This window comes from Nomascus leucogenys, chromosome 12 (assembly GCF_006542625.1).
Source record: "Nomascus leucogenys isolate Asia chromosome 12, Asia_NLE_v1, whole genome shotgun sequence".
NCBI classification, from domain to species: Eukaryota; Metazoa; Chordata; class Mammalia; order Primates; family Hylobatidae; genus Nomascus; species Nomascus leucogenys.
In genome coordinates this window covers 71,461,352-71,533,440 of record NC_044392.1, presented here as the reverse complement: position 1 = coordinate 71,533,440, position 72,089 = coordinate 71,461,352, and the positions used below count along the sequence as shown (strand labels likewise).

The following is a 72,089-nucleotide window of genomic DNA, read 5'->3' as shown; positions in this document are numbered from 1 at the left end:
ACTTTTTGATGGGTTTTTTTTTTTCTTGTAAATTTAAGTTCCTTGTAGATTCTAGATATTAGACCTTTGTTAGGTGGATAGATAGCAAAATTTTGTTCCCATTCTGTAGGTTGTCTGTTCACTCTGATTATAGTTTCTTTTGTTGTGCAGAAGCTCTTTAGTGTAATTAGATCCTATTTGTCAATTTTAGCTTTTGTTGCCATTGCTTTTGGTGTTTTAGTTATGAAGTCTTTGCCCATGCCTATGTCCTGAATGGTATAGCCTAGTTTTTCCTCTAGGGCTTTTATGCTTTTAGGTTTTACCTTTCAGTCTTTAGTCCAACTTGAATTAATTTTTGTATAAGGTGTAAAGAAGGAGTCCAGTTTCTGTTTTCTGCATATGGATAGCCAGTTTTCCCAGCACCATTTATTAAACAGGGAATCCTTTCCCCATTGCTTGTTTTTGTCAGGTTTGTTGAAGATCAGATGGTTGTAGATGTGTGGTGTTATTTCTGAGGCCTCTGCTCCATTCCATTGGTGTATATATCTGTTTTGGTAACAGTATCATGCTGTTTTGGTTACTGTGGCCTTGTAACATAGTTTGAAGTCAGGTAGCGTGATGCCTACAGCTTTGTGGTACAGGGATCAATGCAATAAGAATAGCTAACTATCCTAAAAATATATGCACCCAATAAAAAAGTACTCAGATTCATAAAATAAGTTCTTAGAGACCTACAAAGAGACTTAGACTCCCGCACAATAATAGTGGGAGACTTTAACATTCCACTGTCAATATTAGACAGATCGAGACAGAAAATTAACAAGGATATTCAGGGCTGAACTCAGCTCTGGACCAATGGGCCTAATAGGCATCTACAGAGTTCTCCATCACAGATCAATAGAATATATGTTCTTCTTAGCACAACATAGCACTTATTCTAAAATTGACCTATAATTGGAAGTAAAACACTCCTCAGCAAATGCAAAATAATAGGAATCATAACAGTCTCTCAGATCACAGTGCAATCAAATTAGAACTCAGGATTAAGAAACTCACTCAAAATCGCACAACTACATGGAAAGTGAACAACCTGCTCCTGAATGACTACTGAGTAAATAACAAAATGAAGGCAAAAATAAAGAAGTTCTTTGAAACCAATGAGAACAAAGAGACAACATACCAGAATCTCTGGGACACATTCAAAGCAGTGTGTAGAGGGAAATTCATAGCACTAAATGCCCACATCAGAAAATGGGAAGGATCTAAAATCGATGCCCTAACATCACAATTAAAGGAACTAGAGAAGCAAAAGCAAACAAATTCAAAAGCTAGAAGAAAACAAGTAATAACTAAGATCAGAGCAGAACTGAAGGAGATAGAGACACAAAAACCCTTCAAAAAAAATCAGTGAATCCAGGAGTTGGTTTCTTGAAAAGATTAACAAAATAGACCACTAGCAAGACTAATAAAGAAGAAAAGACAGAAGAATCAAATAGACACAATAAAAAATGATAAAGGAGATATCACCACTGATCCCACAGAAATAAAAACTACAATCAGAGAATACTACAAACACCTCTATGCAAACAAAACTAGAAAATCTAGAAGAAATGGATATATTCCTGGACATATGCACCCTCCCAAGACTAAACCAGGAAGAAGTCAAATCCCACAATAGACCAATAACAGCTTCTGAAATTGATGCAGTAACCAATAGCCTACCAACCAAAAAATCCCAGGACCAGACAGATTCACAGCCAAATTCTACCAGAGGTACAAAGAAGAGCTGGTACCATTCCTTCTGAAACTATTCCAAACAATGGAAAAAGAGGGACTCCTCCCTAACTCATTTTATGAGGCCAGCATCATCCTGATATCAAAACCTGACAGAGACACAACAAAAAAAGAAAATTTCAGGACAATATTCATGATGAACATTGATGTGAAAATCCTCAATAAAATAGTGGCAGACCGAATCCAGCAGCACATCAAAAAGCTTATCCACCACGATCAAGTTGGCTTCATCCCTGGGTTTGAAGGCTGGTTCAACATATGCAAATCAATAAACGTAATCCATCACATAAACAGAACCAATGACAAAAAACACATGATTATCTCAATAGATGCAGAAAAGGCCTTTGATAAAAGTCAACACTGTATCATGCTAAAAACTCTCAATAAACCAGGTATTGATGGAACATATCTCAAAATAGTAAGAGCTATTTATGACAAACCCATAGCCAATATCATACTGAATGAACAAAAGCTGGAATCATTCCCTTTGAAAACCAGCACAAGACTAGGATGCCCTCTCTCACCACTCCTATTCAACATAGTATTGGAATTTCTGTCCAGGGCAATCAGGCAAGAGAAAGAAATAAAGCGTATTCAAATAGGAGGAGAGGAAGTCAAATTGTCTCTGTTTGCAGATGACAAAATTATATATTTAGAAAACCTCATCGTTGGCTGAGCGCTGTAGCTCACGCCTGTAATCCCAGCACTTTGGGAGGCTTAGGTAGGTGGATCACGAGGTCAGGAGATCGAGACCATCCTGGCTAATATGGTGAAACCCCATCTCTATTAAAAATACAAAAAATTAGCCAGGCATGGTGGCACGCTCCTGTAGTCCCAGCTACTCAGGAGACTGAGGCAAGAAAATCGCTTGAACCAGGGAGGCGGAGGTTGCAGTGAGCCGAGATCATGCCACTGCACTCCAGCCTGGGCAACAGAGCAAGATTCTGTCAAAAAAAAAAAAAAAAAAAAAACTCAGCCTAAAACCTCCTTAAGCTGATAAGCAACTTCAGCAAAGTCTCAGGATACAAAATTGATGTGAAAAAATCACAAGCATCCCTATACACCAATAATAAACAAGCAGAGAGCCAAATCATGAGTGAACTCCCATTCCTAATTACTACAAAGAGAATACAATACCTGGGAATACAACTTACAAGGGACATGAAGGACCTCTTCAAGGAGAAATACAAACCACTGCTCAAGGAAATAAGAGAGGACACAAACAAATGGAAAATAATTCCATGTTCCTGGATAGGAAGAGTCAATATAGTGAAAATGGCCATACTGCCCAAAGTAATTTATAGATTCAGTGCTATTCCCATCAAGCTACCATTGACTTTCTTCACAGAATTAGAAAAGAACTACTTTAAATTTCATATGGAACCAAAAAAAGGGCCCGCACAGCCAAGATAATCACTTTTCTTAATAAGAAGACGTACTAAAGTATGAATGTTTGTATCCTGCCCAAAATTCTTGTGTTGAAATCTTACCTCCCAAGGTGATAGATAATATTGGAAGATGTGGCCTTTGGGGTGCTAAGTCATGAGTGGATTAATGGTCTTATGAAAGCGGCCCTAGAGAGCTGCCTTGCCCCTTCTACCATGTGATGACATAGTGAGAAGGCATCATCTTTGAATCAGGAAATGGTAGAACTCAGCAGACACCGAGTCTGCTCGTGCCTCAATCTTGGACTTCTAAGGCTCCAGAACTGTGAGAAATAAATTTCTGTTGTTTATAAGCTACTAGTTCATGGTATCTTGTTATATCAGTCCAAATGGACTAAGACAAGAGGAAAAGAGGGAAAAAGTATTTTAGCAGTTGTAAGAAAAGTAACCACATTTCTTTTTTTTATCCTATAATATGACGCATCAAGGCACAGAAATAAAGGATATTAAAAAATAGTTAATTTTTAGGGCTATTTTATTCAGTAGCTAACTTTCAAAAAGAAAATAATGATTCTAAATATTGCTGTACTAAAAACAATCAGCACCATATTAAAGGTACTATTATTTATATTTGCTTACATGCCCAAAATTTTAATGTATTTTGGTAAATTTAACTTGCCAAAGCATATATATATATACATTTAACCAATTCTAAGAAATTTATATTTATAAAGATCATTGTAGTAATTCAATAAGATGATCGTTTACAGATTGATTATTTAATTTGTAGGTTCCTTAACACTCTTTTTTTGTTCCTTTATACCAGGAGCCTTTTGATAATTTTGCCAAACATAGGTGAAGTTGGACAGGTACAATAGCATTGAGCCTAACAGTTTCTTTTTCCAAGATGGTACATTGAGAGTTTAAAATAATCAAAAGGGACATATACTTCACATTGATATAGGGTGGATAGTAATCAGAAAAAAAGACAAAGTTCTTGCTCAAAAAGGGTAGCTTATGTCTTAGCCAAAATCAAAACATATTTTGGAACCAGCAGGTAAAAGATATGATTTTGAAAGACTTGGGAAACATCTGTTGATAAAGAATACGTTAAGAGACCTTTTTAAACATTGCTTCTTAAATAGAGACATGTGAATATACTAACAAAGGGTCAATGGCATGACAGTTATGCTAAAATGCATCACTATACAAAAGATGAGCTCCCCAGGAGGGTATGGTACCTAATGAAATTAAAAAAGAATAAATTACAGATAATTATTTATAAGTAAATGTTTATCATCCTACCAGTCTACAAAAACACATACATGACATTTTCCCCTATTTAGGGCTACTCTTCAGTTTCTGGTCTTAAAACATTTTGCCTTGGCTGGGACAAACTTGCCATCTAGTGACAATGACTGGTAACTACAGAATATGAAAACAGGCCCAGTGCACTCAAACATACATGCATGCATGATCTCAAAACTGAAATCAGCTTTTTATAAAAAAAGTTCAAAGAATATTTACAGAGTACATATTATGAACTGTGGCTTGAAGATAAAGTGATGGATAAAAATTAATATGGCTCCCAAAAGTCTAGTGAAGAAGATAGATATTATTCAAATACTCACCAATTAAATGTAAAAATAACAAATATAACAACTTCTATAGCACTCTGTGCCACATTAATTAATCTAATACTCATGAGCTTATGAGGTATACATATTATTATCTCTATTATATATTTGAACATTGAGGAAGACAGATTAAGTAACTTCTCCTAGGTCACATAACAGAGCAGGTAAATAAATCTCAGATATTTTGCCTCTCAAATCTATGATTTAGCCACTTCTAAATATAAAACTGAAAGTGTAATAGTGTGACAAACACAAGCAAGGTAAATATATGATTGGATAACTTTCATTTATTCATTTATTAATCTGTTTATTCACTCATTCAACAAGTAATTATTGCATATCTATAATGCGCCAGGTACTACTTTTGGCAGGTGAACAAAGTAGCAAACATGACAAAAATTCTTACCTCATAGAGCTTCTAACACACACATGCATGCACGCACACACACACACACACACATTAGTATATATTTCTAGGCTGTAACTTTACAAGAAATTAATACGGCAAGGTTAAGTTATTAGTGTTGGTTAGGTGAGGAGAAATGCTATCTCCAAAGATGGCATGAAAGTCCTCTCTGAGGAAAGCACATCTGAATAAAAACTGAATAAACAGGAGGGAGATGAGCATCTGGAAGAGGAATGTTAGAGAGATAAAAGACATTTGAAAAGATTCGGCTTTTTATTTTATACCCCCACTCCCACTGCTGCAAGAATGACTAATGGGGAGTGCTCACGAAGCAGAGAAGTAGGACGTTAAGACAATAGAAGTACCAAGAAGGGCTTTATATGACAAGAGAAAGACTGTAGGTCTTATTCTAACTGTCATGGGAAGCCAATTAAAGGTTGCAAACAGGAAAGTAATCTGATGTAATTTATGTTTTAAAAATCACATGAGTTAGTGTGAGGAAAATACACTGTAGAGTGCCTAGAATAGAAGCAAGGAAACTAATCAAGAGGCTATTGGAACATTCCAGGTAAGAGAAAATGATGAAGACATATGATGAAATCTAAAAGTCAACCAAATCACATTTTCCAATAATTATAATAAAAGGGAAATTATATGTGTCATAACAAGCCAAAGAGTTTACTGAAAATCAAATGAAAGGTCACATTTAGATGAGAATCAAGAAAATCATTAGGGGTGTGGCACATGCAGCATATTTGAGTATAGAAAGACAAAAATATGTGGGTGTCTTTAAGAAAGTATAGTTTAGCTTCCATGTAGCATAAGGTGAATGTAAGGGTGAAACATAAAGAGTCAACTAAATGGAGGTACTTAAAGGATTCTGGAGATAAAAATTAGGCTCTGCTTTATTTTATTTCTTTTCTCTACTTTCTTAAGCAGCTTTCAGCCCTATAACAACTCAGTCACATGCTAGTTTTCATCTACTGTGATATATGTCTTTTTAATACCTTTGAGAGTGTTGGGCACAGAAAATGTTATTCAGGCATGACTAATAAATCTGCTCAAAGACCATCAGACTATGACACATCTATGGTCTGACAAAGGTAAGTTTATCATTTTGCAGCAGTAAAAAAAGACTACACAATTGATGGGGCATTTTGCCAAAACAGATGAAGGAAGAGCCAGCATTCTGATTCATTTAAGAGTAGGGTGGGGTTTAAATAAAATTTAAATGAACAGTTCTTTGATAGGCTGAAAGAATAGCCTGGCTGTATTAGCATAAAGCCTGGACTAAGAAGTGGGTATAGGGTTCTGTTTCCTTGAAAACTACAAAGTTAAGATGACTGTTGAATCCTGTATCTGAAAAACATTATCTGAAGCTTTGCACCTGGGTGGAAAATTGAGGCTGCTTCTTTGTGTCAAAGTACCCACATAGCTTAGCTCTTCAGGCAATAGTGGGGCGTTCCTGTCTCACTAACATAATTTCAAAAAGCAAACTTTCTGACAGCTTGTAATTTTTACAGAACAAAGTTTTTCAATGCTGTCACTGGAGTTAATTGACAAAAGAAATCATTTTATACTTTTACACCACTATAGCTTTTAATATATTTTATTAAAGTTTAATTTTAATACCTTGGTTTTGATATGAGCCAGGAGCATGCCTCTCTTGCGACTGAATAAGGGGGAGATCAGAGGTACTTAGAGAGTTAAGTGAGGGAGAAATTGTCATTTGTTCAGGCCACTTGTAAGTTAGTCCTAAGAAGTTTGAGATTTCCTGGAAAATAATTGACATCTAGACCAGCAAATCACTGTAGGTGGTAGCTGGACTCTATGTGTATAGGGCCATACCCAAGAGGTTTATCTGTTGGGGTGAATGACTCAAAGGGGTTAGAGGCAGTAACTGAAGAAGAATCACAAGTGGTCAACCAGCAAGTATATTACTGGTATCATGAAATTATATGGCATAAATGCTGCAGGGCCCTCCAGAGGACTACTAAGATGACCCATATATTTGGTTGCCTGCCTTGATACGACATCAACAGCAAAGAGGGAAGTACTTTTCCCAGTGGATTCTAAAGCAGAAAGACAAAGAGATGAAGAAAATGAAAGAAAAGACTACGTCACCTTCCCCACCATAGGTTCCTTGAGCTTAGAGAAGGGTGTATATTTAGAAGTGAGATTATTATTAAAAACTGAACTGAAAGTGAATCTTAATTATAAATAATAGACTGTTTTTAAAATCAAAATAAATAGGAATGCTAAGGGTGATTGCAGAGAAGGGAGATACAATAAAGCATGTTGAAGTTGTAAAATAGTTTGTTTTGTTTTCTGATTTTCTTTTGGTAGCCCCATTAGGTCCAGCTAATTCAATCTTTCAGTATCTGTATATAGATGCTTTTATTTGTATAAGATAGATTTGAAAAGCAGAATTAGTGGATCAAAAAATGTGGTAACATTTATCCAAATAAATATGAAGATTTACTTTTCTAAATGCCTGTGACAAACATTTGCCCTCATGCACACACCAACATTAAATTTTATAGCTATGTATAATGTTTTCCAGTTTGAGAATTGAGAATTGATATATTCTTGTGGTGTCTAATTGGCATTCCCATTACCACTAGTAAGGTTAAACACCTTTCCATATGTTAATGGGCCATTCAGGTTTCCTTTTTGTAAAATCACCTGTTTATATTCTTTAAACACATTTTCTATTAATTTGTCTTTCTTTTTCCAATTTTTTGGTACCAGCTGCATTTTCTGACGTTTTTACGTAAGAGAAGATAATCTAGCATTGTCACGTTACAGAAAAACAACTACTTATGACAGTACCATTTATCAGGTGAAACATTTTCTCTAGGCATCTTCTGAAATGTTTAGTACATTTTAATTTTTTGATTGACTAATGTATTAGTCTGTTTTCATGCTGCTGATAAAGACATACCTGATACTGGGAAGAAAAAGAGGTTTAATGGACTTACAGTTCCACATAGCTAGGGAGGCCCCATAATCATAGTGGAAAGCAAGGAGCAAGTCACATTGTACATGAATGGCAGTAGCCAAAGCGAGAGTGCTAGTGCAGGGAAACTTTTTTTAAAACCATCAGATCTCATGAGACTTATTCACTATCACAAGAACAGCATGGGAAAGACTCGCCTCTATGATTCCTTTATCTCCCACCGGGTTCCTCTCACAAAATGTGGGAATTGTGGGAGTTACAATTCAAGATGAGATTTGGGTGGTACTTGTCCAGTACAAGTAGGGCGAAAAGAGAAAAGATTGAGCATGGGAAACTCCAGCCTTTGGAGGTCAAGGAGATGAAGAGCAATCAGCAAAAGAAACAAAGAGAGTGATCAGAATGACAGGAGAAAAACTTGGCAAGTGTGGTATTCAGCAAGCTAAATGAAGGGAGTTTGGTTTATTGTTTGTTTGTAGGGTGTTTTTTGTTTGACTGTTTTTAGAGCAGTGTAAACAACTGTGTTTGGTGAGCAATGCTTATAGATCAAGAAGGATAAGCTCTAAGAAATGACCACTGGATTTAGCAATATGTAGAGGTCACTGTTGACCTCGAGAAGGGCAATTTCAGAAAAAACAATTGGGATATAAATCTGATTGTAATATTCTAAACAGAATATGGGAGAAGAAAATTGGAGACAACAAATATAAACCACCATTTCCAAGAGTTTTGCTATTAACAGAAAGAAATGGAATGGTAGCCAAAGAGGAAAGTGGAAAGAAGAGAGTTTTTTAAAATTATTTTATTTGCTTTTGGCTTTTTTAAACAAAAGGGTAAATAATTGTATTTGTATATACTGATGAGAAAGGATCAGTAAAGTACATGAGAAGGCAGGAGATTTACTTCCCAAGAGAGAAGTTAGCTTAACCAAGACTCACAGATACAGTTAGGATTAATAGGTATGGGAATCCTCTATAACTTGGTTCATTTTTTTTTCCCCAAATGAGATAAGAAGCAAGGTCACCATCTAAGAATGAAAGTGGGAGGGATTCAAGGTGACAGGAAATAGGAGAAAGCATGGAGTCAAAGATTTACTAGAGTAAGGCAGGAGAGAAAGTGAGATCGAACAGTAGGAGAAGTGGTGTGTTTTGGAAACCAAGGGAAGATAGCATCTCAACGAAGAAGTGGTCAAGTATGCCAAGCATTGCTGACAAGCTAAAATGAGAATTGAAAAGGCCTATTAGATTTACTAACTAGGAGGTAACTAGTGACCCTAACAAGAACTACCTGGCAGACTGATGGGATAAGAAGTCAGGTAGGAGCACACTTTGGAGTGAATGGGAGGTGAAGAAATAAGAATAATTATGTCTCTCTTAGAAGCTTGGCTATGAAGGGTGAGGGGAATGCTTTTGGCTAGAAGCCAGGACAAATATTGGGATCAACCCTTCTCCCTATTGTAGTTCTCCAAAGCATGCCAGAGATAGGACCCGGCAGTTTTCCTGTCTTCATGTGGAAAAATGGGGAGTCTGGGGGTAAAAGGGAAGATGTAATAGGGAAGTACAAATAGCCATGTGGTCAAGTGAGGAAAACTAGGGACATAAACCAAAGGAAGCAAAAAAGGTAATTCTGTCTGAGAAGGTACTCAGTGACATGGAGGAACTGATGAAGATGAAAATGAACCCAAGAAAACCACCACATTAGCGGGGACCTCCATCAACACACAAAACCCCTGAGAATAAGAATGAGATAAAGAACCAACAATTGCTCAGTGAAGTCAGACACTTCCAAGCTCCACTACTTTTCCCACCTCCCATTCCCAAACACAGAAAATCAAGACCGAAAATGAGTTAAATTCACAGTTCTCAAACCATGCTAAGGTGCTCCAGGTACCCTTGCCACCTTATAGAGGTACTATAGGATATTTTAAATATTTGAGGGAAACATAGCAATACTCACTGTTTACCAGACACTACCTGAACTACCAGCTTGAGATGTTTCTCAATTTGAACATTAGATACTGCTTAATTCCTTTTAAGAATGTCTTATCTTTGAAAAGCTGGGTTTTTGGCTGTTGCTCTCATACAAAACAAGTGCTTCTTGGAAAACCAGAGTGGAATAGGAACGAAGGTGGCATCAAGAGGTGCTAGAAAAAACTGCTGGGACAATAAAGGTACCAATAACTGAGAAAGTGTGGGAACTTTTGGGCTAGACAAAGAGAGGGGAATGAGAAAGGTACTTCTCAGATATGACCACACATACCTACACTCAGACACAGAAAAGATTAAAGTGTATTACATATTCCTGCAATCCTTTAGGTCAAGCCTGATATGAGAGGAGTGTAAGAAGAGACACCTTAATGGAGTTTGAACTTGACATCTCAAACCAACTGTACTGATAGCAACTGAAAGTGACTAGAATATTATGACCTCTACCTGAGATATTGTCAAGGAAAGGATAAGGTAGATTTCACTGAGTACAACTAAAAGCAATTAAGTGGAGAGAAAATAAAATTCTGTCATGTAACTATTCCACTCAGTCATGATACCTGAATTACAGTAGATAATGACCATTAAACTCTGCCTGATAGCCCCTGTAGTAATTCCTAACCATAGGAGGCAGTGGTAAATATAAAAGTGAATTCCTTCATGCATTCATTCATTGAATAGGTATTTACAGAATGTGCACTATGTCTGGAACATTTTACTAAACATGAGTCACAGGGAGGATGTGAGGGTGATTTTGCATGATACCTGTCACCAATTGATCCCAATAGTTGATTTGGCTGATCTGGCTAACTAGCTGGGTTCCCCTTCCCTCCTAACTGCCCCATATATGTCTCTTCCAAAGCTGCACACTCGGCTGAGGGGGATGACTTACCCACATAGAGGAGGATGATTTTTCCGTAAGGGCATACGCGTAGCAGTGCTCCCTTGCTAGAAGCTCCAAACAAGTCCTCAAAATAAAAGCCAGTGAAGGACAGTGTTTAAAATAGTATGACCACTCCAATCGGTTTATAACACTACCCTATTTTTTCCAAAGCACTTATTCTCTGAAAAGAACTTTATTTACATGTTTATTCTGTCTTAATTTTAGAAAGTAAGCATTGAGAGGGCAGGAATTTATTGTCTTCTTCTTCCTTGCCTCAACTTCTCAACATCTGCATGTCCCATGACTCCATTCTGGGCACGATTCTATCTATACCCTTTGTCATTCTTCAGATATAAATACCATATAGTTTGATGCCATACCTAGTGGTGACCTTTCCCATGAATGCCAAACATACACATTCAACTTCCTACTTGAAACAGGGATACTGAATAGATACCTTAAACTTAATATATGCTCCTCTATTCCCAATGTCCCACTACAGTTTCTAACCTAGCTATACTTGGTCAATCTTCTCACATTCAGTAAATGGCATCATCATCTACAGATGGATAATATGGAGCTTAAGACAAAAATCCAGAATTCATCCTTGCTTACTATTCTTCATCTGCAAGTTCCTATCAACTCTACTTCTAAAACATATCTCAATTCCAGTTCCTTCTCTACATGTCCATTTTCACCAAACTATTATGGCAGTGTTTTTCTCCAGACTTCTACAGTAGTCCAATTGGTCTTTCTGCTTCTATTTTTCACGTTGCAGCCAGAGAAATTTTCATACCTAAACTCTGATTCTCTCCCCTCAACACACACCTACTTAAAGAATTTGTCAGTTTCCAAATGTTCTTCAAATAAAAAGGGCTCCTAACAAATCTACAGCATCTACATGGTCTGGCTCTACCTATCTGATATTTTGGTGGGTGTGTGGGGAAGGTTCTTCTCATGTTTGTCTTCTAGTTTTCATTAATATCTGTCTCTCTCCTTTTCCCCAACCAATGCTGGACAGCAGATTGTTGGTATACTGCTTACTGCTGTATCTCTAACATTTATTTAAGTGGCAAAAAGAGCTGTAAGAGGAACTCTGGTTCTCCAGACTGTAGCAGCTACATCTAGCATAAAACCTCTCTTTAGAATCCTCAAAGTCCTCTCTGCATGGGGTGAGGGGTACATTCCTGACCTTCCGGGGATGATCCCTGCCTCACTCCATTCAGAATCTAGGCAGAACAGTGGATTAGAATGTAGACCCCAAGTCAGAACACCAAGGGTCAAAACTTAGTTCTTCTATTTTCTAGCTGTGTGATTTAACCTCTTTGTACATCAGTGTCCTCAGCTGTAAAAACGGGAGAAAAGTACCTACACCTACACACACACACACACACACACGCAATAATTTATTTACTAGGTTACCTCTTCCTAAAGGCTGCCATTTCTGTGAAATGAACCCTGGCAGGGGCCTATTCGTCTGCTAAATGCCTACTGATTCAAGAAAAAAGTCTCAACGTTTTGCCCCTTAAACTGAGTTCTCCTCCCTACATGGTGTCTAATGAGTTGACAGAAGAGCTGGCTAGCTTTATATTTTACCATCTAAACACTGTAAGAACATACCCGGTATTTCCACACCCAAGTTCTCCTCCTTGATATTCAGGCCAATTCACTTTCCAAAGGCCAGGGATTAAAAGCCCCGCGGGAAGCTCCAGATAGCGCTCGCTACAGCGCCCCGCCCCGCCCCCCCTTGCGCCCCGCCCCGCCCCCCTTGCGCCCCGCCCCGCCCCGCCTTGCGCCCCGCCTTGTGACGGTCCCAACCCGCACATGCGCAGTCGTAAGTCCTCGTGTCCTTGAGCGTGCAGCGTCCTTCCCTCAAGTGGCTGGAGTTCCTGTTTCCTTCTTTGATTGACAACTTGTGTTAACCCTTGCACATCTCTGGGCCAATTTTTGCTTGTAAGTCTTTCCGGAGCTACCTGGAATTTAAATCATTTTGCTTTACTGTCATTAGCACCGCGCCCTTCCCCGAAGAAAGAGTCTCCGAAGGGTTGCGGCTTTTCGTTGGCGCAGTTCTCGCGAGAAGGTGACTTTCTGTCTCGGTATTTCCTGGTTTCCAGAATCCTTAGCGCGAGGCGGAAAAAATATTTCTCTCAGCTTGTGTTGATGCCGCGATTTTGACTGAGACTTCTTCCCACGATTTCTGTTTTTGCTTCTCCAAGGAAAATGGCAGCTCCCGAGCAGCCGCTTGCGATATCAAGGGGATGCACGAGCTCATCTTCGCTTTCCCCGCCTCGGGGTGACCGAACCCTTCTGGTCAGGCACCTGCCGGCTGAGCTTACCGCTGAGGAGAAAGAGGACTTGCTGAAGTACTTCGGGGCTCAGTCTGTGCGAGTCCTGTCAGATAAGGGGCGACTGGTAAGGGCGCGCCCCTCCAGAGTCTCCGGGAAGGCATTTGGGAAGTGACCGGGGAGGGGGAGCGCTGACAAGAGTAAAATGGAAACGAGTGGGGAAGATGCACTTGTGTGATGGGAGCTCCCCCGTCCTACCTCTTTTGTATCAAAATATCCGCTCTGCGAAGTGGAGTTTTAATCGGCTCGAGTCTGGATTAGTCATAGCACTGCAGAAAAGGGCAAGTGAGAACGACAAAGCAGAAGAATGGAAATTAGCTTAGTTATATTGAGTTTTCGGATCCATCCTGAGAGCTTCACAACTTTTTTGAATTTGGGGTTGTTTCTCCTGGACTCAAGAGTATTCTTACAAATGTGCATCAAGGGATTTTTTAAAGTCCTAGTTCATTTATAAGCCAATGTTAAATCGTTCATTAAAATAGAGGAGAAGCTACATTGGTGACTTGAGTAAATTAAATGCAGAATTTCAACTAGAAAAAGAGGTTTTTCATAAAAATTTCCCGATGGCATCTTATAGGGAACAATTTTTGGGGGCTGTTAAGAGTACCTGTGTAGGAATTTACACAATTACTTTGTTTTGCTTTATATCCAAAGATGTTTTAGATTTCTCTTCATTAAAATAGGAATAGCGATGGGGCAAGAAATCAGTGGTTTTAAAGATTACCTAGGTGATTTTAATGTTAATGTGCAGCCCAAGTTGAGAGTTACTGAATTAGAAGAAAGACCAATTTTGATTAGTTTAAGTGTCATTTATACCCGCAAATTAAAAAAAAAAAAATTCTATATGGCTCAATTTAAGTACATAGGTCATCGTGATCAGATTAGACAAAATTAGAATGTGCAATATAATTATTAAAGTAACTTTTAATAAGCATTGACCAGAGCTCTTCCTTAACATAGTGATTCTTTTACTGTTGATTTGTGTTTCTTTTCTGATGATTTTAAAAATCTGTATAATTTATGTTTAAAAATAGACTTCTCCCATTGAACATTATTACAAAGATAAAGCACGAAGGAAATATGCACCTTGAAGAACGATTTCTCTCTTGGTGAATGTTTTTAAACTGCGCATTGTTATGTATAGAGGAAAGTTTACAATCTTTAGATCTGTCATAAATGAAGGAAATAAATTTTTAGTAGGTTAAAAGTGACCCTCTGTGTAGAACAGGTCTTTAAACCTTTGGTCTTTTGAACTATTTGCATGTGTAAAATGTGTGTCTTTATATGATAGAGGTTGCATAGCTTTCATCTCAAGTCTGACTCAAAAAGTATTGAAAACCACTGGATTGAAATTAGTAATCAGTTAAATGGTCTTGAGTTTTCATCCTTTTCCATGATTTTATTAACTTGTCACATTACTCCACTGGTAAAATGTCAGATTTCTTTATGAGAAACTGAAATTATATTGGAAGTAATTTGTACCTTAACTCTGTTTCAGAAACATACAGCTTTTGCCACATTCCCTAATGAAAAAGCAGCTGTAAAGGTATGACTTTTTCTTGACGATTGAAGTTGTCAACAGTATCCTCTTATCCAATCTTGGTTCAGATAATGTTAAACTGTGGTTTTTAAGAAGCAAAAGCGTTTGTATTCCAACAGTTTCCCCAACAGACTACATTTGATTTGTCAGTTGGCAGATCTTGCCCAGTCCTTTAGTAGATTATCTATAAAGCAAAACTAACTGCATATATAATTAAAATAACAATTTCTAAATGATTTAGATTGATAAATATCTCTGTGACTGTTACCAGGTAAGATGTTTTGAGTGTTAAAAGGAAAATATACATTTCTTTATAATGCCAGGGAATCATTCACAGGAGGTGATCTTTTAGCTAGAAGTCTAATGATTAATTGGATTTTTTCAGAAGGAAAGAAGGGGAGATGGGCCTTCTGGGCTTGGGAAACACCAAATAAAGCTGTGAGACATTGGAAGTTTTAAGTGGAGCAGGAGCTAAGGGTTGAGATGGAAATGGGACTTGAAAAATAGATTTGAGTCTTGGAGAGGTGTTGAGTTTGGTTTAGTAGGTGGACACTTGATACTTTTGAGCTGGCTCATAATATGATCAGGCCTGTGAAAAATATCTGGTATAGTTCATATCATGGATTAGATGCACAGAATTATTAGAGGTAGGAGACCAAATGGAAGGCTGTTGTAATGGCCAAGGCAAGAATAACTATCTGAAGAAGACAGTAAGAAGACAAAGGGGGAAGTAGATATATACTCAATAGAGATTGAGTTTGTAGGTTTTATAATATAGGGGTTGAGAGAGAGAATAGTTCAGGATATTTAGATTGAGGATTGAGTTATTTGGGTAGTTATATTAGCTGACATGAGGATCCAGAGGATGTTTGCAAAGGCATATGATGAATTCACTTGTCATCTGTTAACTTGGAAGGGTCATTGGGCTACTTTTATGGAGATATTTAAAAATATTAGTGAGTGCTGAGGCAAGGTGAAGAATGGAAAGATTTTTCAACCATGTGAATAGATGTGATTGCCCAAAGGATAATAAGCTAGGAGAGAAGAATGGGAAGGAGCAGTTAAAGTAGGAGAACTAGAAAGGAAATTATCACTGATGCAAAGAGAAGTGTGTTTTAAGAAGATGAAATCCTGTGATGATGCAAAATGAGGAATGAACACATCTTTTAAAGTCTTTTTGCCATGAAACAATAGAAATGACCCAAATTCTCATCGGTAAAAGGAAGGGAAGCCATAAATCACATTATATCCGTATACTGGACTGCAACTGTCTGAGAATGATGTCAAATGGTATGTGTTAATAGGGAATGATAGCCCAGATAGAGTACATGAATAAAGTTGCAAAACATTATATATGATGTAACCTCAGATTTTTTGAAACTAATAGTATACATGTTAGCATATACACAGAAAAAAATATGGTAGAACTATACAGCAAAATGTTAAAAACATCTTTCTCTGAGAGTAGAATTACAGAGGGCTTTCATATTATATCAATATGTACTTTTATAATGATAGGTAATTTTTTTCAGAAAAAAAGTATTTTTAAAAATATATCATAATACAGTGTAAAGTATGGTAATGAAAAATGCATTGTTTTAGGGTCAAGAATAACTTGGAGGAGAGGACATGGAGCCAGTCATTGTCTTTGGAAATGTTTGTAGTGAAAGGAAGCAGTAAGAGGTTAATGGCAGTATTGATAGGGCTTTTAGGCTAGAGAACATTTGGCCTTATTGGAAAGTGATAGATTAAGAAAACAAAGGGAGAAATGTTCAAGAATGGAGTAAGTAGCCGAGTCAGGTAGGAGGAGTTAACATTGAAAATGAAAAGCCATAAATCTTTGAAAATAAGAACATACGTGATACCCATTTTGAGAAGAAGAAAGTTGGAGTAAGTCAGGTTAGATGACCTTCATTTCAGATAATCAAGGCTTCACTGATAATAAAGAGGTCTAAAGTTCATTTAGGGTCTTGAAAATTATTGAAACATTTTAAAATTAGCTTTGTATGATGATGTAAGGCAGGGATCCTCAAACCCCGGGACACGGACTGGTACCCAGCCACGGCCTGGCCTAGTACCTAGCCACCGCTTGTTAGAACCTAGTACCTAGAACCTGGGCCGCACAGCAGGAGGTGACTGGCAGGCCGAGGAAGCTTTATCTCTATTCAGGGCTACTCCCCCTGGCTGCCTGAGCTCCACCTCCAGTCAGATCAGCAGTGCCTTGGGCCCTGTTGTGAACTGCACATGCAAGGGATCTAGGTTGTGCTCTCAATGAGAATCTGACTAATGCCTTATGATCCAAGATGAATCAGTTTCATCTCGAAACCTTCTCCCCACCCCCCACCCCGGCCTGTGGAAAAATTGTCTTGCACAAAACTGGTCCCTGGTTAAGGCATGTAGTTTCATGTGTTCAAAAATATTAAGTACCTACTATGTACTAGATGCTGTTTTAGGTTTTGGGATTATATGTGAAGACAAAGATGATTATAGTTCATATTCTCAAAAGGGGAGACAGACAAATAATAAACTTTAATATTTTAGAAGATGATAAATGCTATGGAAAAAGGACAAGTAGAGCAATAAGATCAGGAGTGCTAAGTGGGGAGAGGTCAGGCTGTAGTTAGGGTTATATTTGAACAACAATTTGAAGGATGCAAGGGAGTTAGCTAATGAAATTTCTGGGAGAAGTACGTTTGAATTAGAGGAACAGCTGGAACAGGGGCTCTAGGATGTGACCATGCCTGTCATGTTGCTCAAGGAAGCCACTGTGACTGGAGCAGACATAGTGGGAGTGATCTGTGGGAGCAGGAATGGGAGTGATCATTGGATTTGAAGTCAGAGAAGTCATAGAATCTGTATTATGTAGATTATAGTAAGGAACTTAGATTACTGTCAGTAAAATAGGGAGCCGTTGGAGCAAGGGGGTGACCTTGATATTTCAAAGAATTGCTTTTGCTGTTGCGACTAGACTAAAGGGAGAGAAAGGTAGAAACAGGGAAATCCGTTAAAATACTGTGGTAATTCAGTCCAGAATTGATGGTTGCCTTGACCACAGTGGTGGTGGTTAGCGGTGATTAGATTCTTTATATATTTTGAAGGTAGAAGCAAGGATTTCTTATTATATTTATTCCAATAGGTTTTGGGGGAACAGGTGGTGTTTAGTTACATGAATAAGTTCTTTAGTCGTGATTTCTGAGATTTTGATGTACCTGTCACCCAAGCAATATACACTGTGCCCATTGTGAAGTCTTTTATCCCTAACCCCCACCCCCAACACTTTCTCCTGAGTCCTCAAAGTCCATTTTATCATTCTTATGCCTTTGGGTCCTCATAGCTTAGCTCCTACTTAGGAGTGAGAACATATGATGTTTGGTTTTCCATTCCTGAGTTACTTCACTTAGAATAGTAGTCTCCCATTCCATCTAGGTTGCTGCAAATGCCATTATTTTGTTCCTTTTTATGGCTGAGTAGTATTCTATGTTATATATATACCATAATTTCTTTATCTGCTCATTAATTGATGTGCATTTGGGCTGATTCCGTATTTTTGCAGTTGCAAATTGTGCTACTATAAACATGCATGTGCAACTATCTTTTTTGTATAATGACTTACTGTCCTCTGGGTAGATACTCAGTAGTGGGATTGCTGGATGAAATGGTAGGTCTACTTTTAGTTCTTTAAGGAATCTCCACACTATTTTTCATACTTACTGTACTAGTTTACATTCCCACCAGCAGTGTGAAAGTCCCTTTCACCACATTTCTGCCAACATCTATTATGTTTTGATTTTTCCATTATGACCATTATTGCAGGAGTAAGGAGGTATTGCCTCATGATTTTGATTTGCATTTCCCTGATCATTAGTGATGTTGAGCAGTTTTTCATGTTTGTTGGCCATTTGTGTATCTTATTTTGAGAATTGTCTATTCATGTCCTTAGCCCATGGGATTGTTTTTTTCTTGCTGATTTGTTTGGATTCCTTGTAGATTGTGGATATTAGTCTTTTTTTTGGATGTATAGATTGCAAATATTTTCTCCCACTATGGGTTGTCTATTTGTTGTTTGTTTCTTTTGCTGTGCAGAAGCTTTTTAGTTTAATTAAGTCCCATCTATTTATCTTTGTTTTTGTTGCATTTGCTTTTGGGTTCTTGGTCATGACATCTTTGCCTAATGTCTAGAAGGGTTTTTCTGATGTTATCTTCTAGAATTTTTATGGTTTCAGGTCTTAGATTTAAGTCCTTGATCCATCTTGAGTTGATTTTTGTATAAGGTGAGAGATGAGGATCCAGTTTCATTCTTCTACACGCGGCTTGCCAATTATCCCAGCACCATTTGTTGAATAAGGTGTCTTTTCCCCACTTTATGTTTTTGTTTGCTTTCTGGAAGATCAGTTTCCTGTAAGCATTTGGGTTTATTTCTGTGTTCTCTATTCTATTCCATTGGTCTATGTGCCTATTTCTATACCAGTACCGTGCTGTTTTGATGACTATGACCTTATGGTATAGGCAAACAGGATTTCTTAATGGCTTGGATATGGAATGTGGGAAAGAAGCATTAAGGATGATTACAAGATTTTTGACCTGAATAACTGGAAGAATGGAGTTGCTATCAACTGAAATAGAGATGGCTCCTGGTGGAGCACATTTGGGGCTGGGGGAGAGATTAGGTGGTTTAGCTTCTGAAATGTTGAATTTGAAATGTTTGTTAGATACCTGTGGGGCGCTATCCATTATTTGAATATGTGTTCCTTGACTTCAGGACAGAAGTCTGTGCTGAAATTGTAAATTAGTGAATCATTAGCATACAGATTTAAAGTTCGCATTCTGGATTAAATCACCAAGACAATATGTTGAGAGAGAAAGGAAGAGCAGGACGACAGCTCTGGAGCATTCTAACATTAAGAACTTGAGAGAAGGCACAAATCAAAGAGATGGAGGAGTACAAACCAGCGAGCTAGGAAGAAAACTAAGAACTTAGGAAGTCTTGAAGCCAAGTGAATGACATGTATCAAGGAAGGAGTGATTAACTATGTTAAATGCAACCAAGTGAAGAGTAGGAGTTTATCATTAGCCCAACAATACAAAATTTGTTGTCTATGATAAGCAGTCTCAGTAAACTTATTAAAGCATTAACCTGATTGAAGTAGGTTTGAAACTGAATAGGCAGAGAGGAGTTGTAGATAGAGGGTTTAGATAACTTGTACAGAGTTTTACTACAAAACTAATAATACAAATTTAGGATGGGAGAAATAGGAGCATGTTTTCATACTGATATGGATAATCCAATAGACGACAGTAAATTAACAGTATAGGATCACCCTCCACACCCCTCACCACACACATTTCCAGAGCATAGCTAAGTAAAGACCCCTGAGTAGATGAGAGGATGGAATTTAGTATATAAGTTAAGCAGCTGGATTTAGATAGGCATGTGGATAGTTAATAGATGATAACAGACAGCATGCATATGCTGGTAGATGGGGAGTTACAGTGGGAGTCTGATATTCTCATGTCATCACTTCAGTTGTCTCAAAGTAGAAAACAAGGTGCTAAGCTAACGGAATACAAGAAAAATATTGTGAGGTTAAGGAATATGGAGAAAGTACAAAATACTCTCTTAGATATAGGTGGAAAAAATAGACTAAGATTGTAATAAGTAATTTTGTGGCATAATTAAAGATCACCCTGAGATTTGTGGTAGTTTTTATAAATTGAAAGTGAGGCCAGGGAAATTTGTTAATTTGTTTTCTAGCCATTTTCAGCTGCCTGGGTATAAGCAGAGCTGGCATAAAGTGGGATTTAGCCAGATTTTTATTTTCCTAAGTTATAGGAAGTAGTCCTTTAATAAGTAATAAAGGCTTAATAACCTGAGATTAAAAATAAATTAGGAAATAGTCAAGGAACTGTTTACAGCATTAGCAAAAAAAAAAAAAAAGTATAAAAATTGGTCTCTAACAAATCATTTTTGGTACAATTGTGAAATGTTTACTCTTGTTCTTTTAACTGAAGGCATTGACAAGACTCCATCAACTGAAACTTTTAGGTCATACTTTAGTCGTTGAATTTGCAAAAGAGCAAGATCGAGTTCACTCCCCATGTCCCACTTCAGGCTCTGAAAAAAAAAAAAGGTATGTAGATAATACATTTTTGTAACATTTTTAAAGTGTGTGTGTGTTTTTTTTTAAATCAGTTATACAGTTATTATATTGTTTTCAGACTAGCAAGTAAGTAATTGGAAGAGTAATGACAGATTTTTCCATTAAACCTAGTACAGTAAAACAGTATCTTTTTTTCTGCTGCTAATTGTGCATTAGGAACCAGATTTAATATTACGGGCTAATCATTGTGAAGTGGGAAGGGAGTGGGCTGAAATGAATTCATCTTCAACTTTCAATGGAGGGAAAATAACTAGTATGAAGTCTTTGTATCAGAGATATCACAGTGTCATGAAATCAAAACTGGCATTGTGTTTCCAGCTGTGACTCTTTTTAGTACACCTTCACAAATTTGCTTTACACTAGTGGTTCTCAAAGTGTGGTCCCTAGATCAGCTGTATCATCTGTAAACTTGATCAAAATACAGAACCTTGAGCTTTAACCCAGTCTTACTGAATCAGAAACTTAATTGAGGGATGGAAGGGATGGGAAAATGTTCTAGAAGTCTATGAGTTTTAATAAACTCTCCAAGTGATTATGATACACATTAAAGACATTTGATTACCACTGTTTTATACCATGTAAACTTTAGTTTTATTTTTGTTCAGTGACAATTATGCCATCTTCATAGTCTTGCTGTGCAGAGTATATGAAAATGTGTAGTGCTCAATGTAATAATAATACAGAAAGGATTCAGTGAAGGTTAATTTTAGTTAATTTTAGTTTCCTTCCCATTTATTGGGGTTTGCTTGAGAAATACTTGAAAGTTTTTTTTTTTTTTTATAACTGTTTTTATAATGACATGTTTGAAAAGGTAATTTATCTTTTCTGTGTGCAGTTTTTCACTCTTTGGAAAGATTAGATTAACTTTGATTCTGTATGTCCCAGGTCTGATGACCCCGTCGAAGATGATAAAGAAAAGAAAGAACTTGGTTACTTAACAGTAGAAAATGGTATTGCACCAAACCATGGGTTAGCATTTTTGTTTGCTTTTCTTTTGCTTTTGTTCTGTGTTATATACAGATATACAGATATCTTACTGCTTTTTGCTTATTGTATATTGTGTTATACAGATATCTTATTATATATTGTGATATACAGATATCTTATTGCTTATTGTATATTGTGTTATATACAGATATCTTATTGCAAATAAGATAATTAATTAAAAACAAAGATATTTAATGTCATGTATATTTTTAATATGTTGAATAAACATTTTGAGTTATGAGTTTGTCACTGAATTCAGTGCAGAGAAAGCATCTATTAAAATGTTCAAAGCTACAAGATAAACCTCTGCCAAGAAATGCAGTAGCTTATTTTTCTTTTTAAATGTACTTTGGATCTTTTAGGAACAACGTAAATCTAATAGTACTGTATCATTTGAGCAGTGTGTTTGTTATCAGGTTACCTAAAATGAGTTACTGATATGAAATTATTAAAACATAAGCATCTTAAATGTTTTCTATTTTATAGGCTGACTTTTCCTTTGAATTCATGCCTCAAGTATATGTACCCACCACCTTCCAGCACAATCCTAGCAAACATCGTAAATGCCTTGGCAAGTGTGCCTAAGTTCTATGTACAGGTAAGTAGAATAAAACTTTTCCTAAAAGGACTTGTTTGTATAGCTTGATACTTTATTTTTCATGCTGATTCTCATAAAAGTAATCAGACTAATTCTAGACAGCCAGTGATACAGTATTTTAAATGTAATTAAATATTTACTACTTTCAAGTAGAGACTTTTATAAGGTATAATATAAGTGGATACTAATAAACAGAAACTAGTTTGGGAAATGTAATTTGTGATAATTCTCTATTACTTTAGAATACATCATTAACATAAAGATTCTTAAAAGAAAAGTTATAGTAGACCACTGAGCAAATGCTTAAAAATATTGGCAGTAATAACATATTTTTTGGAAGTACAAAGTGTAGGTGATGTTTATTTTTTAATGTGTTTCTCTGTTTTATAATTTTACAATAATTGGGTTAAAGATATAAAATCATTTCAGTAGTTTTTATATTGCAAGAACATTACATTCTTAGTGATGGGACTAATTGAACATGTAGAATTGACATTTTAGGAAGGTTAATCTGAGATATACTAATGCCTTGTTTTACCTTATGCAGAGATTATAAAGGCAAGAGATGGGCAGGTCTTCCTTTACACTCAATTAATACATAGTGTTATAGCAAAATTTCTTAGTACATAAAATACAAGATGTGAGTTGAATCATTTTATATGTGAATTTAAATGTCTTACCGCTTTAAGGTCCTTCATCTTATGAATAAAATGAATTTGCCCACACCTTTTGGACCAATTACTGCGCGACCTCCCATGGTAAGAAAGCTCTTAGAATTTTCAAGTCAAAATTTCTCTTCCTGAATGGGATTATTGAGGCTGAATTATACAGGTGTTGTAGCAACCTCTGATGTACATTGAAAATAAGGAACGGATATAAAGTAATATGATGATAATAGTAGAACTGAGAACTGTAAGTGAGGAAAAGCCAGAATATGAAAGAAATGCTTTTGGCAATAAAGGCTATCATTTCATCCAGTGTGGTTAAGTTTTTTGAGCCAAAACATTGTGCCATCCTATAAGGTAGTTACACTTAACTAAATTACCTAAAGATTTCATTGTTCTGGTTTTGTCACAAATAGAGCTTTGTTTGCAAAAGATGAAAAAGGGGGCTGATATTTTTATTAGACTTGACTATGCAAATCTGTCAATAATTTAGAAGTAGGCCATACCTGCTCTTGAATAATTTTAGTTATTATTTTGCTGTAGTACTCCTAATATATTTATAAATAATAGCAATGCAAAATTATTAATACTTTGAGTGTTCATATATGAATAGAAGAGAATGTGGTTTGGGATTTGTTGCTTTTCTAATGTATGTACTATTAACTTTAGGATTTGGTGTTTTTTTTTTGTAACCCCAACACCTACTCAATGCTTGATATATTACTGGAGAATTAATTAAGGTTGTACTAGCTGCTGTTAACAAATAAATTCTTAGTCATTTACTACAATAAAAGTTATTTTTGGTTATGTCAGATCCTTTCCAAAAGTAGAGCAGAGGGATATTTTGCTCTACTGAGCCATGAAAAACACCTGAATCATTTTGACCATGTGCCTTTCCAGGTTGATGAAGACATTGCTACACAGTCTGCAGATCAGGAAGGAAGAATTGTATGTGGGAGTTGTTAATGGTCTCATTTCATTGGCTATAACTCAGTTACAAGGGGAAATGTAACTGCAGAGAAGCTTTGAAAATTTAGTTCAGCTGAGGGTAAAGGAAGAAGAGACAAATTTTGTGATCAGCTAGTGATCTGCCATACAAGGTGTTCCCTCAATATGTGTAGAATGTGTTAAAAAAAAAAAAAAAAAAGACCATGTGATAGAAATGAGAATGAAGTATTCAAATGGAGTTTGTTCTATAAATATTTCAGACTGCCATAGTATTTTCGTTTTATTCTTTTAATTAGTATGAAGACTATATGCCATTGCATGCACCTCTTCCACCCACATCTCCTCAGCCACCTGAGGAACCTCCTTTGCCAGACGAGGATGAGGAATTATCTAGTGAAGAATCAGAATATGAAAGCACTGATGATGAGGACCGACAGAGGTTTGTAACATGAAATATTTGTTTAGTTTCCAAGAAACATAGAATGTAAGAAAGAGACTCTTGCTCTCCCTAGATTTTGTGTGTATAATTCTTAATAATTTGGGGTGATAAGAATTTGTCCTCAGCCCCCCAACACCTCAAGCATATATAGCAGCTATAAGTTAAGACCTGAGAATAGATAACAAGACCTAAGTGAAAATTTTTAGATGATGTGTAATTTTTTAGATTGATGATTATGGTATTATAAAGTACGTTTGAGCCTTGTTATTTGTGGATTCCATATTTGAGAATTTGCCTATGTGCTAAAATTTATTTGTGACTTCAAAATCAATAATCAATGTGCTTTTTATTATTATTATTATTATTATTATTTATTTATTTTTTTTTTTTTTTTGATACGGAGTTTCACTCTTACTGCCCAGGCTGGAGTGCAATGGCACGATCTCAGCTCACCACAACCTCCGCCTCCCAGGTTCAAGTGATTTTTCTGCCTCAGCCTCCCGAGTAGCTGGGATTACAGGCATGCGCCACCATGCCTAGATAAATTTTTGTATTTTTGGTAGAGACGGAGTTTCTCCATGTTGGTCAGGCTGGCCTCGAACTCCCAACCTCAGGTGATCCGCCTGCCTCAGCCTCCCAAAGTGTTAGGATTACAGGCATGAGCCACGCGCCCAGCCTCAATGTGCTTTTTAAAGTTTTTTTGTGGAAATGGACATTGTACCATGTGGTGAAAAATTTGAGTCAGCCAACACACACGTTCCCAGATGAAGTCAAATAAAGACACCCTCTGCCTTCTTGTTTCAGTTCTTATACTACAAACAAGTATCCTTTTCATGGTCTGTTCAGCACTACCTTTTTTCACATTTTTCAGTTTTTTTGTTGTGACTCTTGTGTTTAAAATGGCTCTTGAACATGGTGTTGAAGTGCTCTTTAGTGTTCCTGAGCTCAAGAAGGCTATGTCGAGCCTGATGAAGAAAATACATGGCTTTCCTTCAGGCCAGAGTTACGGTAGTATTGACTGTGAGTCAATGTTAATGAATCAACAGTGTATATTAAGTAAGGTGTTCTTAGACATAAACACATATCAAACAAGGTAATGTATCGATCAGATGACAAGATGTTGTAAACAAAGGCTTCCAGGAACCTAATGCTGAATTTTCCTAGGGACAGTGATTTAGTGTTTATGGTAACCTTAGAACATAACCACTGCAAATAATGAACATCGACCATGTTCATGTTTTGACAGATGCTTATTCTTCTGGACTCTACTTACCTCAGAATAATTTCTAGAGTAATTCTTTAGGATTTCATACAAAACTATTCATAGTAACTACTGCAGATGAATTATTCTTTTTATTGATAGTTCTTGACAATCTATGCATTTTATTTAAGGATTCTGACAAAGAATAGTACATTGTTAATAATGGTCATGTATATAATCCACAGCCTGGCTTAAAACAGAAATTGCCAAACTGTTTCTTTGTAGGTCCAAAGAGTAAATATTTTTGACTTTCAGAGTCATGTGGTCTCTGTTGTGGCTACTCAGCTCTACCCTTGTAGTAGGAAAGCATCCATAGATAGTATACCTAATGAGTTGGTGTCGCCTTATTCCAACTAGACTTTAATTACAAAAACAGGCAGCTAGCTAGATCTGGTCATTAAGCTGTAGTTTGTCAACCCCTATCTGCAGGACTCTAATGGGAAAATGATCGAAATCTTAGGTGACTGTGTATGGAAGAAGTGGTATATAGGAGGCATGAGTGGTTGGCATGAGGCAGAACCCAAGCAGACTCTGAGCAACATATACAAATAATTGCAATTTGACCGAGTCAGTGTCCACCCAAGTAGTGGTACAATGTGCAGTATATTCTCTTTCTAAGTGAAGAGTTAAAATCAAAGCATAGGTGGGGCTGAAACTATAAAATGGGAGTGAATACAGTATCTGTCTTAAACAGAGACATTTAGGGAAGCTGGCAGTTCCTGATAGATGGTTACTTTAACTTGTTGAGTGTTAACTGTGGGCTAATTACTTAACCTCTGTGAACTTCACTTTCTTTATAAAAATAATGATAGTAATTAGAAATGCTATAGTAACCTGGCCAAACCCTTTTTTGTTTGTTTACTTAGGTTTCCATTAAAGGATGTAGTGAGGAATTCTGCCAGTAATTCATCTTGAGTCCTGAGAGACAACATAGCCTTTGCATGTACCAAGCTCTAGTTTCATGTTTCTCTGTTATCTTCAGGAAATGTAACAAGACCTAAACAAAACAAAAATGGTACACGTTGAGTATCTCTAAACTAAATCTGAAATCCAAAATGCTTCAGACTCTGAAGTTTTTTGAGTACCAGTATGATACTACATATGGCTGGCTTAGTGACACCTTTGCTTGTTTTCTTTCTTTCTTTTTTCTTTTTAAGACAGGGTCTTACTCTTTTGCCCTAACTGGAGTACAGTGGTGCAATCATGGCTTACTGCCTGCTCAACCCCCCAGGCTCAAGCAATCTGCCCGCATCAGTCCCAGTAGCTGGGACTACAGGCATGTGCTAGCACACCTGGTTAATATTTTTCATATTTTTGTAGAGATAGGGTTTCACCATGTTGCACAGGCCGGTCTCAAAATCCTGGGCTCAAGTGACCTGCCCTCCTTGGCCTCCCAAAGTGCTGAGATTATAGGCGCGAGCCACCATGTCCAGCCAACACTTTTGCTTTCTGATGTTTCCATGTACACAAACTTTATTTCATGTACAAAATTATTAAGAATATTGTATAAAATTATCTTCAGTCTTTTGTGTATAAGTTGTATATATGAAACGTAAATGAATTTCGTGTTTAAATTTGTGTCTCATCCCCAAGAGATCTCAGGTATATGCAAATATTACAAAAGTGGTATACTTCTGGTTCCAGCCATTGTGGATAAGGGGTGCTCAACCTGTACTATTCATTTATTCAGCCAATGATTATTGATTACTGAATATATGCCTAGCAGTCTTGTAGAGGCTTGGTGTACTTCGGGTCAGCAATTTATAAATATAAACATATACTTTGAATAACTAAATTTTTTCATAAAGTTTTTGGTAAACCATGGTTTTTTGAAAGGGTTTAAATTACAGCATATGTTTTCATTTTTCCTCAGGGAAGAAAGGTTTAAAGCTTATTTGAACAATACCCTCCTTCCTCTCTTTTGTATTTTGTTGTGTGTGTATTTTACAAATACAACCCTCAGAAGTAGAGCTGGGACTAGCAGTTTCCAAGTTCCTGCTCTGTAGATGATACAGAAATGCCTAGACAAGATCTATCTTTAATATTAAATATTCATACTCTTAATAGAGAAAAGCTATGTACAAGGTGTTGTCACTTCCTGAAACTACTTCAGAGCATAGTACAGTATTTGAAAACTGTTCTCAATAATTTAAGTTACCTTATTTATAGAATGATTTGCAACAGTTATGCACAAAATGCTTTTAAATGACATGTTTCAGTCCAGGCTCTGTTTAATAATTAGAATATGAATAAAAATGATTTAAGAACATTAATATTACATATCTTGTTCAGCTGTTTGGCATGAAGTCCAGCCATTTTATTTGGGTAGCTGCTTATGATGAAACATACATTTTAAAAATTGATAACATGTAATTAAGTCTATTTTTAATTTTTTTTAAGTAAGATGAAAGCTAAGCAAGGCAATTTAGTATTTGAGCTTTTATCAGATTGATTATCTCTTGATGGTGTTCTATATATTTGATGTAAGTAAATCATTTTATAATTTAAATTATACACTAAAGTACAATTTAACTTTTAATAGAAACAGTGGTAAATAGCTATGCTTCTAGAAAGGAAATTTTGTGTATCATCCCTCTCCTCATTGTAGAATGAACAAATTAATGGAACTAGCAAATCTTCAGCCCAAAAGACCTAAAACAATAAAGCAGCGCCATGTGAGAAAAAAGAGAAAAATAAAGGATATGTTGAATACACCTTTGTGTCCTTCACACAGGTAATTTTATTTAAACTATGAAATGAGGGTTGTTTGTATGTGCTTTGTTTACTTGTTTAATTCACATCATTCTTCAATCTGGCATTTGTTTCCTGTCAGTGTTCTTGGTTTACATTGGCTTCCTAGTTGCCAAATTTACAGATATTCATAATTCTCTCACAGTTGACCACTACTCTCTTCTCTGTCGTAAGCCTTAATGTATTTGCTTCCAGCTTCCTGTCTGCAGACTCAGAATATCTTATAGGCACTTAAGATATTGTCCAAAACAAAATTTATTTACTTTCCTTTTATCATTTCTTTTCTCTTTCTCCTCGTGCATTTACAGTTTTGTTAGTGACATTACTGTCACTAGTGTAATATATTAGTGAATAATGTCACTAATATAAACACCAGTGTGTTTATATACAGTTATTTAGTTTTTCTTAACTCCATCACCTGATATCAAACATTTTCTACTTAAAAAGTACCCAGCAGATAAAAATTCACACATCTTTACTTGGCACACAGGACCCACCCGAGTGCCTTTAAGTATTTATTGAATGTATGGTAAGGTTTTCTGCTAAATACTGTGGGTAGTTTGAAGCATGCTTTTAAAGTTTAATGCTGTCTTTTCAAACAGTGAGTTAATAGTCTTAAGGATAATAAGCCAAATGCACAGATGATTATTGCATTAGCAATTATAATACATGACATAGGAAATATAAACCAAGAACTAAAAGGTTGTGAGAAAAGAGAAGTCACAGCCAGTTGAGAAATTTGAGAAGGTTATAAGAGAGAGGAGACATTTGAGCTGGCCCTTTAAGGAGGGGAGATAAAAATTAGGCCGGGAAACTGTATCCTATGTGAATGGAAGAATAAAAGGAAAGTTTCCAGAGGTAGGAAAATTTATTAAATAGGAATAGAAATGATGAAAGGGAAAGCTAGAAGGATGTGAAACCTCCCCTAAATGTTAGGCTATGGAGTTTGAATTTATTCAAGAAGCCATTGGAATACCATTGATATTTTTAAAAATTAAGAATTCCTTTTGCACTACTTTATCTTGTAATAAACTTCCTAAGGAATTTGCAGATTTGGGATAAGGGTCAGACCATAGTTATCAAAGAATGTTAGTAGATATACGTTACCTTTCCATTGTGTTTTGGACATTTTGTTATAATCCAGAAGTTGCCAGTAAAATGATACTTGTTTTATACATGTTTGATTTGGAGTATTTTACCTTTTTTTCTCTTTGAATCTCTAGTGACACTGAACAACAGAAATTAATGTGAGCCACATTAAAATTGTATGAAAACATAATGTAAAATATCTTGATAACTTTTTATATTGATTATATGCTGAAATAATATTTTGGATATAATAAGAAGTATTAATAAGTTTCATTATCAATATTTCATCTGTTTCTTTTCATGGTTTTAATGTGACTATTGACAATTTTAAGTCATCAAAGTCTAGTGTTATATAGATATGTTTAAAATATCAAACATAGAATGCACTGTTTTGCATATTGGTAAATATCCTGGGGTTTAGAATCAATAGTCATCAAATCCTTTCTCTGTCATTTACAGAATGACCTTATACAAATTATTGACATCACTGAACCTCAGTCTTTTTATGTGTAAACTAATAATTTAGTAGTACCTATATGAGAGCATTGAAGTTTATCAAACTGATAAGTGTAAGTCACTCACTTTTTTGAATATCAAAAGTGTAGTGAATCCTTTGTCGGTGTTAACTTTTAAAATTTAAAGTAAACTTGAAATAATATTTTACTCAGGATTTTATTTGCAATTACAAACTAATGCTATGATTGTTTTTAAATAGCAGTTTACATCCAGTGCTGTTACCTTCAGATGTATTTGACCAACCACAACCTGTAGGTAATAAAAGAATTGAATTCCATATATCTACCGACATGCCAGCTGCATTTAAGAAAGATTTAGAAAAGGAACAAAATTGTGAGGAAAAAAATCATGGTAAGGATATTCTAGTTATTTCACATGCTGAAATCAACTTTTTGTGTTAGAATTAAGTTTTACATATAATGTTGCATATTTTAGTATTTGTCAACTTTATTTAAAATATGCAGTTAGTGTTTCCTCAAAATCATGGAATAATATCTACTTTCAACTTTTTTATGTAACAGAAATTGATGGTAAACGGCGAGATTGTCACTGTTACCCTTTGCTAGTAATGACCTCTAGAATGAAATTTAGTGCTTTTTGCTGATGTTTACACTAAAAATGTAATGGAGTTTCTTTTATTGACTTTTTCATTGCTTGTTTCATGTCGTGGCCTATGGTTTTATTAGTGTAATTATATTAATATTGGTTAGAAAACAAGCAATGTGACTAGTTTGTGAGTTGTAGACTTAATGTAAATATATATATATATTTTTTTAATCCAAAAGACATGGAAGATTGTTTGCCAAGAATACTATTCTTAAGTTTAAAACAAATGTATTGAAATTACAGATTTTTTTTACTTGTTTTAACCCTGAATTTGATAATATAGTGGTGTTCTTTTGTTCTTTAAGTCTTTATTTTGAAATTTCTGAAATAATGCAAGTTGATAGAAATGTAACCAAAACAAAGTAAAATTGTTAAAAAGTTAACACCTCAAACCTCACTCTCCTCTGTCCTGCTACCTAAAGGCAAATACTGTTAGCAATTTGGTATGTGTATATATGTACGTGTGTGTGTGTGTGTATGTGTGTGTGTGTATGTATGTATCCTTTCAGACCTTATCCTGTACATGTATGAACACATTTTTCTCTTATTTTTTAAATGAACATTATGTTTTGACAGTATTTATCATTCACTCAGTAATGACTTGTTGAAAGTTTGTTATCTAGCGGCCTCCATGGACAAGTTTGCCATGGTCTCTTTTTTGAAGTTTACAGTCTAGTTAGGGGTAGCTTACTATGTCAAAGCATAAACATATACTTTACATTTTTTGGCTGTATAATAGCCCATAATATAATTTTGTCAATATTTTATCATGCCTTTTTCATAGAAGTTGAGGTTGTTTCCCTTCTTTTACTATTACAGAAAATACTGGAATATGTCTTTGCACATATATCTTTGAGCACTTGTGTGAATATAGGATAGAATTCTAGTAAGTATTACAAACATAGTGAGTGAAAAACTGTGACTAGTTTTAATTCCTTTCTTGGATGGTGAGTGAGAATGTAGTGCCTTTTCAAGTAGCTCCTTTTTTGTGTGTTTATTTAACATTTTTCTTTTTATAAATTTTTCTTATCTCATGGCTAGTCACCCTTTAACACAATTTTTTTTTTACTATTTGGACCTTTATAAAAAATGTTTGTGTATGCCTCTTTTAGTATATTGAGAAACACCAAAGAATTTTAGTGCCAAAAGATATATTATTAAATATAAAATAGGAGGTGGGGACCCAAAAATTGTTTTTAAAGGAGAGATTCTTAATGGTTAATGTTAATATTGAACTCTTAGATTTACCTGCTACTGAAGTTGATGCATCCAATATAGGATTTGGAAAAATCTTCCCCAAACCTAATTTGGACATCACAGAGGAGATTAAAGAAGACTCTGATGAAATGCCATCAGAATGTATTTCTAGAAGGGAATTGGAAAAGGGCAGAATTTCTAGAGAAGGTAATGTCACGAAATAAACTAAGCACATATTCCATTTTACATATCTTTGACTCTATAGAAACAAAACAAATCTGTCATGCCATTTACCTTAATTTAAGGCACATACTTTAAAACATCTCTCCAATTAATGTTTGTAATCACTTCTTCTGTTTTTTTAAAATACTCATACTTTATAGTGGAGGGAATGTTCCTTTCCATACAGTGTTTCCAGTCTATATTTGGGAAAAAATTTTGTTTTCATTCCTAAAACTTTTATGTGGCATTTAAAATAAGTCGGTGTGTCCCACAAGTCTGGAGTTACATTTTCCAAATGCAGCTGATAGACTGTCACAAATACTGTCTGAGATACATACAAAGCGATTTAAAAAAAAATGGTGATTAGAAATATATGATTTTAGGATTTTATATCCTAACATGATAATTTTCTACTTCTCAAAGACTTTTACTGTTTTAGTACATTGTCAGAAAATATTTAGAGGCTTTAGATTGATGTGTAACACATAATTTTTCCTACAGTAATGGGAAATAGACTTCCAGCTAGGATTTTTACACAAAACATCTATCTGATTTTCTAGAACAGATTACTGACATTAAGTGAGAGGAGCTATACAAGGGTTCTTAGGCCATGGTTTGTCTGAGATGCCTGATACTGTGTTTACTTCATTCTTGCATTTAAATATGGAGGTGGCTGATGGTTTGGGAAATTCACTTTAAGCAAAATAATTACCCAAATCAGTTAACATATATACTTTGCTCTTTTTTATAACATGACTCATCTTAACGGACCTTTAATAGTAGATATTTTATTGGACAAATTTTAGTTACTCTAGAAGTCTGAAATTTTTAAAACAAAAGTTTTATATATATATATAAAGTTTTTTATATAATCAATTCAGATTTTCAGTGAGTATATTTAAACCCATTTGTAATATTGTTACTAATTTTATGTTACTAATTTTATGTAATATTGTTATTGATTAGTTCATATGAAAATGAACTAATTTTCATTTTATGGTAATGAAATGGTAAATTTTATGGTAAAATGAAAATTTTAACATTTTCATAAAGCTTTGTCTATTTAACAATTAGGTTTGAAAATTATAATTATCTTTAAAAACTTACTTAAAATATTTTAATTTTATATCTTTGTTTTTTTGTTTTTTAATAAGAAATGGAAACACTTTCAGTTTTCAGAAGTTATGAACCTGGTGAACCAAACTGTAGAATTTATGTAAAGAATTTAGCTAAACATGTTCAAGAAAAGGTAGGTATAAATTGATTTTTTTCATGTAAATGAAAATAATTTGAAGGTTTTATACTTGATGTGTTAAAGTCTGTGTGAAACTACCTTTAAGAATGTGGTTTTCTTACTGTGCTTCAGGGCGTGACAAATTATTGTTTAGTATTTTCAGGTTAATTTTTTATTAAAATAATACTCTCATAGCTTGGCTTTTCTGGCAGTAAATACTGAGACAGAGTTTGGGGTGTGTATTAATTTCCTAGGGCTAAGTGGCTGAAACAACAGAGATGTGTTGTCTCATAGTTCTGGAGGCAAACTGAAGTCAAAAGTGTGGCAGGATTGGTTCATTCTAAGGGCTTTGAGTGAAGGATCTGTTCTGTGCCTCTCCCATAGCCGCTTCTGGTATGCAGAAGCTGGCGAACTTTCACCTTCCTTGGCTTGTGGCGGCATCACCACAATTTCTGCCTTTGTACATAGCATACTCCCTTTGTGAGTATCTGTGTCCAAATTTCCGCTTTTGAAAGGCCACCAGCCATATTAGATTAAAGCCTACCTTAGTCCAGTGTGACCTCTTCTATTGATGCATTGCTGTATTTATTTATTTATTTATTAACAGTTTTTTTCCCTGGCTTTGTTATTTGTCTTTTTCTTATTGAAATTCTAGGACCTTAAATATATTTTTGGAAGATATGTTGACTTTTCATCAGAAACACAGCGGATCATGTAAGTGACAGTAAAATATAATCTTAAATTATATTTTGTTTTTATCTATTACAAATTTACCACTTTTTTAATCCCATCATTTTCCTTTTAGAGATAAAAATTATATGCAAAAGTTGGTCTATTCTGTTGCACAATTAATCTTTTACATGTCTAGAATAGGAGATGGCAAACTTTTTCTGTAAATGGGCAGATAGTAAAAATTTAATATTTTGATTTTATTGCAGACCATAATGTGTCTGTTGGAACTACCCAGTTTTGTAGTTGTATTGTGAAGGCAGCCATGAAACCTGAATGAATATTCATGGCTGTGTTCTAATAAAACTTTTTACAGAAACAGGCCGGTGATAGATTCTGACCTTAATCTTCTCTCTACATGGTTCTCAGACTTTAACATTGCATAAGAATCACCTGGAAAGCCTAGCAAAACAGTTTTCTGGGCCCACCTGCAGAAAGTCTGATTTTCTAGGTTTCATGGGTGGGACTCATGAATTTGTGTTGCTAAAAAGCTCCTGGATGATGCTGAAGCTTCTGATCCAAAGACTATGCTTTGAAAACCATTCTTTCAATGAATCATCCAGGAATATGTAGCAATAAGTCAAAACTTTTTAGATTCTTACTCTGACAGTAGATTGCCATCTTTTAAAAGAACTGCATTGAGCAAGGCTTCCAGTTTTGTGAAAGCGAAAGAGAGGGTTGTGATTTATAAATGTTATAAAAGCTAATGTGTTAGTCTGTTTTCACACTGCTGATAAAGACATACCCGAGAATGGGCAATTTACAAAGGAAAGAGGTTAAATGGAAAACTCACAGTTCCACGTGGCCAGGGAAGCCTAGATCCAGGCATTTCCATATATCCTCTGAAATCCAGGTGGAGGCTTCCAAACCCCAATTCTTGACATCTGTGCACTGGCAGGCTCATCACCATGTGGGAGCTGCCACGGCTTAAAGTTTGCATCCTCTGAAGCCACCACCCAAGCTCTTTGTTGGCCCCTTCGAGCCACAGCTGCAGTGGCTGGGACACAGAGCACCAAGTCCCTAGGCTACACACAGCACAGGGACCCTGGGCCCGGCCCATAAAATCACTTTTTCTTCCTAGGCCTCAGGTGATGGGAGAGGCTGCCATGAGACCTCCAACGTGCCCTGGAGACATTTTCCTCATTTTCTTGGGGATTAACATTGGGCTCATCATTACTTACGCAGATTTCTACTGCTGGCTTGAATTTCTCTTCTCTTTCTTTTCTGTTGCATCGTCAGACTGCACATTTTCCGAACTTTTATGCTGTTTCCTTTTAAAATTGAACACCTTTAACAGCACCCAAGTCACCTCTTGAATGCTTTGCTGCTTAGAGATTTCTTCCAACAGATACCGTAAATCATCTCTCTCAAGTTTAAAATTCCATAAATCTCTAGGTCAGGGGCAAAATGCCACCAGTCTCTTTGCCAAAACAAAGAGTTTGCTAAAACATAACGAGAGTCACCTTTGCTCCAGTTCCCAACAAGTTCCACATCTCCATCTGAGACCACCTCAGCCTGTATTTCATTGCCCGTATCATTACCAGCATTTTGGTCAAAGCCGTTCAACAAGTCTCTAGCGAGTTCCAAACTTTCCCACATTTTCCTGTCTTCTTCTGAGCCCTCCAAACTGTTCCAACGTTTGCCTGTTACCCAGTTCCAAAGTTGCTTCCACATTTTTGGATATCTTTTCAGCAGTATCCCACTTTACTGGTACCAATTTACTGTATTAGTCTGTTTTCACTCTGCTGATAAATACATACCTGAGACTGGGTAGTTTACAAAGAAAAGAGGTTTAATGGAAAACTCACAGTTCCTCGAGGCCAGGGAAGCCTCACAATCATGGCAGAAGGCAAGGAGGAGGAAGTCACATTTTATATGGCTGGCAGCGGGCAAAAAGAGAGAGCTCGTGCAGGCAAACTCCTGTTATTTTAAAACCATCAAACCTTGTGAGACTCATGTACTATCACGAGAACATAGGAAAGACCTACCTCTATAATTCAATCACCTTGCACAGCGTTCCTCCCATGACACATGGGAATTGTAGGAGTTACAATTCAAATGAGATTTGGGGACACAGAGCCAAACCATATCAGCTAATGTTTGGAGTTAGAACTTCATTCTTTACAATACCATATTTGTTAATTCCAAAGTATGAAAGACTCCCTGTCGTATAAATTAGAAGTAAGAAGAAGTAGAAAAGATAAGGTAAGAGGCTTTTGAGTGCAGATAAAATAAAGAAGTGACTATAACTAAATTTTGTTTTAATCTTCAAGTGACACCAATACTTTAAAAATCTTATCTGGCCTATGTATTTTTTTAGATAGGTATACACAAATGGAACCATGTTTTACAATTCTCTGTTTATATCCATTAGGGGCAAATACCTCTTTTTATCAGGATGCCAAAATATTTTTTCTTCTGCTGGCCATGCAAAATGCTAGGTCTTTTTCTTTGTTGCCATCTTTGAGTCATGATTATAAGGAAAAAAAATACTCTTTTTTTTGATAGTTTTTTATGTTATATTATTTTGGTAGTCTCATAGACTAGATATTAGGTAATATTTCAGTTGCAAATTACAGTCTGATTTTTCTAAATAGCTTTTGACTGATTTTCTCTCAAAAATTTCAAAAAATGAATACACTATGGAATAGTAGACCACTATATTAAAAATTTGGTTTGTGTTTCTGACTTTAGATCTTAGCTATCTGCTTTGAAGAGTCACTCACTGTCTGTAAACATCACCTGTAAAATTATGGTTTTAATTAGATAATTATTGAGGTTCCTTTCTACTCTGAAGTTCTGTAATTGCTTATAATAATATAATGAACTCTAGGCCAGGTGTTGTGGCTCATGCCTGTAATCCTAGCACATTGGGAGGCTGAAGCGGGTGGGATCACTTGAGGTTAGGAGTTCAAGACCAGCCTGGCCTACATAGTGAAACCCCATCTCTACTAAAAATACAAAAATTAGCCAGGCATGGCAGTAGACGCCTGTAATCCCAGCTACCCGGGGGGCTGAGGCAGGAGAATCACTTAAACCAGGAGGTGGAGGTTGCATTGAGCCAAGATCACGCCACTGCACTCCAGCCTGGGCAACCAAGCAGGACTCTGTCTCAAAATAATAATAATAATAATAATAATAATAATAATAATAATATAATGAATTCTATAATTGCTTATAACTGGCTGTTAATCCTTTCTATTTTTCCATTCTTGGTTTTGTAGTAGTTGTTGTTTTTTTAATCACTTGAGCAGTGCGAGATTGTAAGGAACTTAAAAAATTGAGATAAATAGTAATTTAAGAAGTTTGCAGCCAGGTGCGGTGGTTCACGCCTGTAATCCCAGCACTTTGGGAGGCCGAGGTGGGCGGATCACAAGGTCACGAGGTCAGGAGATCGAGACCATCCTGACTAACACGGTGAAACCCCATCTCTACTAAAAATACAAAAAATTAGCCAGTCGTGGTGGCAGACACCTGTAGCCCAAGCTACTCGGGAAGCAGAGATAGGAGAACGGTGTGAACCCAGGAGGCGGAGCTTGCAGTGAGCTGAGATCATGCCACTGCACTCCAGCCTGGGTGACAGAGTGAGACTCTGTCTCAAAAAAAAAAAAAAAAAAAAAAGTTTGATTTTCTAGTTGCTAGTAGTATAATTTTTAAATCACATACTTTTATGATAGTTGAGAATAGTTAAAAATATATCTTAAACAAATACTACCTACTTGTAGAATCAATTTTAGTGCAGAACATGAAGTATATTTTTAGAAAACTGAATAATTGATGTACCTATCAAATGGTGTAGTCACTTTTATTTGAAATAGCAAAATTTTAGATTGTTCAACACATTTTCATTCACATCATTGAAACTGACATTCTTTGAATCAAAACTCTTCCTTCCTTCTAGGTTTGATATACGTTTGATGAAAGAAGGTCGTATGAAAGGACAAGCTTTCATTGGACTTCCTAATGAAAAAGCAGCAGCAAAAGCCTTAAAGGAAGCTAATGGATATGTGCTTTTTGGAAAACCCATGGTGGTTGTATCCTTTAAATCCATCTATTTCAAAATTATATAATTTTTAGAAGGATATAACTGAAATTAATTTTCATGTTACCCTTTAGAAATTTCCACAATTGGCATTCTAGCAGTAGATATTCATTTGTTACAATTAAACCCACCTGACTGAGTCAGATGACAGTGTTATTTAGATTTTTAGTAAAAAGAGCTTCAGCAGCATGAGGTTGTTCAATTTCAGCCAAGTTTAAATGTTTCACTTATGCAGCTCAAAAGTACATAGTCATGCTAAGAGACTAGAGTATCCAGAAGTACATTTGGAGTCATAAAAGAACTAATACATTTTATGATTTTATTGTAATTTATATTTCTACATGAGAATTTTAATAACTAGAGTATATCATTGATTAACCATCTTGCTTTTAGTTGTCAGTGCAGTTTGCAAACTAGAAATCAGCAAGATAGTTAAAGAAGCAAAGGCCCAGGTATAAAAAATAATGACTGTAAAGGAAAATTTAATTATTAATTTCTTCTCAAGTCATGGAGAGAGGCAGGAGGCACTCAAGGTAAATTAAAAAACCATATTCCCACCATACATTAGAAAGTTTTTGAGAACTATTTAGAAAAGATTACTTGCATATTCATGAAGGAAACCTTAATTTTAAATTATTAGCAGTTTGCTCGATCTGCTAGACCAAAACAAGATCCTAAGGAAGGAAAAAGAAAGTGTTAAAAATTAATAAAGGTAAGTGTGAATAAAACATAATAAAAAGACAAGACTAATTCTTGAGATAAAATTAAGAATAAAAATTTGACAAGGTAGTAATTCAGGTATCTCTTTTTTTTTTAAGGAAATATCTATCTGTGCAGTTAAGTCCCATTAAACGTCAAAACTATAACTACAGATTAAAACCCATTTATATGTAAAAACTAAGTTTGGAGAATGAATCTTATAAGGGGAGTGTGCCTGTTAGTCTTTTTTTTAACTTTTTCTGCCTGTAGTAAAGCAATGGTTCTTAAACCCTAATATGTATCATAATCACTTGGAGAGCCTAATAAAACACAGATTCGTAGACTCCTTCCTTCCCTGAAAGAGTTGATTTGGTAGGTCTGATGTGGGGACCTAGGGAAACTAGTTATACCAGTTTTCCTTTTAATGAGGGGATTTCCAGGATGCTGGACATTTAGTGCTGAATTGGGGAATGTGTCCGTCAAGCCAGGACAGGTTGGTCACCCTTGTTGGCACCTGAAAATTTGCAAGATTAATGAGTTTTCAGGTAATGATGAGGCATCTAATCCAGAGATCACAGCTTGAAAACTCTTGGGATAAACACAGATACATTTTCTAACTCTTAAAATTAACCTAAAGTAAATGTTAAAATAAAAGTTAAAAAAAAGAAAAAGATCAAACTGTCATTAAAAATAATTCTGGCTGAGCACGGTGGCTCACCCCTGTAATCTCAGCAATTTGGGAAGTGGAGGTGGGCAGATCACAAGGTCCAGAGATCAAGACCATCCTGGCCAACATGGTGAAACCGCGTCTCTACTAAAAATACAAACATTAGCTGGGTGTGGTGGCGCATACCTGTAGTCCCAGCTATGTGGGCGGCTGAGGCAGGAGAATCGCTTGAACCTGCAAGGCGGAGGTTGCAGTGAGCCGAGATCAAGATCACGCCACTGCACTCCACCCTGGCAACAGAGCAAGACTCTATCTCAAAAAAAAAAAAAAAAAAAAAAATTCTACAGTGCTGAGTATATAAAATTATTAACACACTTCACAACAATATATGTTTGTGGAGTTAAATATTTTTTGTCTTTAAAACAAGTAATTTTAGTGCATACTTAATTTGATGATTAAATATAGTAGAATTAAGCATTTTAAATGTTAATGTTTATTACATTGTTCAAGAAATAAGTAGAAATATATTCCTTTGTTTTTTATTTAAATTTTTGTTCCTCTGTAAGATAAAAGAATATGAAGTAATTGGTCACAATTACTGGTGTTTAACTGACAAATATGGGTAAATAAGGGAAAATTTTGTTTAATGTTTAGTCCCTCTGAGATGGCTTGAATATTTGAATTTTGTTGTATGTCTATACTGGGTAGTCACAAGTCTTAGAAACGCTTTAGAGGAAAGATGGATTTCAGTCTGTATTTTTAAAAATCATTTATTTGTAAATCTGGTGCTGAAAAATAAGAAAAAAATTAAACTGCATTCTGCTGTTCTTCTTTAGAAGCATTCCTGCGTAAATACTGCTGTAATACTGTCATGCAAAGTGTATCCTTTCTTGTCGTATCCTTTTTGGGGCAGTGTTTTTTTGTTTTTTTCCTAGAAATGTTTGTCCTTCCCCACCTGTTGATCCAGTTTAAGGAATACTTTTTTACACTTTATTCAAATGAAATATTTCTAAAATTATTTGTATAGACTGAACAAATCTTTTATGTGTTTTTAGATTTGTTGTTGAATTTTCTGTGCTGTCATTTATATAATTTTTTGAGGGAAAGTTAGTGAATCAGGTCATCTTACTTAGAGAATGTGTTCATTTACTTTAACCCAGAATACAGTCTTGTTTCTTCTATTTATATGTTTCCTAAACCTAATACAATAACATATGCTTTCTGTTGTGTAATATATCTGGTTTAGGTATTTATAATGTGTTTAAAATTTAATTGGGCGAAGGAAATGTTGTTCTTTTAAAAAGTACTTACATTGAAAATTAAGATGTCTGGATTACTATGTAAATTCTAAAGAGTAGCAGACCTCTCATCTGAAGTCTTAGTGAATCTCTTTTGACATAGATAGCAATAGAAGTATCTTTCTTCTTTCCCCTTTCTTTTTCTAAACAAGAGAAGAAAAGCGTAATAGAGGGGAGAACACATAATGCCAACTAAGGGTAGTGCATTAAGTGAAAAACAGTCTTGGCAGGTATATAGGAATAGTGGTTTCCAGACTGGTTGATGACCGTCATCACCAAGAACAGTGGTTCTCAGTCTTGGCTGCACATTACAGTGATCTGGAACTTAAATACTAATTTTAAAAGGGTGCAGTGGCTCATACCTGTAATCCCAGTACTTTGCAAGTCCGAGATGGGAGAATCACTTGAGCCCAGGAGTTTGAGACCAGCCTGGGGAATGTAGGGAGACCCTGTCCCTACAAAAAAAATACAAAAATTAGCCAAATGTGGTGGCTTGCACCTCTGGTCTCAGCTATTTGGGATGCTAAGGCAGGAGGATCACTTGAGCCCCAGAGGTTGAGGTTGCAGTGAACCATGATCACACCACTGCATTGTAGCCTGAGTGACAGAGTGAGACCCTCTCCCTCCTAAAAAAATCCTTGAGAAATATATTGATGCCTGGTTCCTTTGGTCAGAATTTTGATTTAAGGTGTTGGGGGTGTAGCACAGATGTTGGAATAAACCTCTCAAACTGATTTTAATATGCAACCAAGGTCGAGAACCACCGAGGAAGAATTTTTATGCATAAAGATTCCTATACTCTACCCTAGAACTAATACATCTGAATCTGTGGGAATGGAGTATAAGAATCATAATTGAAAAGGTTTCCTTAGTAATTCTAAGGATTGACCAGTTTGGACACTGCTTTGTTAGAGTAAAATGATTAGGTACCTACTATCAACCTAGCCATCCAACCTTATATTAATAACTAGGAAAATAAAGGCTTGGAGCCTCTGTGTTTCTTTGTTGAAACATCTGCTACTATTATTAGATCTATGAAAACAGTTCAAAATTCGGTTATTATCACCTTAAAAGTACAAAACCTATAGATATTGAAAATGTAATTATTTTTCTATAGGCATAGTTAAAATGATTTTGTAAATGTTATAAATCAGTTTCTTTATAAGCGGTTTATTTAGATAAATTTAGTTATACTGACATGATTCACTAATTTTCTAAAATATAAATGGTTCAGCTCTCAGTTATTTTTAAACTAATGACCTGTGTTATACTTATTATTTTTAATGGGCTTTTATGATGTTTTAGGTTTTTTTGAATCCCATGTCCTTCAAGTGCTTTCCAACTTTGAGAGGAAGAAATTGACCACCTGGACTATGGAACTGTGCGTAACAGCTTTGAAAGAGTATTTAAAATTAAATCTATATGCCTTTAAATCAGTGAATTGGAAACATATTACATGTATTTTAATGATTTTCCTCAAATATAATAAATTGTTTCCTTTCCAATAAAATAGTGTTTGTATTTTTTCTTTATCTGGTTTAACACATCTAGGAAAACATAATATTATAAAAATATATAAAATTTATAATATAATTTTTTTATGATTATAAATACTGCCTTTTAAAAATTCTTACCTAGATACCAAAGCACTTTCACATTTTTTTTTATTGTAATCTTGGTTTTTGTAATTATTTTATATTTGTCTGGCTTTGAGTTTTATTGGGCTTTTGGTTTTTTGGAAGTGGGGGATTTATCCCAATTTAGAAATTTGTATCCTTGCCGTAATACAGTCTTCCATTTTTGTTCCCCCAAATCTTTCATCTGTCAGAATATCACTCAAAGGTGAAAATATTTCCCACATAAAATTATTCTGTTCCTTTAATGAAATGAGTTTCAGCTGTATATACGTAGGAAAACTTTTTTTATTTGATTCATTCTTATAGATACTTTCTTGAGGTTGTGATTACACCTTTACCTTAGAGGCACTGCCCAAAAAGACTCAGGTCTTCTGTAAAAATACTGTTGTGGATCATAGCTTCTTACCTTTTACAGCATCGTGAGGTAGGAAGAGTAAGAACATTAGAGATAGGAATTAGAAGCATGGAGAAGTGAACCCTGGAGCATCCCAATGGTGAGATATCAAATAGTTCAAAAACTATTAAAGAAGACTAAGGAGGAATAGCTAAAGCTAAATGAAGAAAGTATATCAAATAGGAAGGAGTGATCAAATATATTAGCTCTGTTGATAAGTTATGAAAGATGAGTTCTTAGGATGAGGCATTGGGTAGAGCAACATTTGGGAACTTGACGTTGGCAAACTTGGTGGATGTCAGGAGTAAGGGTATTCAAGAGAATTTGAAGAAGAATTTAATATAGTGAGTATCGAAGGCAATTCTTAAAGAGTCTTGCTTTCAAGGGGTTGTGAGAAATGGGTTAATGGAGGGCAATGTAGTATCAAAAAGCTGTTTATTTTAAGATCGATGATATAGCAGGTTTGTATGCTAATCGGACTGATTCAGTAGAGAGAAAAAACATAATGCAGGAAACGGAGATTGCTGAAGCCATAGACTTGGTATACAAATAGAAGGGCTAGTTTTAAAGATAGGCACACAAACAGCTCATTAGTAACAGTACGATGAAGGGCAGATTATGGAGTTCTAGATGTTGGTAGTTCAGTAAATAGGAGCATGTCAAATTTTTGTTATATTTTCTCAGTGAAATAGGAAAGAAGGTCATAAAGAGGGAGGAAGTCATGAAGGATTAAGGAAGGAAAAGGAAATGTAAAATGAATAGCTAGGAATGTAGGAAAGTAAACATACTCTTAGGCAATCTGTGGTTTATTTAAATGGTATCAGTCAATGTGGTTTTGTGTTTTTCTCCAGTTGAGTTCAGCATAGGTGCTGTCACTGAGTAAGTACAGAATTCAGTTTAACTAAAGTTGAGATTTCCCTAGGTGAATAAGACAGTCAGTGATGAGATGTTACATTTAAGAGAATGATTATAAAAGAGTGATATGGAAAGTAATCTGGGTTAAGGAGTGAAGTGAGAAAATAAAGAAGGTTGAGACAGTGGAAAATGGTATGATCAATTGTAGATTGCAGTGTGGTTAAAGATGCATTGGAGTTCTTCAGGTACAAACTAGAAATTTGGGAGATTTAAATAAGAGTGGGGTGGCTGAAATTGAAATTAGAGTATAATAATATGTAATAGTACTAAGTATAGTATAATAGTATTAAGTATATAGTACTTAGTGATTATAAGTTTTAGGATGTGAAGATGGGAGTAGTATAGAGGCAAGATGATGGAAGGAGATGAATTCAAGAAATTGGGAACCTAGGAGATTGAAAGCATTATCTAAATGAATTTTGAAATCTCAACAAGAACTGTGGTGAGTGCTTTTAGTAATTATTTTATCTTTACTACCCTGTGAGAAGACAGCACTTCCTTTGGTGAGTAATGGAAAGCTCTTTAATGTGTCAACTGTAAGATACTTTATTACATTTAATTATCTTTAGTAATGCATGCTAAAAAATAATGACCTCAGTAGGATTATTCAGCAGATACGTGAGCTAGCCCCCTGTGTCAGACACCTAAGAGGTACAACTGATGATTTTCAAGAGGAATAGAGTTCTCATCCCAAGTACTTAAGCTGCAAAATATGCCACCCTATATTTTCTGAAAACTAACAGTGTATAGAGCGTCCATATAAAAGCTAATAGGAAATCTTAAAGCGCACACACACACACACACACACACACACAATATTGAATAAGCATCAGGAAAGATATACCCTGTACCCAACATGCACAAGGTCTAAGCGATGAAGAAAAAGCCAGGAAATCAAGTAAGACTGGAACATCTATGACTAATATATAAAGATTTGAGGTGGTTGTTATCTATTTAAAAAGTATCAATTAGAAATGAAGAAAGAGACCAGGCGCAGTGGCTCACGCCTGTAATCCCAGCACTTTGGGAGGCCAGCGCAGATGGATGAACGTGAGGTCAGGATTTTGAGACCAGCCTGGCCAACACGGTGAGACCTCGTCTCTACTAAAAATACAAAAAAAAAAAAAAAATGCTGGGCATGGTGGCTCATGCCCGTGGTCCCAGCTACTCGGGAGGCTGAGGCAGGAGAATCATTTGAACCCAGAGGGGGAGGTTGCAGTGAGCCGAGATTGCGCCACTGCACTCAAGCCTAGGTGATGGAGTAAGATTAAAAAAAAAAAAGTATTTTACGTAAGAAATTTTAATTTTTTGTAAATTATAAAATAGCACTTAATATGGTATTTATGTACCAGGATCTTTGAATATCCAAAATTTAAGAAGATGTGAGCAATTTTATGAAACTTTTCAAAGCTTAGAAAAAGGTAACTACATAAAATACCATTATATGTTATTTATGGGAACATTAGATGAAGTAAGTCCCAAAAACATGCATAGAAATGATCATACAAACTTGGAAGAAATTGAATGTCTTGCTATCGAAGGAAAGGATGGAGGTGTAAGAGATTGAGGTTGAATGTGAGAAGCTCTATATATTGTATTTTTCTTTAAAAATATATATTTAAACTCGCATTTCTTATTTTTCAAGTGTTCACTCCAATGAAAATTCTTTTATTTTTCCCCTTACAGTTTTTATTTCTGATCTCATGTATGCAGTATACTATTGTTCAGAAATATTAGTGATCCTCCCTGCAAATGAAATACTCCCATCCTGTTGAATTTGGGAATGTCCATGTGATTTGCTTTGGCTGTGAAATGTGAGCAGAAAGATTGTTTTACTTTGGGGACTTCCCGATTGCTAAAGCATGTGTCAAAATGAAGTTTTTGTGACATTACAAAGGGACTAATAAGAGTGCCTTCGTTGATCCTAGTTGAACATGAGAAACTTGGTTTTTGTAAGCCACTGAAAAATTTTAGTTTCTTTTATTACTGCAGAATAACCAGTTCTGTCCTGATTGATACAGCCACAACATTTCCTTAAGCTCTTTGATTTTCATATTTCCATTAGGATATAGGAAGTCAAGAGAAGAATAAATCATAGGATCAGAGAATATTAACAGTGAAAGAGACTATTGGGATAAATTTGTTCAATGGTCCAGACTTTGGATTCTAAGTAATCAGTAATATTTCAAAAAAAAAGTGTTAAAAGATATTTCAATATAAAAAATGATGACATTTAACTTTGTAAACAGCAACAACAAAACCTACCATTGCTGGGCATAATAGGTCATGCTTGTAATCCCAACAACTTGGGAGGCTGAGGAGGGAGGACCACTTAAGTTCAGGAGTTTGAGGCTGCAGTGAACCATGATTGCATCTCTTCACTCCAGCCTGAGTGACATAGGGAGACCCCAAATGAAAAAAAAAAAAAAAAAAAAACCTGTCATTAATACATTGCTCCTCTGTCTCTCTTCCCATCCTCTGTACCACTTAGTCTTAAATCTAATCTTATTAAACGAGATCTAAGGATAAGACAAGAAAAAGGATGGTTGCATCTATACTGAACATGTATTGAGTTTTTTTCTTGTCATTATTTTCTAAACAACATAGTATAACAAGTTTTGACATAGCATTAACGTTGCATTAGTTATAAGTAATCTGAGATGATGCAAAAGTTATATGCAAATACTACATTGTATATAAAATACTCGAGCAGTTGTTGCTTTAAGTATCCATGGTGGTTCCTGGAACCAATTCCTCATGGATATGGAGGGAGGAGGAACCACTGTAGTTAAACAAATAATCACTTTAAAACTTAAAACCTTTTGCATGGTGAATACAGTCATGTACCACATATATGATGGTGGTCCAGTTAAGTTTATTATGCCATGTTTTTATCAGAAGTTTCCTATGTTTAAATATATTTAGATACACAAGTACACTGTGTTACAGTTGCCTATAGTATTCAGTACAATAACATGCTTTACAGGTTTGTAGCCTAGGAGGAATAGGCTAAGCCATCTAGGTTAATGAAGTCCATTCTATGACATTTGCACAGTGGCTTGATTACCGAAGGGCTTTCTCTTCAGAACATACTCCTGTCATTAAGCAATGTATGACTATAGTTGGAGAAAAAATAATAATACAGGCATACCTTTGGCAGTGTCCTAATTCATACCAGCATTCATGATTACTTAAATTTGCACTGGAAAGACTTCAAAAAGCAGTGATATATTAGGGCAATATATTTGCAATACATGACAGGATAATAACATAAGAACTGGAAACATTCAATAAGAAAAATAATAAAGCAAAACTAGATGGGAAAAGGAAGAAGCAAATTTCAAGAGAAAACTCAAAAGGCCAAAAAATGTGAAATGATGTTCAGCCTTGCTAGTAACTGGGAAAAGCACAAATCATTTTTAATCTATTAGGCAAAAATTAGAGCTATGATAATATTAATTTTTGGTGGGAGTGTGACAAAAGGTACCATAATATACTGCTACTAGAGAGTAAAAACTGATAGGTTTGTAAGGGCAATTTTGCATAATATGAAAATATAAAAATGTGCTTCAAGTTTCACCTACGTTTAGCCTACAGAATTACCCATGTGTAAACATGTATACAGATGTTCATTATAACACGTCTTATAACAACAAAATATTTGGAAATAAATGTTCATATTAACAAGTGCATACTATATGGTCTTGGTCCAATTAGAATATTCTCTTTTATTTCAATCCTTTAAAAGACTCAACTTCTGACTGTATATAGACAATTAAAAAAAATGTGTTCTCCATATGTGCATTTGGTCAGGTTAATTAAAACCTGTTGAAATCTGCTTGCCCTTAATAAGGTTGTTATTTTCAAACTCTCTCATAATTGTGGATTTCCCTATCATTGTACTGTCAATTTTTTTGCTTTAGCAATTTTAAACATGTTATAAGGTGAGTAAACACATATATTTGTTGAATTTCTAGTCAAGAGAGTCAAACATTTTTAATTATAAATGTACAACCATTTTATTTTGGCATTAATTTTGCCTTAGATCTTTGTCCAATACTAATAAAGCCTCACTATCTTTCCTTTGGTTAGAATTTACATCGTTTATTTGGTTCTAGCTTTACCTTTACCTTTTTTCTATCTCTGTTTTTAAAAAATCTGTCTGAAAATGCATTTAGCAGAAACATTTAATCAATTTACATTGAATTTTTTTTACCCTATACCACAGGAATGAGGCACACTTTCTGTTTTGTTAATGATTAGCACTGATTATACCCATGCATATTCTCAAAGTCCAAAGTTAATGCCTATGTCCATTGCCAAAGACAATAATGTGACCTTAGAATACTTGAACACTGTTTTATTCCAGTTTGCCGTCGTTTTTATTTTTGAAATTACTCCTGTGTTTTTAATCCTCCAAGACATTATTTTTGAAGAATTTTTACTCCTGTTAATCTTTTAAAAATTAATCAGATTAAGCAGAACTCAGATTTTAAAATATTTTCACATAATATTTTATTTGATTTTTCTAACAATCCAATGAAAGGGAATATAAGACTGATTAGTAGGTAAGAGCTCACTGTGGAGTTAGGCTTCTTGGCTTTGAAATTCAGTCCCAACATGTACTACAATTTGACCATTAATAAATCCCATTATTTAATTTTTTAGTGTTTCTGTTTTCTCATTTTAAAAATGAGGATAATCATATTTCTATCATGTAGGGTATGCACGTGTGAGAAGTAAACGTGATAATGCATAGAAATGGCACATAGTAACTATATGTTGTTAGTGGTTATTTTATTTTTATATTTATCAACAATATCCTCATTTTCTAATTGAGGACCTAGTATGAAATCCATAGACTTTAATTTTTTTCTAAGGTTCATATAGAAAAAAATGTACGTGGTGAAGCATCTAGTAGATAGTGATGCATAGAGTTAAATTTTTTTGGTTTTTTGTTTGTTATGAGACGGAGTCTCGCTTTTGTTGCCCAGGTGGAGTGCAGTGGCGCAATCTCAGCTCACTGCAACCTCCACCTCCCGGGTTCAAGCAATTCTCCTGCCTCTGCCTCCTAAGTAGCTGGGATTACAGGTGCCAGATACCATGCCCAGCTAATTTTTGTACTTTTAATAAAGGCAGGGTTTTGCTATGTTGGCCAGGCTGGTCTCAAAGAGTTATATTTTTGATTTAGTGACTGCTTACATTCTAGTCTCATTTAACTAATTTAACCCAGCCCTATGCCATTCTGGTCTTTAAGGTTTTTTTTATTTTATATGGTTATTTTATTTTTAAGGTTATTTTATTCCCTATGTGTTTATTCTCTATATATTCCCTATGTATTGTTATAAATGGTTCAGGAAAAAAAAACATAGTAGAGATTGTGAGAGGATATTGTAGAAAAAGGAAGACAGAAAGCAGACGAGATATAGCGTAGTAAGAAGAGGTGGCAGGGCAGCAAATTGAGCAGAGGAGAGAAGACAGTGGTTTGCTTAGGAAATAGGAGTGTAGTGATCAACCTGTTATAATACTGGAGTTCAGAGAAGACTCCTTGTACAAATCTGATTTGGAGAATTGGAGTAGGACTGTAGGGCCACATATTGAAAGTAAGAGGTTATAGAAAATCTGTAAGATTCTAAATTCGGCAATTTTTTTTTCCAACTGAAGAAAAAGCAAAACCAGAACTGAGATTTTTATTTTATGATTGTAAAACACTGAACTGTGGGTTTGGGAGATTGCTGATGGAAAGAAGTTAATGTGGTAAGTTGTTTTAATGTTTTTTTGAGTATTATGTAAGTCCTCCTCCAACTTTTTGTCTTGAAATAAGTGGTTTCTGTCACATGATTTGATATAGAGTTTCACGATCTATTTTCAGTTTGTTGACAAATCATGTTTCAGTGCTGTGCAGTACAAAATGTACTATTTATATTGAAAATGTGTCGTAGCCTTGGCTCAAAAGGTTTCTCTGATTTCAGAGATCTGGTAGGCAAATTTGATTATCTGTACTTTCTTTTCTCTAACCTTTACATGCAACTTATCCTGAGTTCAGGTTTATTTTCTTTCTTATTATATTTTCAAAAGAAAAACAGAAAACTGTTGGGGGAAGGGCTGGTGGTTGAAGGTTTACTATTTTGAGAAAATTGTACCTAATTTATTGCAAAACTCAGAGAAATTAAGACTTTATTTTTTAGTAAGAGAAAAAACTAACTTGATCAAGTTCATAAATGTGACATTAAAGTATTTCAGTTGTAATTTTTAATCACACTTAAATTACTTCCAAAGATATTTATAAGGCATCTAGGCTAAGAACTATGAATGACATTAATAGATAATTTGTCTTTTTTTTTTTTTTTTGGTCAATGTTAATTCATTTGCATGTTAAAATACTATAGTATCTGGTACAAATGTGAGGCTACTTTGGATAGGGGGAAAGAACTTGTAAATAACTGATACTTATATAAGTAGAAAGGAAGCTCTAGAAAGACAAGTTATTTGGAAGTTGCTACTTTCTGCTTAACATTTTAATAGAGCTCTTTCATTTTATTTAAGTCAAGGCTTTGGTGTGATTTAAGTAGACTTTGAGCTAAATGATTAAATTTATGGTACTTGATGTGTCAAGAGGGATACTGAGTTTACACTAGAGCCGTTTCCCTATAATGCCATTTATATTATGGATGTCAAATAAAATAAATACCTCATATATGATATTGATTGAAAAAATACTTTTGAGACCCTCAGAAACTGGCTAATTTTGAGTTAATTATTGATACTGGATATATTTTATTTTTTATATGAGCCCAGATGAGAGGAGAGAATATGTTTTGACACTCCAAATATAAATCTTTAGTGACTATTGCTTTGTTGTCAGGATATTATCAAATGTCCTATTTCACATTCTTAGGGAATTCCCAAGATATGTCATTTGGCACATTATAGTAACCATTAGAGCTTTAGAGCAAAGGGAAGTTTTCTCTTTTTAGAGCATTCTAGGAAGTACAAAATATGGGCAATAATGCCATATATTACTAATAACTGAATAGCTTCTCTAAGGATGACTCTTTTAGAATAACTATTTCAGAAAGTAGACATAACAACTATTTTAAATCCTTATTTTTGTCTTGTTTTTAATGCCAAAGATGCCAAGAATTGTTTGTGCAGATTTTTATTTCAGAAGACATAAATATACTGTAATTGTTTTCATGCTTCTCCTATGGGGCATATAGCTCTTCAGATTGCTTGTTTGAGGTGAAAATTAAGATTAAATGAGAAAATATATGACAATGCCTGACTCTTAGTAGAAGCTTATTATATGTGTGTTTAACTCTACCTTTCATGTAGTGCTAAATTCCCTAAATTATGTCTGCAAATTATCCCTTATTTTACCAACATTCCAAATGCATTGTGAAAAATGCTGATTTGCTATTACAAGAACAGAGTTCATTCATCTGGCATTGTTGAAAAGTATATTTCAAAACTAACATGGATCTGCCAGAAATCCTAAGCCAATAAGCAAGAGGAATAGTGTGAGGGAAGGAAGGAAAAAATTGCAGGTAGAAAATATTGGTGATTCTTTTTCATCTCTGTCCATTCCTTTAGTGGAAATGAAAATACTTCTGAGAAGTAGAAAGTATTAGAAGTTAAGAAGGGTAGAATGGGAAGACAGAATGGCCAAGTGTTAGTAGAGTGAAGGCAGGAAGACAATATGAGTTGATAGTATTTTTAATAGGACCAGGTAAAAATACCAATACAAAAATAACATTATCAACCATATTGAGCTTTTACCATATCCATACACTGGGATAACAGCTTTATTTGCATTATTTGTTGAATCACAATAACTCTATGAGGTAAATATTACTTTTTCTAGTTAATAGATACATTTAGAGAGGTTATTTTCCAGCATCACACAGGTTATAAATGGAAAAGTCAGGATTTATAGTTTGTCTTAGCTCCTAATAATTACGTTTTCACATTTGGAACCTTGAGTCAAGCACAAAGTTCAAATGGTGCCCCTCTTCTCTGTCAACTCTTTACACCATCAGCCCTGTATCACTATCTAGTCAGTCTTCTATTTAGATTCTGATACTCACCCGTATCCAGTTAGTCTGTTGTACTCCCTGCAAATTTTCCTTCCCTATTTGTTTTTAAAAATCATCTCGGGTAATAAAACTCCCTTTGCTACTTTGAAGGCATCTCTTTATTCTCTCCTTCCTACTCCCTATACCCCATCATTTATAAAGATTGGTGGCTTCACCCAGTATCTTTTTTGGTATTTTGTCAGCCCTCAAGGGTACAACTCTCCAGGCCTGATAATTCGGCCGGTGTACACTGCCCTCTGTATAGTAGTTGCTTAGGGATAGCTTCTGTTCTGTTCAGTGTCTGTGTTAAATCAGTTAAGTATTTTGTGTTCCATTTCTTAGACTGTCATTGCTTTGTTGAAAACTCCCAATTCTCTGCTTCTTTCTTCATATCTTTTTTTATTGTTTTTATATACCCATTTGTTTTAAAAGTGGTACCTCTAACTCATATTAGTTCATCGGTTTCTCTAAACCAAATCTGCCTTTAGATTGCACTATCAGTCATAAAGACATTGCCATTCTAATATTCACCCAAACTTTAAATCACAGAGTCCCCATTTGACTCTTTATATTCTCTATTCTCTTATATCTGATTAACCACCATTTTCTGTACAGTCTCCACCAAGTCTGTTATATCTCCTCTCTCTGTTTTACGTAAACATTTCCCCTCTATTCCAGGGGTGTATGTTCAAAGACCCCCAGCAGGTGCCTGAAACCACAGATAGTACCAAGCCTTTTACAGTCATCTCTCCAGTATCTGTGGGGGATTGGTTCCAGGACATCCCATGGATACCAAAATCTACAGATGCTCAAGTGCCTTATATAAAATAGCATAGTATTTGCATATAACCAATGCACATCCTCCTGTATACTTTAAATCATCTCTATATTGCTAGAGATGTAATATATACTGTAATATAAATGCTGTGCAGATAATTACATTGTTTAGGGAATAATGACAGAAAAGTCTATATGTTCATTTCAGATCCAACTATCCTTCTTTAAAAATATGTTCTTCCACAGTTGGTTGAATCTGGTGATGTGGAACCCATGGATATGGAGGGCTGACTATATACACCATGTTTTTTCCTGGCACATCACTCAACTACTATTAGCTGGTGAGTCAACTCAGATTGCTGGAATGACTAGGGACAACTAGACTTCAAGTGATCTTTCATCCCAGTTAGGCTCACAACACAATGTATGTTCTCAGAGTTCCAAGAGATCAAACCCCCTTCTGCAAACCCCAATCAAACTTTGCTTGTGTCTTGTTTGCTGATATCCCATTGGATAAAACAAACATTAAGCTAATTCCATAGTCTTTGTAGAAAGAGACTCCATATAGGTATGGATACTGGGAAGTGTCATTCATTGGATGCCCTTTAATATAACAATGTATCATACTTCCCTAATTTTCATTCTTACTGCTATAATCTTAATTCAGATTTCTGTCACTGCTCTGCTTACTAATGTTCCTATCTCTTTGTTTTCTGGTCCATCTGATATAATTAAAAGTTTTTATTATTACTTTCCTGTTTAAAACAACCAAAAAACCTTCTGAGGAAAGTACTTTTTTCTTCTCCCTGATTTTGAGTGTCCCCAGTATACCTTTCCAAATTTAACTGTCATGTCTCCCTCACACTTGACTTAAGTTTCTAAAACACTGTATTGACTTCTTGCCATTTTCCTTGCTGTTCTACATGTTTTTCTTACTTAAAAGCAATTTTACCTATCTCTTTTCACTGATGTCAAGCCCATTCTTCAATTTTATCTCCCCCTTATTCCCATCTGTCAGAAATTTTCCTATCAATTAAATCCTGAAGCACTTTACTCGTAACCCTCTTAAAACTATGTTCATATCTTTCACTTTATTGTTTTTTTGTGTGTATGGACATATGCCTTCTCTAACTGAACATAACTTCTAGAACAGCTCTATCTAATACAAGTACAATGTAAATCATATATGTAATTTAACGTATTTTACTAACTGCATTAAAAGAAACAAAAAGACACTAGGGAAATTAATGGTAAATTCTGTTTAGCCTAATGTATCACAGTATGTTATTTCAACCTGTAAACATCATAAAAATATATTTTTTTACTTTTTATTTTCACACTATCCGAGTGTGTTTTACACTTATTACTCATCTCTGTTCAAACCACATACATTTCAACTGGTTAGTAGCCAGTTGTTTCTAGTGGCTACCATATTAGACATCACAACTCTAGAATTCTAGGAGAAACATTAGTGTAGTACAGAGAATGTTGACTTGCAATCAGGCTTATTATCAAATCCTGTCTTTGTCACTTACCATATGAGCCTGGACAATTTACTCAGTCTCTCTGGGCCTTAGTTCCAACATGTGTACAACACTTTTGCTAGGATTAGAGTCAAGTTTATTGCACAATTTCTAATATAGAGTTCATTGATTTTTAAAAAATCAGTGAGGACATAACCCATGTTATGCCAATGTTTTGCACAATACCTGGAACCTAGAGTTTTCATGTTATAGCCATTTATTGAGCACATAAGACAATGTCAATCATTTTACTAGGATTTGGAAATACTAGATATGAAGTCTACCTTCAAGAAGCTTGGTCCAGAATGACAAGTAAATTGTTAATTATAATACAGTTACAAAAGAAGTCAAATATAGCTTAATTTCATATAAATTAAAAAGCTTTCATACAGCAGAGGAGCTAACTGTGCTTGGGAATATGAGGGTAAGCTTCATAAAGTTGTGGTTTCAACTTAATGTGGAAGGAAAAGTAGTTGCTTCCACACTAAGTTAGATGTGGAAGGGGATGATATGGGAGAGAAAACCACTAGGAAAGTCATGAAGGTATGACATTTCATATAAAATATGAGGAACTTCTAGTTTTGCAATGAAGAGAATTCACAGGCTTGGCTGGGGGAAGGACCAAAGGGCAGCATCGGGATCGACAGTGGAATAGTTAAGATCCACAGCTCTCCTGATACCCTTCGTCAAAGCTGGTACTTCTCATTTTGTCTCATGTTAAAAAATGGCATCATCCCCAAATACCTATATCTTTAATATTTTTCCTCATCCTTCAGCTCTAATCTATTCATAAATCTACTGCCTGTTTACCTCTGAAATATACCTTGTGTATGCCCTAGTCCAAGCCACTCACCTCTTTCCTGGACCACTGTAAAAGTCTTCTAACATCTACCTCTTTCCACTCTTATCCTCCTATAATCTGGTTTCTTCCCAGAAGCAAGGGTGGTTTTCTTTTAAAGCTTATTAGTCTTTCAGTTCCCCATGTTACAGCCTTAACAGCTCTTTCTTCATGTTCTACAAGGTTCTACATGATCTGGCCTACCTCTCTGATCTCATCTCATTTTATCCCACCCTTTATCACATGTGCTGTAGCCACACTGATTTCTTTTTAATGTGTCTTATGTACTAGCTTTTTCCTTTCTTGGGACATTACTCTTGCTCTTTCCTCTATCTGTTGCTCTTTCTCTGATCTCTAAATGACTGGACACTTCTAATCCTTCAAATCACATCATAAAGTCACTCTTTTAAGGGATGTCTTCCCTTACCATCCAGTCTATAATACCCTGATGGAAAAGTCACTTTCTATTTTATGATTTTATACTAGTTCTTACTGCTATCTGAAATTATTTTTTATCATCACTGTTAGTACTGTTGCTATTACTGTTGTTTGCTAATATATTTTCTTTTCTTTCCACTAGAATGTAAGTTCTCTGAGAACTTACATTCTCTGAGAAACCTGTCTTTTTCATCATTGTCTCCTGAACATCACCTACAGTGCTTAGCAAGAAGCAGACACACACTTAACACTTGTTGAATGGATGGATGAAGTTTTTCCTACCTGTACTATTACTCCCTTTCATAGCATTTCACTTACATTACATTAAGAAGGAAAAAGTGTGCAAATTTATTTATTTAGCATTTTATCAGGTAAAAGAAATATTTGCCTACAGGGAGAAAACCACCACCACCACAAATCCTACTACTATATGCACTATATTAAGCACATGAGTTGATCGAGGGGAAAAAAGTTAGTTTCTCCAATTCATGGGCTTTGAGATTTTAAATGTTTTCTTAAATCATTAATGGAGAAATTTAAATAACCAAAAATTTGAATTAAGGATGGGAAACAGGGCTGATTTCAAAAATGGAAATATCACATAATATGTCTGTTTGAAATGGAAACATGACAAAAATTTGAAAATAGTTAAAGAAATTTTGAGAATTCAGTTGGCTTCAATTGTTATTTTCTATTAGTGACGGATATCACAAATAAAAGACAGTCCTTATTTATTTGTTATTTAGGATTTATATATATACACACATATACACACATATATAAAGACTACATAGACTGTATATATATATTACACACTGTGTTATATATATATGGAATATGTATCGTTTGTGTGTATATATATGTTTGTATGTATGTGTGTGTGTATATATATATATATGTTTGTTCTCATGCTGCTATAAAGAAGTGTCCAAGACTGAGTAATATATAAAGAAAAAGATTCAATCGACTCACAGTTCCACATGGCTGAGGAAGCCTCAGGAAATGTACAATCATGGTGGAAGGGGAAGCAAACCCATCCTTCTTCACTTGATGTTAGGAAGGAGAAATTCTGAGCAAAAGGGGGAAAAGCCCCTTATGCAACCATCAGGTCTTGGGAGAACTCACTCACTATCATGAAAACAGCAGTATGGGATTACCGCCCCCATGATTCAATTTCAATTACCTCCTACCAGGTCCCTCTCACAACACATGGGGTTATGGGAACTACATTCAAGATGAGATTTGGGTGGGGACATAGCCAAACCATACATATATACATATATACACACACACGCATACACACACAGAGTCTATACACACACACACACACACACATAAATAAGGACTGTATAGATATGTGTGTGTGTGTGTATATATATATATAAATACAGTCCTTATGTGTTTAAATATATATTTACTTTTATTTATGTTTTTTTGCGTGTGTGTGTATGTGTGTACACACTACCAGAGGTTTGAAAAGGTTAAAATTTTATCAGTAAGAAAAAAAGTTACCTCTGCCAGCCCATGCACCATGTTGTCTTGCCGCTCCGCTGTCCCACTCCTCCACCAGTCACAATGGAAGAAGAGATCGCTGCGCTGGTGATTGACAATGGCTCCAGCATGTGCAAAGCTGGCTTTGCTGGGGACGACAACCCCCAGCCATGTTTCCTTCCATCAGTGGTGCCCCCGGCACCAGGGCATGATGGTGGGCATGGGCCAGAAGGACTCCTATATGGGCTACATTGTCGAGAGCAAGTGCAGCATCCTGACCCTGAAGTACCCCATTAAGCATGGTATCGTGACCAATTGGGATGACATAGAGAAGATCTGGCATCACCTTCTACAAGGGGCTGCACATGGCCTTGGAGGAGCACCCGGTGCTGCTGACCGAGGACCCCCTGAACCTCAAGGCCAACAGAGAGAAGATGGCTCAGATCATGTTTGATACCTTCAACACCCTGGCCATGTACGTGGCCATCCAGGCTATGCTGTCCCTCTACACCTGTGGGTGCACACTGGTATTGTCATGGGCTCTGGAGATGGGGTCACCCACATGGTGCCCATCTATAATGGCTACGCCCTCCCCTACACCATCCTGCATCTGGACCTGGCTGGCCAGGACCTGACCAACTACCTCATGAAGATCCTCACCAACGGTGGCTATAGCTTCACCACTGCCGAGTGGGAGATCGGGCACTACATCAAGGAGAAGCTGTGCTATGTTGCCCTGAACTTTGAGCAGGAGATGGCCACTGCCACATCCTCCTCCTCCCTGGAGAAGAGATATGAGCTGCCTGATGGACATGTCATCACCATTGGCAGCGAGGTTCTGGTGTCCCGAGGTGCTGTTCCAGCCTTCCTTTCTGGACATGGAATCTTTCAGCATCCACCCAGACCACCTTCAACTCCATCATGAAGAGTGACGTGGACATCTGCAAAGACCTGTAGGCCAACACGGTGCTATCTGGTGGCACCATGTACCCAGGCATCACCGACAGGAGGCAGAAGGAGATCACCACCCTGGCACCCAGCACCATGAAGATCAAGATGATCACACCCCCAGAGCACAAGTACTCGGTGTGGATCAGCAGCTCCATCCTGGCCTCACTGTCCACCTTCCAGCAGATGTGGATTAGCAAGAAATAGTACAATGACTCGGCCCCCTCCATCGTCCACCGCAAATGCTTCTAAATGGACTGCGAACAGATGGCTAGCATTTGCTTCATGGGTTAATTCAGAAGTAAAAATTTGCACCTGGCAAATGCATACACCTCATGCTAGCCTCACCAAACATGCTAGCCTCACCTCATGCAAGCCTTCGAAAATAAGTTGTCTTTGAAGCTTGTATCTGATATCAGCACTAGATTGTAGAACTTGTTCCTGATTTTGACGTTGTATTCAAGTTAACTGTTCCCCTTGGTATCTGTGCATATCTTTTATTTCAGTCTTTAGTACATGTGGCTTGGTCACTTCATGGCTAAAAACGTGCTTGTGGAAGACAAGTCTGGCTTGGTGAGTCTGTATGGCCAGCAGTCTCTGATCTGTGCAGGGTATTAATGTGTCAGGGCTGAGTGTTCTGGGATTTGTCTACAGGCTGGTAAGGGCTCCTGAACCAGTTGTTTCTGTCCTGTCGGTCTGTCAGGGTTGGAAAGTCCAAGCCATAGGATCCAGTTTCCTTTCTTAGCTTATGTTGTCTGCCAGAGCACCGTGGGCTGTTACATGCCTTGAGTTGGAAGCGGTTCACATTTATACCTGTAAATGTATTCATCCTTTTAATTTATGTAAAGTTTTTTTGTATGCAATTCTTAATATTTAAAGAGATGACAACAAATTTTGGTTTTCTACTGTTACGTGAGAACATTAGGCCCCAGCAACATGTCATTGTGTAAGGAAAAATAAAAGTGCTGCCAGAACCAAAAAAACATTAATTTCTAAAAGGTCATTTAGATGATTTCCATGAGAGACTTTTTGATGTTCTTCACCAGTTAGGATTATTATTGATAATCCTTTTCAGATTATGAATAAACAGTTTGCCCTCAAGTATTTGTTCATGCTAATATTAACTTTGTCAAATGTGCTTCTTACAGGAATATAAATAGTTTCTGGAAAGGACACTGTCAACTTCAAAGCAAAATGAAGTTCTTTTTGTTGCTTTTAACCATTGGGTTCTGCTGGGCTCAGTATTCCCCAAATACGCAACAAGGACGGACATCTATTGTTCATCTGTTTGAATGGCGGTGGGTTGATATTGCTCTTGAATGTGAGCGATATTTAGCACCCAAGGGATTTGGAGGGGTTCAGGTGGGTATGATTCATGGTATAAATTGCAGAATTCACTGTGCTTGTAGTAAATAGCATTCTGATCTTATCTGTGAAGCTTGGGCAACATTTTACTTCACAGGTAAGTATTCTAAGTAAAAGAGATTCCTGAGGAAAAAACAATGTAATATTCTTGGCAACTTAATATTTCATTTCTGAGATAATCTTTCTTCAACAAGAGCCCTGCAATGTGCTGTTAATATTTTCAAGAGATAGCTGCATATACCAAGATTCAAGAATTTTTTATGTTATTGATTAGTTTCTAGAACATTCAATGATATAGAGTAAGACACAATTTGGTACTTATGAAGACTGTTTAATTTGTAGATCTCTCCACCAAATGAAAATGTTGCAATTCACAACCCTTTCAGACCTTGGTGGGAAAGATACCAACCAGTTAGCTATAAATTATGCACAAGATCTGGAAATGAAGATGAATTTAGAAACATGGTGACTAGATGCAACAATGTTGGGGTAAGTGAATTCTAGTTTCCTTTAAAAATAACAGATAGGAAAATGATTTCTCTCTCTTCTTTCTTGCTCCTTTTCAGCAGAAAGTTTTCCATATTTTATTTTTTAAATTTTACTTCATACTTTAAAACTCAAAATTAACCGTTGCCTTATGTTCAACTTTTGTAAATATTTGTGTATGTGCTCTCTATCTACTGAAGAAATAGGTTAAAGTTTAAAGCAGAATTTACTTCTAAAGCAAAACATCAAATTTTAACTTTTATACCTATCCATATTTCCTGGAAAGACTTTTCTGGTTAGGAGTTATAATTCCAGTTATAATATTTGCTCTCATTTTTAGGTGACTTGTCTCTCCATCCCTAATTCTTTGGTTTTTTGTGGTGAATAGGTAGCTTATCTATTTAATGAGGAGCAGAATTTGAGACGAATAGCTACCTTATTTGTCTTCAAAATCTTAGTAGAGAGTACAGGCTTTCTCCTGGTGACCGACTGTAATTCCCAAAACAGTAACCTTTCCAGTCTCATCTGAGTTTTGTCTCCCCGAAATGGGCTTTTTGCGTTTCCTCCTATTTATGGTAGTTTCTGGTTCTCTCAATTTACCATTCCTATAAATATTTGACCAAGTGTCTAGAAGGACTGTAGGTGTTTAGTTCACATTACTTTCCTTTCACGGTTGATTTTTGATCTTGTAGGAAAATAGTTATAAGATATCATGAAATATTTTGGAGTTTTATTAACATACTATAAACTTGAATCAATAATGCTTTAAATTTCTACCTCTCTATAAGTCACACTGAAGTAGAAACTTTGCTTTCTAGGTTCATATTTATGTGGATGCTGTAATTAATCATATGTGTGGTAATGGTGTGAGTGCAGGAACAAGCAGTACCTGTGGAAGTTACTTCAACCCTGGAAGTAGGGACTTTCCAGCAGTCCCATATTCTGGATGGGATTTTAATGATGGTAAATGTAAAACTGGAAGTGGAGATATCGAGAACTACAATGATGCTACTCAGGTAAATTTTTTTATGAGAGTTGTCTGAATAAGGAGTGATATATGCCTTTTCTTGTAGACATCTAGCTAATTGAACTTCATTTTAAATATGAATTTAGATCTCTTAGGGACACGGATTAACAAGTTTGACTACTTTAAGAAACTTTTTAAAAAAAAGTTTTTAAATATCGATTTGAGATTTTTAAATAATACACATTTGCCCACTTTTAAAAAGCTCCCAACCGATTGAAAAGCTCATCGACTTTATTTCCTAAATTCTCTATTTTCTATTAGAAAATATTTTAAAGATACATCTATAGTAGAATGTGGGCATCCCCAGTGCCCAATGCAAGGAAGTCACTGTAGAATATCTATTGAGGAATCACAGAATAAATGAATAATCAAATGGATTCTCAGGTGAAAAATGAGGTTTTATATATCAATCATAACATTTTTACCTCAACAGGTCAGAGATTGTCGTCTGGTTGGTCTTCTTGATCTTGCACTGGAGAAAGATTATGTGCGTTCCGAGATTGCCGAATATATGAACCATCTCATTGACATTGGTGTTGCAGGGTTCAGACTTGATGCTTCCAAGCACATGTGGCCTGGAGACATAAAGGCAATTTTGGACGGACTGCATAATCTAAACAGTAGCTGGTTCCCTGAAGGAAGTAAACCTTTCATTTACCAGGAGGTACATCAATACATATATGCATGTAAAATATCATCTTATTCATTAGAAAATAATGGCAGAATTAATTAAAAATGCAATTTCTATAGGATAAGGACTGAGTCATGTATATAAAACAGTGTTCTTTACCTCCTCTTCTTCACATACAGCATATCTAATTCTTTATCACAACAGGTTTTATGGAGGTACACAGAATGTAGGATACTGATAATAGTTATGTCTTTATTTTCTTTGGAAAATGAGATGAGTTAATATTAAGAAATGTCAGTCAGATAGCAAATGTTGTATTAGTGTGAGCTGTTATTATTATCATTGATGTACGAGACTAAAAATCAGGTAAGTATTCTCACAGGACAACAGGTAACTTTGACATTATGTTTCTTTTAATATTGTAGTGTATTCTTTATCAAAAAAAGAATATAAGAATATTAGCTGTTGAGATAATAAGAAAACCATTTTGAGCATTTCATATAACAAATAGGACCAGGCTTGGTGGCTTGTGCATGTAATCTCAGCACTTTGGTAGGCTGCGGCAGGAGGATTGCTTGAGGCCGGGAGTTTGGGACCATCCTGGATGATATAGCAAGACGGTGTCTCTAAAAAACAAAACAAAACAAGACAAAAACAAATAACAAATAGCTTAAAGCTATTTTTTATATAATATTAACTTATTGGTTAAAATGCTTTAAAGTCCTTATGCAAAATGTTATTTTTTCCTAAATTTCTACTAGATAATTGATCTGGGTGGTGAGCCAATTAAAAGCAGTGACTACTTTGGAAATGGCCGGGTGACAGAATTCAAGTATGGTGCAAAACTCGGCACAGTTATTCGCAAGTGGAATGGAGAGAAGATGTCTTACTTAAAGTAAATTAATACAACTTTTCCCCTGAATTATTTCATAGATTTATTAGTCATAGTACCCCAGTATGAGTTATCTTCTGGAACATTCTTATTCAGACAACTATCAAGGAGTCAATTGTTTTTTTTTGTTTTTTTTTTATTTATTGGTTTATTTATTTTGTTATTCTATTTTAAGGTTTAGGGTACATGTGCACAAAGTGTTAATGATAAGTATTATACTGCCCTAAACTCTAATCAATCATCTTTTGTATTTAGAGTGTCTGTCACAAGAGAGTATGCCTAGTAATGCTAAACATTCCCTAGGAATTTTCATCTAAGTACGAGATGAATATACTGGATTTGACTGATGTTTGCATATAATCTTTTAAAGCCAGGTTATTATTAAAATGATCCTATCATTTATAAGCTATGTACAAAGTGTCCATACTGTAGAATTTACATATATTATATGAATTAAAAATATGAAAATATTTACATTATAACAATACAGTATTGAAGCCGTATTTAAAACTAGTTTGACATTCTGTATAATGTAATATGGATATTGATCCTTCTGGAGTGCCTCTAAATTATAATGTGCTGAAACCTCTGAAAGGACCTTTTTTAATAACAAAAATCTTATATTTGTAATATGAATATAAGTATTCCATACTTGTATATACGAATATGGACTACATATGTAGATTACACATGTGTGTGTATATGGTGTGTGTATATATATTTGAGTGTGTGTTTGTGTGTGTGTGCGTATATATATATATACACGTATCTTACAGAATAACCATTTAATTAGAGAAAGAATTTTATCTTCAGATGCCATGCCATGCAGAAAGAGATGCACAGTTAAGTTACTCTCAAACTGTTGTGAAATGATACATCAATGTATATCTTATTTTTCAAAAATAGGAACTGGGGAGAAGGTTGGGGTTTCATGCCTTCTGACAGAGCACTTGTCTTTGTGGATAACCATGACAATCAACGAGGACATGGGGCTGGAGGAGGCTCTATTCTTACCTTCTGGGATGCCAGGTAGAAAACCAAGTTCTCTATTTTTTAACACATCTTTTAATGATGGTAAGAATATTCTGATAGTCTATGATAATATAATTATGTAACTTTCAGGCTGTATAAAATGGCAGTTGGATTTATGCTTGCTCATCCATATGGATTTACACGAGTAATGTCAAGCTACCGTTGGCCAAGACAGTTTGAAAATGGAAAAGTAAGTTTTGGAGTTGTTTGAACTGTCATTTTCTCAAAAAACAGGAGGCAATCTTGTTTTAACTTAATATGACAACTATTAATTGTATATGTATTCAACAAATAATTGATTGTAAACCTGATACAGGGCTGTGATTTTAGTAATGCAGGTTATATTAAAGGAGTAAAATTTATATACTCCATTGACAAAGAGTATGCAAGCCTTTTCAGAGATATGACAAACATCCCCCTAGCCCGCAGGAAAGAAAAAAAAAAAACACTTAAAAATAAGAGCTAGACACAGGGATTAAAATATATACTTTGAATAAGTACCTACCTCAGGGTTAATAGGAAGATTATACATGCCAACACTTTTAGAGAACTTAAAACATCATCTGCCAATAGTGAGAACAATATAAATGTTTGTTAAATATTTTTAAAAAGGTATATGGAATACAAAGAAATGATTCAGTTGAGCTGAGTTAAATAGTGAAAGTATATAATAAGAGGAAGGAAATTATGTGTATTAAATAATAGAAATTTAGAGAGTATTCTAAGAAAGGTAAGAATGAGAAAAATATTTGGGAGTATGGTAAAGACATTTATCTGATGCGTAGTTTCAAAAAGGAACAGAGAAATAAGAGCATAAAGATATTTGGAAAGCTAGTAGAAGGTTTTCTTTTAAACTAAAGGGTTCAGAAACAGCATCAGAGACTTCAGATCTAAAGCAGAAATTCCTCCTTCCTATGAGTCACACAGATATCTAGCTAGCTTTTTTTAGATGCCTTTCAGTTTGAGAAGTCTGCTACTTTGTATAGCAACTGATTCCATTGTTAAACATCTTTAATATTTAGAAGGTGTACTTTTATATTGAGCCAACTTCTCATAATTTCTACTGATTGGTCTTATTTCTGATGTTAGGAGTCACAGAGTATTTTTATTTTTTCTATTACTATAACTTTTCCACTTTGCCAGGACTGCTGCATGCTAAAAACTCTTAGTTTTGTTCACTTTTCGCCCTATGACATGATTCTAAGGTCAACACTGAAAAACTTCCTACAGTTACTCTGGTTTTTTTAATTAAGATTTTTAAAAGTGCCAATGAGAAAAACATAATATTAAAACTGGTGTCAATTTATAAAAAATGTTCAGATGTATTGTTTTATACATTTATCTAAACAGAAGCATGATGGACTCTAATATTTAATGAGCACATGTCACGTTCAAGGCATTTTCACATATATTACTATATTTTATATCAAAAAACTATATTCCCATTTTACAAATGAGGAAACTGAGACACCAAGAAATTATGTGTATTGATTAAATTTTCTTAGCTACTAGTAATAGAGCCTATGTTTTAATCCTGGTGTTTCTGGTACTAATGCCCTTCCCATTTCAATGACATTGCATGGCTTACAGTGATGTTAAGAAGCCCTTGCAGGCCAGGTGCAGTGGCTCACACCTGTAATCCCAGCACTTTGCAAGGCCAGGCGAGAAGATCAGCTGACCTGAGGAGTTGAAGACCTATCTGGGCAAGCTAGCAAGACCTCGTCTCTACTGAAAATTTTTTAAAAATTAGCTGATTGCGATGGTGCACAACAACAGTCTTAGCTACTTGGGAGGCTGAGATGGGAGGTTCGCTTGAGCCTGGGAGATCAAGGCTGCAGTGAGCTATGATCATGCCACTGTACTCCAGCCTGGGTGACAGAGAAAAGAAGCCTGTACAGTTCCTTGGAATGAAAAGGAGAGGATAAAAATTTGTTACCTTTGTTTGAAATATGCCAAAAGAAAACCAGAGGATAGAGAGATGATGAAGACCCAGTAAAGGGCTGTAAACATTAATGAAGGCATTGGATTCTAGATAAAGTCACTGACTGCAGAGACACAAGTAACAGGATAGGTTGAGTTTGGTGTAAAGGAGAAGGAAGAGGTAAATACATGCATGTTAAAATTTGGCTTTTCCCCCCTTACTTAAGGATGTTAATGATTGGGTTGGGCCACCAAATGATAATGGAGTAACTAAAGAAGTTACTATTAATCCAGACACTACTTGTGGCAATGACTGGGTCTGTGAACATCGATGGCGCCAAATAAGGTGAGAATATGTATTTAGATTTGTCCTCTAATAGTAAACTTTCCTTAGCATTTTATTTAAAACTGTTGAAGTTTAAGAATATCATCGTTTTATATATGTTATTGTGTTTGTAGGAACATGGTTGCTTTCCGCAATGTAGTGGATGGCCAGCCTTTTACAAACTGGTATGATAATGGGAGCAACCAAGTGGCTTTTGGGAGAGGAAACAGAGGATTCATTGTTTTCAACAATGATGACTGGTAAGTAAATATCAATTAAAAATAATATTATGTACCAGTATGCTCTTGGTTTATTCTTTTTTTCCTGTTCGTTGACATTTATCATTTAGTCAGTGGAGCGAGAAGACAATAGAGATCAAAATTGGGCAGCAGTAAAAAGATGATGGCTGTTACTCCTTCATTCTCCTGTTTTCATAAGGGCTTTCTGTTGTAAGCAGAGTCCTTTCTGTGCACCCTTACAATATCTTATGCATGTATTGAATGCACATACATATGCTCACCTACACATGCCACAAAATACACAAAGTAATTAATATGAGGATTGTGAAATCATTAAAAGCACGTGTCTTATAGTCCTGTTTTTTTAATCATGGAAAAATGCTGCCTCAGTACTAATATATCTTTATTTCTAACTCTTTTTCTCAATGACTGCTCTACGTAGTTTTTTGGTATACTTTCTTCACTTCTCTGTCTCCTTGTGACAAATAACATTTTTAAAGCATATGCATAAATAATATGTATCTTGTGGTTAATGATTTGCTTCCGGAGATTTGAGTTCTAGTTCTGAAACTTCTCATTATTGGTCTTTCATCTGTGATTCTTATATCCTTTACCTGAAGTATAAATGATTCCCTATCCTATAGCTCCAAAGACCTCCTTGCAAACAGTTGAATTGTCTCTGCCCAAGGCCTACTGATACTCATATTTAGCTCATTTTAGTATAAATTATATTTCACTGATGAAAAATAAATAAATACATGAATACATAAATCTAGTTGATCTCTTTCCTGCCAAAAAAGTCCATGTCTAGTTCTTTAATTTCTTTCTTTTGTGAGTGAAAATACCAAACTAAATTTTTGTGAGAAAGCTTTATATTTCAAACTATCACTTCTTCATAGAAATGCTAGATTGTTTTTACGTACGCCCCAAATTCTTTTTGACCTTATGGGGAGAAAAGGAGGTTAAAAAAAATACCTTTAAATTTTTTAAAGTAATTTGTATTAAGTTCAGTTGAGAACAAATTTGATTTTAACAAGGTAGCACTTTTATCAAAGTGTGACCATTCCTGCCAAAATTCAGTGATATTCTTCAACTCTGATTTTTTGGCAATATTTTCACTATGGACCAGGAAATTGCTACATTTTCTGTAAGGTTACTTTTGGTCGTAGAAAGCTATTTACACCTACTAGGGAGGCATATGGGTTTTCTTCTTAATGAGACTTCACTGCTTAGGGTTCTACAACATAAAGTTATGCTCTTTATTTGTGTTAGCCTGTATTATTGATTTTCATTGTATTGAAGTTAAATCTGAAATTTTATTTTACAGGTCATTTTCTTTAACTTTGCAAACTGGTCTTCCTGCTGGCACATACTGTGATGTCATTTCTGGAGATAAAATTGATGGCAATTGCACAGGCATTAAAATCTACGTTTCTGATGATGGCAAAGCTCATTTTTCTGTTAGTAACTCTGCTGAAGATCCATTTATTGCAATCCATGCTGAATCTAAATTATAAAATTTAAAATTAAATGCATATCCTCAAAACAATAGCCAAGTGTGTTTCTTTTCTTACATGTACAGTAATATTTCTATTTCATTAATTTTTAGTAAAATCTCTAATTAGTAATCAACTTGTAAAATTCACAAAAAAAATCAATAGTATTAAAATCCCACTTAATTATTAAATAATTGTAAGAGAATAACAGTCAGCATGTTGTTATGCTTTAGAAGACTGACTTTAACCTATTTAAGCTATGAACTCAGAAAAGCATCTTAACCAATATGTTTGTTGTCATTAGCATCATTTACCCAGCTGCGTACCTTTAATTTCTGTCATTCTATAATTCTTCCACGGAGTGTTTTTATCAGTTAGTTATGGATAGCTGGTTTGATGTTTTTCCTGTCATGTTCCACAGACATCTCATAATTAACATATTTAAAATGGAACCTTCATTTTTTTCCTTGCATAAACCTTTTACTACATTATTTTCTTACTGCTTAGAACCCAGGATATTTTCTGATTTCTCTCTCTTAGCTCAACAGCTTTATCTCTTCGTACAAACCTTAGCATGAGCTATTAATTGTATCTTCAAAATATCTCTTCATTTATTGCACTTCTTTTGTGTCTTCTATCACCTCTTTATCCAGGTCACAATTATCTGTTCTCTGCATTCCAAAACAACTCTGCAACTGGTCTCCTATTTCCATTATTTTACTCTCTCCCTTCATTTTACTAAAGACCACAACATTATATTCATACAATTTAAATCCAATTAAAATGTTAATGCTTAAAACTCTTAAGTTTTTATTGCATTCAGAATAATTCTAACTACTCATGGTAGCCTACAAAATCACACCTTATCAGACATGGACCTCAGTTCTATTCTTTTCCCTTGACAATCCCATAGCCTTAGGTATTCTGGTCTTTCATCATTTTATTAAATATGCCATGTATTTTTATTTTATGTTGTGGACTTTTTGTATGTCTTTCTCCATTTTTTTTGGAAACCTCTTAACTGAGTTCTTAGCATGGTTGGCTCCTGTTTTTGTAAGTACTCCCGAACACAGGAACTAGCATTACCATTTATTCAGCCCTGCAGTTCAGAAATCTGGGGCTCACGTTTGAAACCCTCTTCTCTTACATTTCCCAGAAAAAATAAAGCACTGAATAATTTAGATTTTTGCGTTCTATTTCTTCACTATATTATTTTCTCTTTCTACTTCTACTATCTAGTAATCCTTTTCTTCAATGACCAAAATCTATTTTACATCCAGCAATATGGGGAAAAGACTACGACTCTTAATTTAAAGCCAGACTTTATTGTTTATAACAAATGCATCGCAGAATGTAAACAGAGAATGTAATCACAAGCCAGGGGCTGGGACCACTTCATATTAGTTTCTTAACATGTCAGAACCACATTCTTTCATTTTTATAAGGGAGTAACAAGAGAGCCACTTTAAGAATTTTTAGTGGTTAGCAGAGGAGTAGAGGAGAGTGCCCTTGATACACAGGTAGTGGTGAACATGTATCTTTATCCCCAGCAGCAGAGAAAAGATAAACATTAGAGACATAAGCTAGCAAGCTTCAAAAAGGATATTTGAAAGGGTTTTGTAATGGGATAACAGTTTTTATACAAGGGAATTTATTTGTACAAGAGGTTACAGAGCTTTTCTCGGAGAATAAAACATCAAGCATGGCTATTAGTTGAAATTTTGACTTTTAGAATAGCTTATGTGCACTTATGCTGATTATTGAGGGGTTGACTGCAGCATCAGCATCTACTTCAGTCCTTTCTCCAACCATTCCATTATCTACCATGCAATCTGAGTGATCTTTTCAAATCAGAAAACTACCACCACTTACCTTAGGATAAAAAGCCAAAATTATTATCAGGACTTGTAACCCTGTACTTGAAGTCTTACCTCACTCAGTTCTCCCCTTTAATGTCTGATCTCTAACCATGCTAATCTTTCAGTTACTGCAACTCAACAAGATCTTTTTAGTTCTTTAATTTCAATGCAAGAGACATTCTGCTCTTTCTACTTGGAATGCTCTTTTCTTACCTCTTCTCCTAATTAACTCCTGTTCATCATTCAAATCTTAATTCAAATGCTGATCCTGCATGAATATTTATTCAGTATTAGGTCAAGTCCCCTGATTACTGTTAGCAATCTCTGTACTTCTTATCACTCAGCATAGTACTGTGGGAAATATCTGCATTGTTCTTTATTGAATCCTTAGTCTCAGGACAATATCCAGAATGTCTTATGAAGAGACCAATAATTATTTGTAAAATGAATCGAGATAAAAATAAAAGAGAAAAATAAGAGAAAAAAATGTATCTATTTTTGAGACGGAACATTTTTACTGAGATGTGGCCCTGGAATACAGATGTTTCTCTCATTTTTTTCCTATTTCTTCCCAAATTTAATTAATTTCTGGTTAACCCTGATTTCTCAGGTCATAAAAATCATGGGGAAATCAACTACTTTGGCAATAACCCATCATGTTTTCAGGATTTGTAAGCCATAACAGCAGTAAATTATTTGGTGAGCTATACTCCCAGTAAGTCAATGAAGAATTCTTAAAATAGTATTGGGAAAATGATGCCACATTCATCTGAATATAATAAATTTGAAATTCATTTTACTATGTTCTTAGAACTTTGTAATACTAATTTGTAATAGCAGTTTCATCCTTTAGATATTTCATTTTATCTACAGATCCAATTCTGCCTGTGAAATTACTGAGCTATTTCTCTATTCTTAGAAGGGAAAATAACTCTTTGTGATGAAAATCATTGCTATGTATAATTAGACTTTCATTTACAAGTTAGACTGAACCAACAAACTTACAGTCATAGAATGTGACTAGTCACAGGGAATGGTTGGGGAATTAGCTCGGTACCTGTCCAAAGTGAGCTCATTATTATGATTATTAGTATCATTATTATCAATCAGCTTCCACATAAAGTGCACCTAAATGCTAGATCAATATGATAATTTCCAAAATGACACTGATTTTCAATAAGCCAAACCTTTAAAGAGATCACTTTCCATTTTAGAAAAACAAGATGGCTTTTTGGAAAAGATAGAAAAACCTCTAACCATTTTAACCAAGGGTTTTAGAACACTTTATTTTTATGAACATATCAAAGCAAATTCCTTCTTTTATTTTGAAACTGACTGGAAAAAAATTTCACGGTCTTACTAAGGGCTAGTTTAAGTGAGTCTCAATTTTTCTTCTGTTTTGTTTGCTCTTACAACTTTCCTCACACACACACACAAAGGTAGATATATAATCTAGATATAACAGATGCAACTTACAATTTTTTGGTAAGAAATCATAAAGGTTTAGAAAAAATCATTTAGGAGTGCCAATAAAAGTGATACTTAAGGAAACAGTAGGAAAAGTGATATGTTCAAAGACTTTTAAACACCTTTCACAAGAAATTGAACAGATGTGCAAATACACAGTATACATTATCTATTTGCTCATTTTGTCCTGTCCTTAAACATAGACTTTGAAGATAAAAGAAAGAAGTGTGGCTCAGGGTCACTCATGTAATCTGTTTTTAGGCAGAAACAGGTGTGTTGAAAGGTTTTTAGGTAAAACAAACACCACTTAGACTTCAATAAAGTAGTATTTATTATTTTCCTATAATTGCAAATTTGCCAAATGTAACTCACTATTTTTTCTTTAATATTTTAAAAGATATTTTGAATAATTATTATATTTTCACAATCAATTCAGTAGACACTTTTGAAAAACTTATCTAAACCTAGTTTTCTCATCTGTGAAGTGGAAACAATATATACTATCTCAGTTTGTCATGTTAAATGAGAAACCATATATGACATACTAACCACTGGTTCTGGCTAAATGCATACCTCCTCATTTTTCAGCAAAGACATGACTGTTGGCCAGGCACGGTGGCTCACGCCTGTAATACCAGCATTTTGAGAGGCTGAGGTGGGCGGATCACTTGATGTCAGGAGTTCAAGACCAGCCCGACCAACACAGCAAAACCCCATCTCTGCTAAAAATACTAAAATTAGCCGGGAGTGGTGGTGCATGCCTGTAGTCCCAGCTACTCCTGAGGCTGAGGCAGGAGAATGGCTTGAATGGGGCTGGGAGATTGCAGTGAGCCGAGATAACGCCACTTCACTCCAGCTTTGGCAACAGAGTGAAACTCCATCTCAAAAAAAAAAAACGTAACTGTTATTCTCAGTACTTTGGGCCAGCACAGTACTGATACTCTCCTAAAATCTAACTCAAAGAGAAAAATCACAGAGCATTGGAATTGGAGCAGAAAGTAATGTATTCTTGTTTGACATCTTGCCATATTCAGTCTGTGTGTGCTGTTAGCTGGAAGCTAGATGACACAAAACGCTGTCTTAACTTTAGTGTTGTTTCTAATTTAGTTCCAGGTCATAAAATTTGTAGGAAAGTCTAATTCCAAAACTTTATTATCAGGTTTGTTATGCTCAGGTATTATGATCAGATATCTTATGTGTGCTCTATGGCCTCAAGCAAAGATTAAATAAATCTGTACATTACAGTGAAGACCCACATCAACCAATGCAACATATATTTATTTTTTGCAGCACTCTTT

The 72,089-nt window shown here is 35.3% G+C and overlaps 2 protein-coding genes and 1 pseudogene across 6 annotated transcripts; all 3 read left to right on the top strand.

The window, feature by feature from the left end:
* The first annotated feature begins 12,850 nt into the window (after positions 1–12,850).
* RNPC3 (RNA binding region (RNP1, RRM) containing 3) lies at positions 12,851–59,302 on the top strand. Of its 3 annotated transcripts, XR_004032707.1 has the most exons (17): positions 12,855–12,978; positions 13,242–13,437; positions 14,869–14,916; positions 20,920–21,038; positions 21,954–22,037; positions 22,542–22,653; positions 23,343–23,411; positions 24,563–24,705; positions 28,575–28,700; positions 30,522–30,673; positions 32,171–32,332; positions 33,502–33,596; positions 34,237–34,295; positions 38,212–38,344; positions 38,993–39,064; positions 40,555–42,397; positions 59,201–59,302. XR_004032707.1 is itself a non-coding variant. In XM_030824978.1 (15 exons), the coding sequence occupies exons 1-14, from the start codon at positions 13,246–13,248 to the stop codon at positions 39,050–39,052; spliced, it is 1,554 nt and encodes a 517-aa protein (XP_030680838.1). In that variant the 5' UTR covers positions 12,851–13,245; the 3' UTR covers positions 39,053–39,064; positions 40,555–42,526. The 3 variants fall into 3 exon arrangements, 1 of the variants encoding a protein (XP_030680838.1); XR_004032706.1 differs by having other exon boundaries at positions 12,851–13,437; XM_030824978.1 differs by lacking the exon at positions 59,201–59,302 and having other exon boundaries at positions 12,851–13,437; positions 40,555–42,526.
* LOC100594235 (alpha-amylase 2B) lies at positions 42,157–67,520 on the top strand. 3 transcript variants are annotated; one of them, XM_030824976.1, is made up of 11 exons: positions 42,157–42,397; positions 59,201–59,414; positions 59,760–59,906; positions 60,722–60,919; positions 61,364–61,594; positions 62,323–62,456; positions 63,360–63,482; positions 63,576–63,675; positions 65,633–65,751; positions 65,865–65,990; positions 67,297–67,520. In XM_030824976.1, exons 1-11 carry the CDS (start codon positions 42,300–42,302, stop codon positions 67,484–67,486), a joined length of 1,680 nt encoding a protein of 559 aa, XP_030680836.1. In that variant the 5' UTR covers positions 42,157–42,299; the 3' UTR covers positions 67,487–67,520. The 3 variants fall into 3 exon arrangements, with proteins under 3 accessions (XP_030680836.1, XP_030680837.1, XP_012355905.1); XM_030824977.1 differs by lacking the exon at positions 42,157–42,397 and adding an exon at positions 53,071–53,155; XM_012500451.2 differs by lacking the exon at positions 42,157–42,397 and adding an exon at positions 58,432–58,625.
* Positions 57,004–58,399, top strand: LOC101175906 (annotated as a pseudogene).
* Positions 67,521–72,089: the final 4,569 nt, after the last annotated feature.

Bases quoted from the DNA above. Each gene is read 5' to 3' on its own strand.
- LOC100594235 (XM_030824976.1), top strand. From the start codon at position 42,300: ATGGGCTTTTATGATGTTTTAGGTTTTTTTGAATCCCATGTCCTTCAA. The intron at 59,415-59,759 runs GTGGGTATGATT...TTTAATTTGTAG, and splicing joins AGGGATTTGGAGGGGTTCAG to ATCTCTCCACCAAATGAAAA. The intron at 62,457-63,359 runs GTAAATTAATAC...TTTCAAAAATAG, and splicing joins GAGAAGATGTCTTACTTAAA to GAACTGGGGAGAAGGTTGGG.
- RNPC3 (XM_030824978.1), top strand. From the start codon at position 13,246: ATGGCAGCTCCCGAGCAGCCGCTTGCGATATCAAGGGGATGCACGAGC. The intron at 24,706-28,574 runs GTTTGTAACATG...TCCTCATTGTAG, and splicing joins GATGATGAGGACCGACAGAG to AATGAACAAATTAATGGAAC. The intron at 32,333-33,501 runs GTAATGTCACGA...TTTTTTAATAAG, and splicing joins GGGCAGAATTTCTAGAGAAG to AAATGGAAACACTTTCAGTT.